A 60,948-nucleotide genomic window follows, 5' to 3' on the forward strand; every position below is an offset into this window, starting at 1 on the left:
TTACAGCTTCTGCTTCCAGCCATTTGTATATAACATCTCTCCATCTGATGGTTTAAAGAGTCTTTTAGTATTTAGGTTTATCTCCCTCTGGTACATTAAAAAAGAAACAGGATGAATCATGCCACCACTGTGCTGTAGATGCCTATAGTGTGCCGTGAGGGAGTAGCATGCTTTTTTGGGGCAGGAGAGGATGTATTAGCACCAGCTGTCTGTCATGGCTGATAGAAACCCTGCCCATTTCAGGGCTATGCTCTGGGCAGCTTTTTACATGGGAGAGTAAAGGGTCAGAAAACACTTCTATCATTTGCCAGATCTGACTGCGCAGCTCCACTGGCCTTGTTCCTTTCTTGCCAGTGTTTATCAAGAGCACAGGGATAGCAGCTGTGTTTGCATCTCAGTGAGTCACCACATCACAATGGTCAAGAGGAGGAGAAGGGATGAACATTTTTTTTTTTTTTCCTCATCTGACTCCTGTGTTTAAAGGTTGTTATATGGGCTTTGTACATTGAACCCAGGACTTCTCCAAAGAAAATACTGATATTGACTGAAGAGTCCTTTTGTTAAATGCAAAACCAGCTTTTTTCATCCATTCGAGTTAGCTGCAAAAAACATTATTTCTAATTTAATATTTCATTCTGTGTATAAACATTATTTTTTTAAAAAAGGAAATTCAAGTTTAGTAATTCATTCAGCAGGAACAAAAGTATTAAAGTATTTTAAAACTCCATTTAGTTTTTCTGAAAGCATGCCTGCCCAGTTTGAGTACATACAAACAAAAAAGATGCATCCTTGCATTGTGTGTGGAGTTCCTCTTTAGAAGACAAAGCCAGTGCAGATATTTGGGGTCTACATTTTGTGTCTTCTCCTGTCTGTCCAGCCAGCTGTATTTCAGAAGAGCCTAGTAAACTCTGTCTAAAATGTGTTTCATTGTTCATGAAGATTTTCACTAGAGAAGACATTAACCATGGGAAGGGTGAAGTGAAAAGAGAATGCCTTGCAGCCTCAGTTATTCAAACGTGAAATTAAAATTCAGAGTGAGTTAGTCCAAAATGGGGAAGATGTGGTTCTGTTTTCAAATAGTTCTGAGCACAATTCTAGAACTATGAAATTAAGGGCTGCATTTTGTTTTGTTTTGTTTTTTAAATGAATGATAGGATCCTAGTGCAATATACTGGAGTTCTGAATAAAATCTACTGCTTAGCTGGTTGTTTTACTTTCATTTAAATAGTTTGTCTGAGTTTATTCTATTGTATGGTCTTTCTGATTTGAGGGTTTCTTTTTTTTAACTAATTTCAATACAAAATTAATAGCATTGGTTGTAAATAACATCTTGTATCGAGATTGCTATTAACATTTTGCTTTTTTGTTTTTTTTTTTTTTTACTATTGAGGATCATATTCATATTAGTTTTGTTTACTGGTGGCTTTCCTGTCCCTCTGTCATTGATAGGAGACTGAAATTTGCAGAGAATGGGTCGTATGATTTGAGCAAGCACAAACTAAAATCCAGCTTTTCACACAGACTCCAACCTGGCTGTTATCCTTAACCTAATGTGTGTCTAAGTACTTTTTCCCAGGTCTGTCTCTAATCATCATTCCTTTTTGTTATTCATCTCTTATGATGTTAACAAGTTATACTTGGCATAGCAAAATAAATATTATTGGTGTGAAACTTTCTGCTGTGAATCATTAAATTCCTGAAACTTCAGATGCTTTGGAAAACAGCAACAAAGAGCTGTCCTTTAAGTGCGTATCTGTAATACTATATGCCTATTAAATTTATAAAATTAACTGGTAAAAGTGTTCCTAATGTAAACAAATTTTGCTTTGCAGAAGGCCATGGATTTTTGTATGAAACTTTCGGGATCAGGCCTCAGTTTTCTTGGCACGTTGATCCTTTTGGAGCTTCATCTACAACACCAACTCTTTTTGCTCTGGCTGGTTTTAATGCTCATCTTGTTTCTCGGATTGACTATGATCTGAAAGCTGACATGCAGAAAAACAAGGTAAAAATACCCTTAGGAATGGAACCCATTGCCAGCCTCTACTTAGAGTAATCTAAACCATGGCATTAAGATAAGCATCTCTCTGATCTACGCAAGAAAATGTAGGTGTTTCTTCTCCAAAAGAGACGTGCTGATTGCATATGGTACTAGTGAAATATATTGAATGTATGCAATATGGTCAGTAATGTCTTCATGACTTCTGGTCAAGGATAAAATGTAGTCTAGCCTTAAGAAGATACAAAATGCAGGCAGTTGGGCAAGGCATATGTGGACACAGAATTAGGAGTGTTGAAACTAAAGGCATCTAGAATGGGTTTCAGCTTCCCTTGAGAAAATCTTAGATAGGTTGGGTTTTTATAGACTGTTTTAAAGTCTAGTGTGTATGTTTGTGCACAGTAATTGTCATGCTTGGAACATTTATTTGTGCCTGTAAAAGTGATAATACTAGGTCAGTAAGGGTGGCAGCTAACATTTTTCTTTCTTTGCTGAATTCAGTTTTTGTTTCATGTTCTGCCTTCTCGCACTGTGTCCCATACACAGTAAATATTTTTCTTTTCATATCACAGTCTTGGTCCCTGATCTGGCATCAGTTTTACACACTAAAATATGTGAAAATAAGGGGCTTTCACTAGTATGAGCTGGGCACTAGGCAGTTTTTGTGAACCTTGGGTGAAAGTCAAGCATCTCTGAAGAACGCAACAGAATTCCTGTTGGATTCGGTGAAGCCAGGACCTACCACCTTATGTTTGCAGTGAGCTGGTGATACCTCCTTTCTGCTAAAATCTTTTATGAGCGTTTGAGAAATTTTTCTCGTGTAATTTTTTTTCTGGCACATGGTAGTCTGGAGGCTTCCAAAATTGTAAATCTGTTTCAGTGGATTTAAACATAGATTCCCACTGAATAGAGTGCAATCCAGAGTACATATGGATTTTTCCATGCTTAGAGGTGTTCAGCTTCCACTGAAACAAGTGAGGTATAATGCCTGGGATAAGCTAGGCTTAGATCTGGATTTTAGCAGTACGCTGGCAGTGTGCTGCCTCCCCTCCTTCTCCATCAGTTCAAACAGAAAGAGGCAACACTATAGCCTTATATATATAGTGTGTAACCTTGCTTGGGGTACCCTTGTCCGTCTTAATCATAGAATCATAAAGATTGAAAAAGACGTCTAGGATCATCAAGTCCGTCAGCCCAACACCACCATGCCTCCTAAAGCGTGCCCTCAGGTGCCACGTCTACATGTTTTTTGAACACCTCCAGGGATGGTGACTCCACCACCTCTCTGGGCAGCCTCTTCCAATGCCTGACCACTCTTTCAGTGAAGAAATTTTTCCTAATATCCAATCTAAGCCTCCCCTGGCACAGCTTGAGGCCATCTCCTCTCGTCCTATCGCTAGTGACCTGGGAGAAGAGACCAACACCCACCTCGCTACAACTTCCTTTCAGGTAGTTGTAGAGAGCGATAAGGTCTCCCCTCAGCCTCCTCCAGGCTAAACAACCCCAGTTCCCTCAAACTTTCCTCATAAGACTCATCAGACCTGCTGTCCAGACCCTTCACCAGCTTTGTTGCCCTTCTCTGGAGACGCTCCAGCAGCTCAATGTCCTTAAGTACTTAATGTACCAATGTACTTAAGTAAAAGCACTTAAAGTGTTACAAGTGGTGGAAAGGAAAATGGGCACACTGAAGTCTGAAGTTGTTAATGATGGTATTTCTGTGCTTGTCATCAAGGGTAATGGTTTCTTGCCTTCTTTGTTTTCCAGAAGCTTCAGTTCGTATGGCAGGGCTCTCCTTCCTTATCTGAAAGACAGGAGATCTTCACCCATGTTATGGATCAGTACAGCTACTGTACCCCATCACAACTACCTTTTTCAAACAGGTCTGAAGATTTCCCAAACAGGCAGAAGTATTGATCACTTCTGAGAGTTTATATTGTTGGAGTTCAAGCATTTTCTCTGACTGTTTTCTTTCAACATATTCTGCTGCTTTCTCCTGACCTGCAGTAGGTCAAGGAGATGTCTAGACTCTGTAGATCTGAGTCAAAGAGTGACTCTTAGTATGGACAGGCATTAGAAATACTTAAAATACTGACAGACTTTAAAAATAACATTTTCTAGCACCGTGAGGCTTGGAACACAGGTACAACTTTCATGTACATATATATCATGTCAGTCTTTACCAAAAAAAAATATAGACTAAAAATGTGAAACAAATCAATTGCTATAAACAGAAAATGCCTGAATCAGGACTGGTTTTTTGCTACTCTGCCTGGAAAGTTAGGATTTAAAAACTCCAGGAAGCTCAGTATGGATTTGGCTATTGCTAGTTGATTTTCTGTGGGAGATTTTCTGAATTATATTGGGCTGAGATTGTGTATACTATCTGTGTTAAACTAAAGCAACAAAAATTTTCCTTTTACTTTGTGAAAAGATCCAAGAGCTTTTGAAAACTTTGTTTTACTCACTGGCTTATCCAGTAAAACACTCTCTGTAAATTAATTCTACTTGGGGGAACATACTCATTGTTACAAAGTTTGCTGTTTTGTCTTATGAATTTTGTTCTGTGCCAGCAAGCAGCAGGGACTTGGAAAGTTACACAGTGCGAAAAGAAAACTGGACAACTTTCCCCCTACCTCCACTCCCAGATAAATTCTAAAAACTAAACACTAACAATGAATATAAACTGAATTTTTTTTGTTTCTTATTTCCTGTGTGTCTGCGTTTTATCCCAGCACCTTTTGATGTGTTTTCCCCAGTTGAATAAATCCTGTTTATAGCCTATTGCTTTCTCCTTCTACTTAGATCAGGATTTTATTGGAATGGAATTGCAGTTTTCCCAGATCCGCCAAAAGATGGTGTTTATCCAAACATGAGTCTCCCTGTTACAGACACCAACATCCATCTGTATGCACAAACCATGGTGGCAAACATTAAGGAGAGAGCAGCCTGGTTCCGAACAAGCGACGTTTTATGGCCATGGGTAAGTGCGTGATCAGCATTTGTTTTAGAAGTGGCAAGTATAACTACAGTATGAACAGTAGGTAATGGTACTTTGTTACACTATGTAGTGCAAAAATGCAGGTACAAACCACATGTTGGTAAAGTGTTTTTCTAATAAGCGGGGCCAAAATGTCTAATTAGTGGTGATTTTTAAAGATTAGAACTTCCTTGTAGTCTGCCAGCTGTCTACCAACTCTTCCACAGTACTTAATATAGAAATGCGACAAAACTGTAAAAATGCGAAGGTAACCTCATGCAAAACTGTATATTGCGATCTTGCTTCCTTTTTTCTCTCCTTGTTTTGTCTATTTAAATGTTCTCTTTCCATAACTGCTTAGCACAGCATAACTCTATGGTAAGAAAAACTATAGCATTACAAGAAAAAGTATTATGGATTAGGTAAACAACATCTTTTCTAATCGATGTGTAATCATTTTCTTACACAGTCTTCGTATTTTATATGAAACACAAGCATATCTCCCCTTGGTCATTCAAACACTTTTTTTCAGCAATATGCTGTGTTAATTCCCTCCTACATGTACACATAGCACTCATGCTCTCACTCTTGTTAAGTCCTTAGAAAAGAATAACTTTGCCTAAACAGTCTGTTTTTGAATTTTGATAGATGCTGTAGGTCTCATAATTACGATGTTAAAGAATGATGTGTGTTCTAAGGTGGCTATTTCACCGCAATATCTGTTGTTGCAAAGAGAACAAACATTTTTTTTCTCACTGATGCAGCTTTGAGTCACTGATTTGTTTTTCTCCAGTGTTTGTAACACTGTTGATTACATTGAATTTGGTTTGTGTTGGTTTTTTTTTTTTTTTTTTCAGAGGGTGGATGGAGAAGTGGGATGTAATACTCTGTAGAGGTACTATAGGGAAATTTATGCCGAAATGGGGAGGAGGGAGTTTGAATAGTACAAATAAATTCCACATTGAATCATAAAATCATTAAGGTTGGAAAAGATCCTTAAGATCATCGAGTCCAACCACTAACCTATCACTGCCAAGTCCACCACTAAACCATGTCCTCAAGCACCACGTCTACCCTTCTTTAAAAAACCATCAGGGATGGAGACTCAACCACCTCCCTGGGCAGCCTGTTCCAATGCCTGACAACCCTTTCGGTGAAGAAGTTTTTCCTAATATCCAACCTAAACTTCCCCCTGGTGCAGCCTGAGGCTGTTTCCTCTCGTCCTATCACTTGTTACTAGGGAGAAGAGACCAACCCCCACCTCGCTACAACCTCCTTTCAGGTAGTTGTAGAGAGCGATAAGGTCTCCCCTCAGCCTCCTCTTCTCCAGATTAAACAACCCCAGCTCCCTCAGCTGCTCCTCATAAGACTTGTTCTCTCCAGACCCTTCACCAGCTTCGTTGCCCTTCTCTGGACACGCTCCAGCACCTCGATGTCCTTCTTGTACTGAGGGGCCCAAAACTGAGCACAGTACTCGAGGTGCGGCCTCACCAGTGCCAAGTACAGGGCCACGATCCCCTCCCTGCTCCTGCTGGCCACACTATTCCTGATACAAGCCAGGATGCCATTGGATTTCTTGGCCGCCTGGGCACACTGCTGGCTCATGTTCCGCAGGCTGCCAACCAACACCCCCAGGTCCTTCTCCTCTGGGCAGCTCTCCAGCCACTCCTCCCCAAGCCTGTAGTGTTGCATGGGGTTGTTGTGACCGAAGGGCAGGACCCGGCACTTGGCCTTGTTGAATCTCGTACCGTTGGCTCCCGCCCAACAATCCAGCCTGTCCAGGTCCCTCTGTAGGGCCTTCCTGCCCTCCAGCAGATCGACATTTCCACCAAGCTTGGTGTCATCTGCAAACTTACTGAGGGTGCACTCAATCCCCTCATCCAGATCATCAGTGAAGATACTGAACAGGACCACTTTTCCACTTTTCTGAGCAGTGATTTACCCTGTTAGGTCTGAGGGACAAGCATGTGCCCCAGGATTCATAAAGGATGTGGCAGTGACCTTGACGCACCTAAAAATGTGGAAGGGATGGAGGTGGCACTGATATCTGGGAAAGAGTAGGGAGAGGCCTTTGAGTTCAGTTGAAGTCATCAGGTTCAACTCATTCATGAGTTCAGTAAGTTCAGCGCATCAGGTTAAACTCACTGAGCTCATCAGGTAAAGGTTGGAGAGGAAGATGGGATTGAAAGAAAATAAAGTCTCCTTGGCCATTTCTTCAAGCAGCTGCTAAGCTTTGGCAAAATCGGTGAGGGCATTTTTATTTTGAAAAAGAGATCAGGATTGACTTGGGCAGTGTTTTCTATCTCAGGCACAGACATAAGGATGCATTAAGCTGGCGTCAGTGTTGGAAGGCTTCTATTAGGCCTTTTTACATGGAGAAGGTTTCCTAGCATGTTATTGTGCTTCAGATCAATGCCTATACTGTAATACTGATACTGTAAGAATACACGTGGTGCAATGGCTGACTGACTCTCATTTTCCTTTTCAACTCTGTAGTTGAACAAAGGTATGCTTACTTTAATGCCTTTTTAAAATGTTTGTACGTGCAGATAGTCTGTATTGAGACACCTCCAACAGAAGGCAGAAGTTGTGCAAGCATGCACAAAAATAAAAAAGAGGCTTTTACAGACAGTGTATTGCCTCTCTTAACTATTTGGATGAGCATCAGAAGTACTATAGTCTACTGTCATGATGGGGGATCAGCAACACATTGTGTGACATTTGTAGTACAGGGATCTCTGCCCAGATTGTTTTGTTTCACATCATGTCTTCAGCAATTCCTAAAGCTGTAGGCATTCTTAGGAGCTGAAAATAAGTACTTACTTATTTTCTGCTAAGTGGGAGAAAAGAAACAAAGGTCGTCTTTCCAGGCATGTATGCATGCATTTTCCAGTTGCTACCATGAAATTTCATGCTCTTGCACAATATGGTGTGTCAACACTCTTCTCCCTATCTGTAATGCTAGTTGCTTATCAGCTGATCTGTGCGAGTAACCCTACGCATTCTTGACATTTTTGTAACAAATAACTTTTACATGGGCAGTCAAGATCAAAAGAAAATAGCACTTTAACATAGACCAGTGTTATAAAAAGGTCCTTCTAAATTACATGACCCAAAGTCATTTGGCTGTTCTCTTTTCTGTATTTCAGGGCTGTGACAAACAGTTCTTTAATGCGTCTGTTCAGTTCTCCAACATGGACCTGTTGTTGGATTATATTAACAAGCATTCTGATGAGTTTGGAGTGGCTGTCCAGTATGCCACTGTTGGTGATTACTTCCAAGCAGTTTATAGCAGAAACCTTACATGGGAAATTCGGGACTCTCAAGACTTTCTTCCATATTCAACAGGTAATTAAGTTCCCAACTGCATAATGTCTGCCTCAAATGTACATATTTAAAATTTTAATAAAGGGAAATTGAGAAAATGAAAAATAGAGAGGAAAAACACCATCTCCTTATAACATTTATTGACACCACAAACAGGCCAGTTGATCCCAACTTAGTGGTATAAGAAAGGTGGTAGGGCAGTGGTTGGAATATTTCTTTTGGACCGTCCTAACCTGAGGTTTTCGTTTTGCTAATAGAGAGTGCAAAGGAAAACTAAGCACAAGGTATATTCGAGAGTGTGTGATGTCATCCAGGTTTTTTCAATTACGTGAAGAATTGTGTAGATACCACATTAATCAGGTTCTTTTGCAGTGAAAAGAGTGAGCAATGAGATAAACCTGTAGGCCTAGGTCACCTGGCTGAAATTCCCTAAGATATTTCAGTAGATGGATGAAGGAAAAAAAAGCCTGTGAAGTATGTAACACACTGCAAGCTGGTTAGCAGACAGCAGTGATAGCAACGGTGCTTCGCAGAGGTATACCAGCACAAATAATCCAAGTCATCTCTTGTGACATTGGAGGTGTCCTGTATGAACTCTCTAAAGCTAAGATCCTAGGATTTGTTCTACTTCAAATGTAGACTTTGACTATTCATTTCATGTTTGGACATTTAACGTAGAATTCGTCCTTTTCTCTGCCTCCCACATGTTAGCACACACAAATAACCTGTAGTCTCCTAGGTATTCTGCAGTATTAGATGTGCATGTTATGCCTCTCCTACCCCTTCCCCAAAAATGATCTGTAGTAAGGACACAGTGCTCCAGGATCCAAGGAACTGAAAGGAAACTGATAAACTGAAAAATACCTAGAAATGGATGCATGGCCAAATAGAGCCATGTCCCATTGTTACTGTTTAAAAGAACTAGATTATGCATAGATTAGAGCAGACACGGGAAACGTGATGTGGAGTAATCTATGAATGTCTGAAGAGAAGTGAGGCAGGTGACCACAGGACCAAGGCAATCTGACAGCTCTTAGGGTACTTTGTTAGTGCAGTGGAATACGAGTGGTCAAAGTGAAACCATTGGTGCTGAGGATTTGATGTCTACACTCTATGTAATTCTAGGAAAATTGGATATAATCTGGTCATATGGACTGAATGCCCATTAATGTTTGTTACATACCATCAGGAATCCAGTTTGTGAGCTCCAAAACCAGTCTTTACATAAAGCGAAGCGTGCTAGGTAAGGACGACTGGTGAATGCACTTCGAAAGCATGTTCCTGGTCCAAACAAAACACTTAATATAGTTGAATCCCTAAAATCTCTTGTAGCTCTAGGAGAAAGTATTGTCTTTTTCATTAAAGAAAACAGTTCTAATTTCTGGGGGAAAGAAAATTTTGTTATAACTGAAGTCTCAAAAAGTGAAAACTCTACCTGTATTTCTGAAATTTCGTAGTGTGATGTGACACAGATTCATTGCAGCTGCTTGTTGCTTGCTTGCTTCTTCCTTGCTGCGCTACCTGAGCTTTTCAAGCAGACCTGCAAAGTACTGGGAAGATAGGAAGGAAGGCATGCCATACCCAATATCGCTTTAATTCTTTCCCCCAGTAAATTTACCCTTTTAGGCCTCATGTTGAAGTATGCAGGGAGAAGACACAGCTAACTTCTCCGTTTCTAAACACATTCATTGTTTCATTGCCTGGATTATCATTAAAATATCATTGCTATCATTAAAATACCTTCCTATATAATTGTAGCTACCACTACTTCATCACATTTTTTGGCAGTGTGGATGTATATCAGACTATTGCAACCCAAGTTTAGCTTATACATCCAATATTCTGTAATATGTCTATTACCTTTTAAATTAATAACTGTTGTTTCCTGTGAATCATTGCATGGACCGACCACTTACATTCCTCTAGGGATCGTGTCATATCTAACAACTTGCTGATAAATGCACTGCCAGTTTTAAGTGCTAATATCCTTTTACATCTGAGTTCTTACCTGTATCTTTTGGCATAATTTACAGGCAATAGCCGATTGCCATTAGCTTGCATCATAGCAGCACCTTTGGTGTTTCAGGTGGGTACCCACACGCACATGCAATTTCTTCCCCAAACGACTTATCTGTGCCTTGCAATTGCAGTATAGATTTGAGTGCACTTTCTCCCACATACTGTTTTGCTTCTTGATGATTAATCGTCTCATTCTTTCTATGCCATTTTATTATGAGTCACTTCCTGGGCTCAGTGTCACTTCTGACATATGCCTTGGAAACTCAGGTTTTAAGTCCCAGCTAAGTATTTCCTTTTTCTACTCTACATTCGTTATACTGTGCTAGTATGCATATATGACTCTTCTGCTTGTAACCTTGAAAGCTGAAGTGGAATTCATTCTGTTAGAACTTCTAGCATTTTTCAGGCCAAAAAGAATTTGCCCTGGAGTTTTAGAGCAAAAGATCCCATTTTGTAATTGTGGCCTTTGATGCTACCTAGACTGACAGCAGATGGTTATGGTTGCATATATGCACTTTATAAAGAACTTTCTGCAACTTTTCTCAGGAAGACATATTTATCAGTGGTATAATTTTTTAAAAATTCCCTCCAAAACGAAAAAAAAAAACCCAAGCTAAGTAGAGATTTTGAGGTTTTAAAAACAAATATTTGTTTTCCTAGTTTACTTTATGGGATACTGGAATGTATTAGCAGAAATTCTGTTGAAATACTTTTCACTGACCACTTGAGGGCGTCTTTTGATGTAGTTTGAAGTGCTGCAGTGGTTTGGAGTCATCGCATCACTGTTTCTACTCCATTTTGAGAAAATGAAATTTCAGATAAATCCCTTTGACTAAAAAGGGCAAATATAGAGGGCTTGTATCAAGCAGTAACCAAGGATTATAATCCACTTTCTTTACTAATGAGTAACAAAATATGCTTCAGTGAAACTTCGGAAGTTCTTTTGTGCAGATCCACAAAGACAACGTTTCGGCAAACACAGGTTAACTTAATCGATAACGGCTTTGTGTCACCACTCACATTACTAGGCCTGTAGGACAGATGGTAGTTTTCCAAAGTGCATGTTTATGGCTGTGTTTCTTTGTAGGGCTTATGACTGTTGCATTTGATGGCTGATGCGTAAACCCACAGCAGGTTTCATGTAAGAAGCTGTACAGTAGTAGTCTAATAAGAAACAATAAGTGATAACTGAAACGGTATTTTGACATATATGGGGCGTGTTCGACTCTTAACAGAGCCATTTCAAGCATGGACTGGGTTTTATACTTCTCGGAGCACACTGAAAGGAATTGCAAGGAGAGCAAGTTCACTGCTTTACGCTGGAGAGTCTTTTTTCACACGGTATGTCCGGAAACATCCAGCAAGTTCTATTTGCAAGTGTCAAGCCTTAAAGCAACTTCAGAGCCTTAGATGGGCAGTTTCAGAGGTAAAGATTAGTTTATTTTTAAAATTTGAATAAAAATGTTTCTTGCCCAAAGGCAAAGCTTTGCTTAAGCATTTTAGCTGGAGTTTCTTGAGGTTGCTTTTATGTTTTTAGACAAACTTTCCCCTTCAGCAAGTCATAAGTAAAAGTAAAGCTATTTTTCAAAAAACTGTCTTGAAACATGACTTCAGCCTCTTAGCCATGCATTCAAGATATGGTTACTGGCAAATGTTTTCTTCAGCCGGTGAAAGAGTATGCAGTTTTAAACTTTGCACATGAAATTCCTTTTCTTAATGTTAGTTTTATTATTTACAAAATTTTAAAAAAAAAAAAAAATAAACAAAAACGTAACTAACTGAAAACTACTGATAATCTCTACTTCTGCAAGTCAGAAGAGGAAGGACGGATTTGTTTCTTCAAAGTTCAGCAGCTAAGTGATCAGCCTCATACCATTAACCATTTACAGGCCTCAGTGCTTTTGCTGGTTATAGATATTTTGTCAGCTAAGGTACTGACCAGATCTTAGTAGGAAATGAAAAACCTGTCTTGTTACCGTATTTTTAGTTTTGGTAACTTGTATTTTTTTTTCTTGTAAGTATGTAACTTTAGTAATTTCTAAATATTAAAACAGGAATATGTATCAAGGGAAAGCTGTGTGCATCTTGTCTTTGACCATTTCATTCTACATATAGCAATTCGGAATAGGCAAAATGTGAATCTGTGAATATAGCTGTAATAGCTTATTATTTTAAGTTATATGTCTGAAGGTTAGTGTATCGTGTTAATAAAAATGCAAACCTGAAGTTGTCATCCTGTCACATTGTGACCTTTCAAACTACTCTTAAATGTAAGGTCCAGCACCACGATGGTATAACAGGCACAGAATCTCCCAAGGTGAAGGACATGTACATGAATAACTTGATGTATGGAATGTTCAATGTAAAGAAGCTAATGGCTTCCATAATCTTCGACATGAACAATGCAAAGAACAACGGAGAGGTCTATTCTTCTATTTACAGTAAAGACTCAGCAATACCAGGTACTCTTTAACACAGCTTTTCCAATTTTCAGGCTAACTTGTGAAAGCTGTCTTGTTTTTCTCCAAAGAAATCAACATACTATGTACCACCTAAGTTCCGTGAACCATGGCTGGAAAATCCCCTTTGCCTTATGAGACCTACTAGACCTGAGGGGAACTCGGATGAATTTATGAGCTCTCAGATCTCAAGCATCTGAAAACAGGACCTTTAAACTGATGTTAGGCAGAGCCCTGCCCCAGTGCATATATTAGGCTTGGGTCCCAGATTCAGACCTCAGCTATATAATGGAGGGAGGAGGTGCTGATCAGGGTAATTACTAAACTGACATAAGATTACGCAGTAAGAAGCACAGTCACAGTTAAGAAATGTTCTTGCTATAGTGTACTGCCAGCTTGTGTTAAAAAACATAAAAGAATTTTTAAAGAGTCTATTCTGAAAACTACATTCCATTTTGTCTTTACTTCGGAACTTTTTAAACTGTGAAATATAAGTAGTGCTGTGCGCTGCGCAACAGACTGATTTGGTTTTTTACAGGGTTAATTTTAGATTAGGTTTCTCCTTTGATCTTCTATATAACTCTGACAAAGTTAATACTGTATAACAATGAGTTGTGGTAAGCTGCTTATTTTCACTAAAAGCATTTACATTCAACTCACGTGTAATTTTCTGAATACACAGTCTCTTTTTACTGGGTAAAGAATAGAAGAATAAAGCAGAAGAGGTTTTTATGAAGGACTATAAAATGTTTTTCTTTTTTCAATTATGAAGTTTTACTGCAGGATTTTATATTAAAATTTTGTAAGGTGGTTGTACCTAGACAGGTCTCTCAAATACTTTTTAATATCACATTTTAAAAATACATAGTTTTAGTGACTGATATCTTTGTTTGTTTGCATGCACAAAGGTGTTCCAGATGTTGACCAATATGTTGTTGTCTATAATCCATTGGCATGGAACATCACTACCTTTGTCATGGTTTCTGTCAGCCACTTGGCAATGGGTGTATATGATGAACTGGGACGTTCTGTACCGGCACAGGTACATCAGCTTTGTTTCTTTCTGTTGCTTTTCTTTCACTTGTCAGCTTTCACTGACTTGATCCTACCTCCTGTCAAGTATGGTAATATATAGTATTACAGTGAAAACAAAAACAAGTATTAGTTCAAACTGGGATTTTCCTAGTCCTCCTGCAGAGTGAGGGTTTTTTTGTTTCGTTTTGTTTGTTGTTTTTTTTTTTTACTTGCCTGTTCTTTCAACTGGACTTTTTCAGTGTCCAAAAGGGCTTCCTGCTCTTCTAGTGTGCTTGGTTTGTCCTTTGCATGCCTGCTGTGTGTGACCTGGTGCTTCTTATCTTGCTTTTCTTTGTATAAAAAAACACGGTTTCCAGTAAAGCCCTTGTGGTTGAAGCCCTGCCCTACAATTGACATTCTGTTTGTACAGTTGACAGATTGCCTAGGGGGAAAGAGATTTAAGAAATGTAGGTCTTAGTTACAGGCCCAAAAGAAGCTGGTGACAGTCAGCTGCCATATGACTGCTCGTTCTGTCATAGCCAAGCTCCAAGACAAGGCCAGTTGTTCCTGGGAGGGAAGAAAGTGGCCTCAAGTGAAAGCTTGCACTAGCCTCTCTCAGGAGTATCTGCTGTAGAGAGTGCATCATCATCAATGGCTTGATAAACCTGGAGGAATGCCTTGTGCACGTAAGGCCTAAAGAGGTATGACAGAATTCCAGATGCTCCCCTCTGTCCCCGAGATGCCAGATAGCTTGGCAAGTTCTGCCAGCTGGACAGAGTTTCTATTATCTGTGGCTTATGACTATCGCTGTGCATCAAGGCACATTGTAGTTAGCTAGAGATACACAACAGCTGTCTCCTGTTCCTGTATATATATACAAGACGATGGCGTAAGACCATACCACCTTTATCTGGAAGCCATCAGTCTCTTGGGTTAGCACATGGTCATGCTTACTTGTCAGCCACTTACCTCCCAGAAGTCCCACTCTCTGAATTACCTTAGCCTGGTAAGATACAAGAATGAGATTGATGGGTATTTAAAGCATTTATTTCAGGATTTAGCATGCCCTAAAGTCAAGCTGTCACTCTTTGTCTTTTTAAAATAAAGTTTTCTGTTCTAGAGTTGGTCTGTACTCCCTTTTGCTAGAAGTTACCCATATAGGCATGGGGATGGTCAGTTGAGGCTAAATGAGAAGGTAGTTTGGGGGCTTTTTCTTCCAGTATGTACTGTTCAAAAGTGCATTCGTATCACACACACCTTTTGAAAGAAATCTTTAGCTCAGAACCCTGATGTGAGTGTGCGGCTGAGAGGAATTGAGGCTTGGCAAGTGCTTTGCCCTCTTCTGCACTGCATGCATGAGTTGTGTAGTGAAGGGAGAAGGTAGGAGTAGGCCATGTTGATACGGCTAAGGCTTGGAGGTCAGTGGTGTGAGTAGCTGGATATATGCTAGTCCACAGTGTGAAAGACAACTTGCTTTAATTTGTGGTTAGTCTTAGCTAACCTCTTCATCACATAACCTCTACAATATTTCTCTAAGCCCATTTTCTTGCCTGAAACCAAAAGTACTACTAAACCATGTAACATTAATGGATGGATACATGTAATTGAAAGATGATTAAAAACTGTTGTTTAAGGTATTTTGGTATTAAGTAGTACTGGTGTTCTGTTTACTGTTCAAAAGTATGCCACATGCTTCTACCTCCCTCTCTGTGTGCCTTGCTTAAGCTGAGGGTGTGCCTGGGTGCTTCCTCCTCTTGCCATGAGTTTTCTCACACTTGCACTAGCCACATCCCTTATGTTTCAGTCTCTTTTCTGTCATTTGATTACTTTAATTAGTGATTATTTCTGCTCATATGGACATTTTACAATGCGATCTTAAATCAAGATCTAAGATTCCATGTTCATGTTAAAATAAGATCTTTGTAATTTGCTTAGTGATCCTCTTTCCTTCACTAGAAAGGCTAAGCTTAATCCATGTTTACCAAACTCGCAATTAAAGGCAGCACAGATCTACATTATAATGGAAAACTTAAAGAATGGCATGTTTATAAACTTATTTTTAAAGTATTAGTTAATTTTTGTGATTTAGAACTTAAAACACGTGAAGATAGTTGCCTCTCTAATTAATTTTCTGTAATGAAGTGTTGTTGTGTATATTAATGTACAGGTTCAAAGCTCAGTGGAGTCCCATTCTGCTTATGATCTGTATATTCTAGTAGAAATAAGTGGTCTGAGCTACAGAAAATACAGTGTTAAACCTTTGAATGGTAAGCAGTCTGCATTTATTGGAAGATCAGTCAAGTACAAGCGAAAAGACATAACTCATGCAGATCAACAAAGTCAACAGTTGCTTCCTGTGGTTAACAACTGCTACCAGGTCTTGTTTGACCAAAACACAAATCTAATGCACAGCATTACAGAGAGGTGAGATTGCCTGCTTGCTTTTAACAATGTTTCAGATTCTGTAAAATCCTTTGTAAAAATAAGCCCAAGGACTGAATCTTGTGTCTTAATTCTGACACTTAACTAACAGAATGTTCTTTACAATTCTTTTTTACCTCCAATTCACAAGTTCTTCTTTCTACAGGAAACATCAACACTAGCATAGGTGCTTATTTCTGCTATTTCTGTAATGTTGTTGCCCTGTTTAACCATGCAGTTGGTCTAAGATCACATATCACAGTATTAACTAGTAGATCAGCAGAATCTCATTGTACTTTAGAACTAAAGAGGGTTATGAATGCATGTTTGCGTTAAAAATGAGTAAGCACATACACTATGGCTACAAAATGAGCCTTAAGTGATAAAGAAAGAGCTTTCTCTTACTGATTAGTAGTGTTTTGCAAGTCCTGTATCATTCTTTCTGTAGTAGAAAACTACAGAACTTTTTGAAAGGAAACGTTTAAATAAGGAAATTCCATTTAATCAGGCAGATAAAATGGGAGAGCAGTCAAGATGGAGATGAGATTTGGGGTTTGCATATTGTCTTTCTCGGCTGATGCGAATAGGCTCAATTCCTTCAGCTTCAGTGGAGCTGTGCTGCTTTTTGCCTGCTCAGGGTTCAGATTGTCAGCTATGTACTGATGGAAGCTTTGACCCCTTTGACATTGGCCTTGTAACTACTAAAACTCTTTCACCTTTGTGGTTTTGTTCACAGTTCTGCCTCCTAGAACAAGAACTTGCTGTCCAGTAGAGTTAAAATCAGCTTTAGAAGTAGTACATTCTCCAAGTGCCTCCAGATCCTAACTGTTTCCAGGTTCCATGGGGAATATAATAAAGACTATAATAAGGAAGAACAAAAATCTGGCAGGCAGCAAGAGCTGGAATTCAGCATGTAGGAGAAATGGGGTATTTACTGTCTTCATAACCTTCAGGCAAACCCAGAATGTTTGAGTTTCATCAAGTTTGCTTTGGGGTAAAGGGTAAGAGAGCAGTGTCAGGTCAGAATGGCAGGAAAGGTTAAAAAAAAATGGGATCTTCAAACTGTGAAGCCTTGTAAAGTTCAGCTGCAACAGTTAGACTTTCTAGGTCCTGCCCCTGCACTGGAAATGCCCCATAATAGGAGTAGTAGAAAAGACTTGGATATGTTTCCTAAGTCATTACAATTTGTAGGTCAATGTATTAACACTAGCTAAAATGGTTAGCAGTTTAAATTTATATGCCAGATGAAGTGATTTTTCCTGTTTTGCCAGCAAGTCTCCAAAAGAGGAGCACAGCAGGTAGGGCAATAGCATCTCAACTTGCCTTCATGTGACTTTCCAAAGACTGTGAAATGGAGTCGTGAACAGCTGAACTGTAAGCTTCAGGGAGAAAGGAGGAGACAAAATAGGTACTGAGCGAATGTAAATTTTGCTATCCTGTTGCAATTGTATTCCTTACCAGTGTTAAATATGGAAAACTGCATCATGCTGATTTACCTAGTTATAAAGTCAGTTAAATTAGTCTGATTATTTGATAATATGGTGTGATGTACCTTATTTTTGTGCAACAGGTAGGCTTTGATCCTGTAGCAACTCTCGCATCAAAAAAATGAGCTAATGTAGATGTTGTTTCTGTCTTAAGATGTTTCTGTTTTACAAAGTATAAAATGACACAGAAACTCCATTTATTTACACACTGGCAGATGTCTTAACGGGAAGCACTTTCATTCTCTGCTGTCCTCATTTCCTAAATCTTACAAAATCAGTTATCCACTTTGAGGAAACAGATTTTTTTTTTTCTTACATTCCCAACCTTATTCCTGTTGCAGTTCAGCTTTGCATCTATTATGTACATAATGTGGATTTTGTAAGTAATATAATTTTTCCTCTTCTGTGGATTCACAGGGAGACGAACCAGACTGTCAAGTTGACCCAGCAGTTCCTTGAGTACCATGTGAATGGAGATGTGATGAAAGGACCCATTTCAGATAACTACTTATTTGCCCCAAATGCTTCAGCTGTTCCAGTATCAAAAGCAGTGGGATTGGAGGTGGTTTCTGGTAACTTGATGACAGAAATAAGGCAGTATTTCTATAGGTACAACACCATTAGAGCTTCACTTCACTGGAATGTTTAATACTCTGTAGATATGTATGAGATTAATTCTGTATAATTACTCCTAAACAGTGAGCTCTGTGTACTGTTCAGCATTTCCACAAAAACACTAGCATGCATCTGCTAAATGTAGTGCTGAGAAAGCACCTCCTTTAAATAGCACATATTGCTGCAGGGACGGAGGAGGGAGGTGAAGATTGTTCAGAGTTATCTTCTGTGGTTCATTTTATAGTGCAGCTTCTGTTAGGATCCTGGTTCTGTACAATTCAATTAAAATTGCAGCTAGCATCTTCTTACATGGATGGAATTTGGACATGTTGGTTCATTTTTTTTAACTACGAATATCTTTCTTACAAGTGAATTAGAGGAGAAATTAATTCTACACAAGGTTATTCTGACCCCTGATGAACTAGCTACTTTTCTGTGTTAAAATTATATCAGTCTATAACCCTTTCACCCTCTTTTAAATCTGGTTATTTGATTGAATCCTTTTGTTTTACATGGCGTTGTACAAGCATTGTAGTTGAGAAGGACCTTTGGAAAACAATGTAATTCTTGCATCAAAATTAATGCTGCCCAGTTTGAAAAAAATACATGTATTCTGTACAATGTAAATGTGTTGCTTAGGGAGTTATTCTTATTTTAAAATATGTTAATTTTAAGAAAAATAGAGCCTCTCTCATCAAATGAAGGGTCCTCTTTACACTTGCAACACTAAAGAAAATTGGAGGATATCACTTACTCCAGCTGAATATCTGTACATTCAAAAATTAAATTGCAATTAAAAATAATTGTACATGCACACAAAATATGTAGAAGACAGGCAAGAAAGTTGTCTGTGTGTAGGATGACCTCATGAATGACTTAAGTCTTGACATAACCAGTCAAGTTGTCCACTTTATAAACTCTGCATTTCTTTCCTCTCACTTTTATAGTAATGTTACTTCTCAGGATTACATATATGCAGTGTATACCAGGCTGTATACAGTACCAGAAGGCTACGATGGGAAGTTGCTTTGCCATAGGATAGAGCAAGAATACAGCATTGGGCCTTTGGAATTAAATCGTGAAGCAGTTCTAAGAACAAGCACAAATTTGAACACTAGGCAGCTACTCTACACCGACAGCAATGGATATCAGATTCAGAAAAGACCATTCAAAGCATATATGAATAACACAGTGGCTCGGGTAGGCACAAAGGGGTAATCCAAAGTCAACTGTGTCTTATCTTTGTTCTTCATTACTGCTACCTAGGTTAATATTATGACTGCATGATTTACTGTGTGTCTTCAGAACTATTATCCTATGGTCCAGTCTGCCTACATTGAAGATGATACCACAAGGCTGATGCTGCTTGCAGAAAGAGCTCATGGTGTCTCAGGTCAAGGAAATGGACAAGTGGAGGTAACATATAAAAATGTTTGGGTTTTTTTTCTAGGAGAGCATAATTTCATGGCTGTTGATAATACAAGTAAAGCATGACGGCTGATTACTGTTGTGACATTTACCTTCCCAATACAGGTTATGCTTCACAGGAGACTATGGAACAACCTTCAGTGGGACCTGAATTATAATCTGACTTTGAATGACTCTTCAGTGGTTCGCCCTGTGATCTGGCTTATTTTAGGAACCAAGGCTGTCACCAATATTTTGTATCGGACTAGTGGACTGGCATTAGAACACAGGCCAGTAGTAATGTTTGGAGCATTATCGGGTAACTCAGTTAACTATCTTTAACATCTGAATGGCTTATTTATGTTGCTCTGAATTATGCTGTTAAGTTTGTAAATGCAGACTTCAAGCCTCCTGTGTAGCAAAGTTAGTATACGGAGAGGCAGGAAGCAGATTTAGAGCCTGCTAATTACTTCACATTAATTTCAAACATGGATATTGTCCAAGCATATGAAATGTTTCTCTTGTTATGTAATTTTCTCTACTTTCAGAGGAGAATACATTTTAAAGCATCTAATGAGAACAAAATGTCCACATAGGGAATTAGTGCAAAGTTAGCCAGTGTACCATATATCAGCTTCCTGGATGCTGAGTCCTTAATAACCATTACTGAGTCATTCTTTTAAAAATATTTATTTGACTTACTAAGTAAAACTGAAGCCAGGTAGTGGAATAGTAACTTCAAGCTGCAGTGAAAGTTGCTTTATGGAAAGCTCTTAATATACTTCTTCAGCAGTTAAAATCATGCTGCTTTCTGCTTTGTTTCTCAGAAGGCCTTGGAGGAGAGAGCATAGCATCTGTTTTGTATCTGCCTTGGCAGAAAAAGCAAAAATCTCTTTACCCTTCCACAGTACCCTAGCCAGACTTGTGAGTGTGATGGATGTTTGATGTTTGCTTTGTTTCACTTTGCATGGAGGAGATAAACCAAAGCTACCCAGACAACGTCAGCAGAATTCAGTCCATGGTTTGCCTGTAACTGTCCCACCTAATCTTCACCTCCAGACTCTGAGCATTCCAGGGTGGAGATACAGCTCTGATCATACAGAGCAGGTCGACAGCATCCGCATGGGTAGGTGCCTACAAAAGGGTGGCTGGATGTTACACTTCAGCTGGCTTTCTTTTCTCTCTGTCTTCTGTGGCTAGTGCTTTTATTTATTCAAAATGTTTAATTCCTGTATCAAGAAAGTTAACTGTACTGCATGACTTCTCTACTCAATTAGTAAAATGTTTTTCCTGCATGAGTTCATTATGCCTGTTAGTGTCATTCCTGTCAACAGTGGGAGCTGGGTATTTCTTGATGTTAGTCCTCTTGCTAATTTTAAAAAATTATAATTAAGTTCAAATACTAAAGTGTAAAGCTTAAAAAAAAAAGTAAGAAAATGTTTGCATTTTGTTTTCTCTTAAAGGTAAACAGAAGCAAGGCGATGCAGACTTCGGTCGTGTCCTGCTAAGAATTAAGCACTTGTATGAAGTTGGAGAGGATCCTGTGCTGTCTCAACCTGTGATGGTAAATCTGAAGGTAAATCTAATCCTTTGAGACGGTATAACACTTGGGTGTTTTTTGTTCCAGAGAGACTGGCTCTGGAATGGAACATCCTGTGTGGTAGAGACTCCACAAAAGATGGATGCAAAAATACTAGTATACTTTAACCTCAGAGGGAAGCAGGTCTTATTTTCACTCAGCTTTGCAACACAGAATGCTGCCATAGGCACATCATGAAGATCTGCATAAATATTGGTAGGATTGGTTCTGTTGAGCTCTTGGTTGTGTAACACTTCCTGCAGTACCTTAACCAGTGCAGAGCTGGATCCTGTTTTGCTGTTTTTTTTAGTTATTGCAAGTTATACCTATAGTTGATGAAATGCAGACAGGATTAAAGGAAACAAATACTTTTTTCCTCGATAGTTTATTTCTGCAAGTTGTTGAAAGTTTGGTCACTTCCATCATGTACTGTATATTTTCAGTTTATTGTTTATTTGATCTTTCATGTAGGAGTAGATTATTTTATAATACATGGCAGGGGTTTATTATTTTAAAATATGAAATGTTGATTGTGATGACAGAAACATGGAGAACAAGGTGTAGGATTCTCTGTTCTGTTTTAAAAAGGGCAGCGTGACTTTCAATTCTTGAATGGAGAGATAAGTAGACTCTGAACTTTGCTACAACACAGAGGAAGTTCTCAGCACCTCAGCTTCTTAGTTTGAAGCCTGGTGAATCTGTAATTGCCCTTGGGTTGCATGACCCAGCAGATTTTTAAAGTCTCCACTGCTCTGCTTAATAGATCAATGCTAGAGATGAAAGTTCTACTCTGGTCTAACTGTGTACTAGACCGGTGAGTGTGAAGCTATTCGTCATAAACCATGTTTTGATTCTTGTGTTTTCTTTACTCATAGTCTTTGCTAAAGGGATTAGGATCAGTGATGGCAGTGGAAGAGCGATCACTCACAGGCACCTGGGATGTAAACACTTTGAAGCGGTGGAAATGGAAGACGGCACAATACCCAAGCAAAAGTAGGTGGAATGAGGTGGTTGGTGTCTGTATTGTTGTTGACTGTTGAAGCTTGATGAATAGTCTAATTAAAAATGTGAAAATACTTGCAAGGTTAAAAATGTACTGTTCTATATAACAGACCTGGTATCTGGCACAACCTGCAAGTAGTAACATTTAGCAAGGATCCCCTGCAAGTACTAGACTGCTATATTTCTCTGATGGCTTGATTTGCCAAGAAGCACTAAAAAGCTTGAAATCTTTCTGCAGTTATCTTTGTCCAGATAGAAGTAGCTACTTTATGAATTCACACTTGTGACACTGATTGGTTTTTATTAGATGCTGATGAGTTGTGTAAATCTACGCTTAAGCCTGTGCTGCAAAAAAAGACAGGTACAGTTAAAAATCCGCACTGTAATCAGCTTAAAGGACTGTGTGGATATGATTCAAGTTAGAGCTGGCATTCAGATGAAATGCTGTGGGTGACCTCGCTTCATTTCTCATTCCAGTTAGTTGCTTGGACATTGTCCTTCCTGTCACTTACATCCGTATATGTGCCTTGTAAAAAGCTTGCAGAGGTTTTGGGCTGGGCTAGGTGAGAGTTTATAGCTCTACTTGACCTGCAGCTAGGAACTTGCTCGCTGTTTACTTACGGTGAAGAAGAGGTGCATGACTGGGGAGGAGTTTCACGTTTTCTGTGTAAGTGCGTGGAAAGTAGATGAATTGTTGTATGTTTTAATATTATGAATCTTAGGCTCCATATTACTTACAGCTTTAAGGGAGAGAATGTGCTCCAACACCAGCTTTTAAGGAAGGGATGAGTTAGAACAATGTTGAGTTTGAATAATACGTACATTTGAGTAAAGCTTCTTCTTTAATATATTACCAATGTTGTTGTGTTTTACAGGATTCTCCAACAGCACAGAGACCTCAGAAAATGGTATAGTTACTGTTCACCCAAAGGAAATAAGGACTTTCTTTGTATACTTCCAGGGTCAATGAAGTTTGACATTGTATTTCAGGAGTGAATACGTAATAGCTTCCAATTTTTGTTTCAAGTTATGAGTGATGATCTTGCAAAATGTTCGACTGCTGTTAATGATAGAAATAGTAATTTTGGAATAAACTCTGAACTTAATTAAACTGTTGGCCTGAGTTGTGGGTATTTTTGGCTAATTATTTACAACTCTCTTTTTTTCTGAAATGTGGTCAAAAATGACCTTGGTGTTGCAGCACAAACATATTGAACGTTTTTGTGCTTGCTGTGGGTGGCTTTGAAGTGATTGCTTCTAGGATGCTTCACTGTCGAGCATTGACAAAGTCGTATTAGTCCTACAGTCTTGAATTGACTTTCTAATTAGTGGTGATTCAAGAGTCTTCTCTTAGGTTTTTTTAATGTTAGAGGAGAAGACTCCAAATCACAGAGTAGTGTTTTGCCAAATTACGTTCTGTTTCTACATGCAAGGAGGAATGACTGTCATGTTGCGGCTACTTTGTCTTTTAGGCAAGAACTGCAAAGTTTCTGCATTGCTCTAAACTGAAATTTGATGTACTGTTTGTATTCCTTTGAACTAATTTCATTTAAATTATGTCTCTTAACGTTCCAAACTGATTAGCTTTGCTTCACAGTATCCCAGTTCTGGATGTTCAGTCTTGTATTCTGGGTAAACTGGAGCTAGTCTGTTGACAAGTGGGTTGCCACCTGGCCAGTATCTAACTCATCACGTAACCTGAAGCAGGAACGCTGTTCTTATGACACTGTGAACATTCATACTTCTCAGGCTTGAAGTATGTGCACAGTGGTAGCAGGAAATGTTTCATTAGCATCAAGTTGAAGTTAATTATGGAGGACTGTGTTTAGGTTTAAACAGGCAGCTAAGTGCAAATTCTAAGCAGATCTGATTGAGCTGCAGCAGAAGAAAACTTGGACAGCAGCTAGCTTTCCTAATAGCTGGTATGTATTTATGTTCAAAAGAAAAGTTGCATCTTTCTGTTTTAATTCTTAGCTCTAACCAACATGGACCCGTAGAACCTGATTCTGTTTGCATCCCATTGGGCATCTCTACTTGTTTTACTTTTCACCATGGGAATGTACATAGCTGAGATGAGAATCAAGGCAGTCACTTCACTGCAGCGGTAGTGATGAATAATGCTTGGTGCAACACCATACAAAACCGCATTTCTGATCAATGAACATAAAACTGGAAGAGGAAATAGATAGCTTTAAAAGAAGAAAATACATGCCTTTCAGTCAGTTAATAATTCCCAATCCAGAATCGTGTACAAATGAAATGTTGCTGTGGTAATTGTTCTGATTTACTTTGGCTATTCAGCAGCAATTTCCTCCATGTGGAGACACTGTTCAAGAACAAAGGAAACAGAGTGAAAAGCACTCTTCCAGAATAGCTATTGTGGAGTAGTTATGCTGGAAGAGCTGCCCTGGTCAGTTTTTCTCTGTAGACAGCCTGTGTATACTCACTGGTTGCATCTCATTAAAATCACTGCAGAAACTGCCACATTCAGTTACTGGATGAAGAAAGGTTGTTTCATATTTTCTATTGGTTATTTTTCATACTTGGCTATAAATATTTAGTGACAGGCCAATCTAACCTGGTCTGCCGCAGTGAAAGCCATTTTCCTGCAACATTAAGCCCAAAGGGGAAGTGTATAGTACTGTAACTCGGATGCAGTAAGGCATGATGGCAACTCTTTTTTGTTTTCTTTTGTGTATGTATTTGGGAAATGAAATGCGTTCGGCTAAGTCGTTTTCCTTCCTTGTACATCTTTCCTCATTCCCTACTTGGTTATGCCATGTAGTATGATGGGTGTACTGTGTAGGTTACACAGCGGTATGGTTACAATTCATGTTTTTGTAACTGAGGTGATATTAACTAATGCACATGCTGGTAACAGCAAGTCATGCTGGTAGATTATAAAAATTGAACTGTATCTTCAGTGGGCAATTGTATGGTCAACCCCAGCCAATCAGTAAAGGGTCTTAGAGCTGCTAACTCTGGGCACTGTGTTCCCAGATGTCCTGTTGATACGTTTCTAGTAGGCTCTGTTAGAGCAAATCCTACAAAAACCTGTATTCAAGATACTATAAACAGGAGTACCTCATTACCAGTTGATTTATGTGTTGGGGGGTTTTCTACTTCAATTTATGAAGACTTTCTGATTAAAAAAAAAAGACAAAACCACAGAATATTTTATCTGGACTTATTCCAGTGCAATTGGCCATCAGGGAATAATTTGCCACAGTCAAATCTTGTATTGCACCAGAGGCATCCAAGACTGGTCTGTAAAAAGCACATTCCTGCTAGAAGAAGATGTCGTTGCATATTTTATATGTTCTTTTTCCTGAGAAATCTCAACCCAAGCAAATGGAAGCCTACAGGCATTCAAATCTCTGTAGAGGGACCTGTTTAGCAATTGTCCTTTTTCTTCCCTCACACGTTTCGGGACAGCGAGGAAAAACATTGCAGTGCTACCTCAAGACTTGATAGAAATCAGGCCACTCTGTACTTAAATACTACTTCAAAGCATACGTCAGATGGGACACACACAAAAGAAAAGAGGGTATATGTAATGTTAGAAGCAGAGATAAGTCTCGTGTGTACACAGTATATTTGTGCTATGGTGAATAAGCTTTGTTTTTAATTTTGGTTGGAGTTAAGGAAGTAGCAGTTACAGAGTAGAAGAGCTAGGAGGAGATAGCAGAGCGCTTGGGTGTTGGAGAAGGAGAGGATGTGACAAGAAGCCAGAGTGAAACTGATATCAGAAGATCCTGCATTTCAGACTTCTTGTAACAGCTTATTTTGTCCACAGCTGCAGACCCTCCAAGATGCTGCTGTTCTGGGTCTTGTGGGAGATCAGTTTATTTTGCCTGGAAAGCCGAATTACATTTGTTCCATCATTCTATGTAATTTTGACGAGTAGAAGCTTGAATGTCCTTGAGAGCTGGTGGAGTCCTATTTGTGTTCAGGGACAAAGGGTGGCTCTCAGTAACCCCTGTTTTACCATCTCCTTTTCCAGTGCCCTAAGGCCACTTCTTCTTGCTTTTCTGTTGGCTCTAGGCTCTGCTGGCTGTAGCATTGCTCAGCATCTGATACGGCCTAGGTGGCAAAAATGTGAGCCTCAGTTACAAAATGGAAAGGAATCTACTTCTAAACACTGAAGATGACAGGTCTTGCCCCTACTTGGCAAACACGTGGTCAGGTTTGTCACATCCCACCTTCCTTCCCCGTGCACTGTTCCATCTCAAATACTTCTAGTTACATCCACATTGCTGAAATGCACATATTAGTTATTTGCACTCACAAGATAGGTAATATTTCTGTTAGTTTTTTTGCTTTCTAGGAAAAGTTAAAGCATAACCTTTATGTTATGTTAAACCAGGTGCAAACTAAAATGAAAGCTAAAGAAAATAGTTCCTCTTTCATGCGAGTATTTATCTTGTTTGAGAAAGTCCCGCTGATGAATGTAGCGATGCCAGTACCCTGACCTTTTTTTTTTCTGTTGTGTGAGAATTCCATAGCGGCTCCTCGGAAAGGAAATTTTTGCAGTTCACTTTTTTTAATCACTAAATCAGGTAAAAGAATCACTTGCACTCTTAAAAATAAGTCTAAAATTAATTGTGGTATCCACAGTTGTCATATTTGTTTTGTTAGTCCAGCTGTACTGTGGAGCAATTTTCCTACTGAGAAGTAATTTTTTATTCACAGTTAGAAAATAAATTAGGTGTGTTTTGTTCTGTGATAATAAATAAGTGTGCTAAGAGTCCTAGAGTTAGTATCAAATTTTTGGTAGTTTTGTTTGGGTCATAGCTGGACCAAATTCATGTCTATGTATTGTACAGAGCTCATAGAACACCACTGACTGTCATAAGAAGTTGAGGTCTGTTACACTGAAGTCAGGTAGTGGATAAAAAGCCCAAGCGATAGCATGCTTTCCACTTTGTGTTTGAGTCGGAAGAGGGGAAGATTCATGAGTTAGGCACATCAAAAGTGCCATTTCCATTTTTGCCATAACTTTCTTTTGGCACACCTGTAGCTTTCTACAATGTCTGTTATGATTTGAACATTGTGAAAAGGCAAATGGGAGTTAAAACTTTTTTTTAAAAAAAGAATCTGATAGTGTCTTTGACTTAGTACTTCAGAATGTTGTTTCAAATTAATTTCTCATAAAAAATAAATATAAATGGGTTTTACTCCATCTTCTGATTCCAGTGCAGCAGAATTACAAACTCATTTGACTACCTTGAGTTTCACACATATTCTCATCAATGCTGCTGTAGATTAGTAAACTTTCCCAGCTGACAGTAACACCTCAGAAGTGCTGCTGTCTCACTGGTACTTGCTACAAGCTCTCACGCAAGGCTGACAGACAGGTGAGGAAGAGGGAGGGGATTTAGGGCCTCTGTTTAAACATTTCAATTGTATTTTTCAGTATGCCTCCACTGCTGTTCTTTCAATGCCACAGAGAAAAGTTTTGGGAAGATGGATTTGTGGAAAGCATTTGGAAGAGACTGGCTATAACTATTGTTGCCTCTCCAAGAACAGAGTGCCTCTGTGCTGAGCAGCTGCTCTGCAATCATCTCCAGCACCCCGGGGAGTGAGTTGCACATATACAGAACCCAAATTCATCAATGCAGTTTCCAAGGTTAACTAAGATTAAGTTGCAGAAAGAAAAGAAGACTTGCAAGGATCTTTCTGTTGTTGGTCCTTTCCTGACCCACATAGTTGTTTTGTGTGATGCACTTATTCTGGCAGCAAAGCTGGCTTAAGAAATTTTGTCACCATATTCTTCCCCCCACTCAGTAGTACTGTGATGAGAGTTTGTGGGGTTGTGTCATAAAACGGTACAGTGAAGTAACCTGGGCTAAAATAAACCTTTTTCCCAACCCCTTTTTCTGTGTGCTGATTAATTTCACCTCAGACAGTAGATGCTTTGGATTAGAACCAAAGCATCTTTCAGAGAAAATATAAGCTGCGGTCAGTACCATTGAAAAAGCTTCGCCTAGTCTCTAGACAAAATATTCTGCGTGCTGGAGCTGCCAGCTGCATCACTCAATGCTAAATGCACAAATGTAGATACTTACATACAAGAGAAGCTAGTTTTTCCCCTTGAATTTACACATGCATACTGCATTTATTCTGTGTCTTTGATCAGTAGTACTAAAGATAAAATAATGTCCATGCTAACAGAATTATTTGATATAATTAAATCATATCCTTAAGTATAAATTACTTGCTGTAATATATCCTTTCGTTCTTTTGAATTTGAAAGTATTTCTTATGTCTTCACAACTATAAAGGGTGGTAACTAAGTCAGCTGTGCACCATCAGAATGGGGATAGCCTTCAGCGCTTTGTGACATTTCTCTTTGCTGTTGTCTCATTTTTAATTTTCCTTGGCAACCTAAGTGACACTGGAAACTACTCCTGTAAGGTAGATACTGAGAAGCAGGTAAATGGAAGAAACAGTGCTTTAGGCTTTAAATGTGGCTGCATCGTCATTACAAATTGCAGCTTAGCTGTTCCGGACACCTGCCCAGTGCTGCTAAAATCTGATATCAGTTCTAGGAAATTTTGTGGCTGACAGGTTCTTATCAAGTTCTTAGTGTAACTGAATCGTGTTCTCTGTGTGTTCTATTTGATTTTTTTTTTTTTTAAACTTCTGTCCTTGTAAGTTTGATGTTATCCAACGGAACATGTTTGTGCAGCAATTTTGTCTGGCCTAGTACCTTTGCATTTGAAACATCTGTTGAGGGAATAAGACTGGATAAGTTGAGAAAACAGAAGCAATGTTTTGTCTTCCACTTCTCTGGCCAGGCAATGTAAGTGATTCTGGATTGGAGCCAAAAATCAGTACTGGAGAACATTAAACAGCATACAGTGATCTATATTTGTAGAATTTTTTTTAATAATTGAAGGCAAATTGGTTTTAACATGGCCCTTAACTTGATGATGTAACTATAGATCATTTTATTTAACCCATGCTTACAATCTTCCTGAAACATGCCATCGTTAATATGCACGACACTGGTATTGCATTAATCCAGCTGCACCCACAGAGGTAATAGTGGGACACAATGTATACACAGCCATGTCCTGGATTGTGTCCCGCTGATGTTGGAGCCGCTGTGAGTGCAGTCTTCAAACTAAACCTTCCTCCATTGCTCCTGCCAACAGGCTATGCTACTTACTGTTAAGGCAAAACTAGGAAAGTACTCTTCACAAGAGGGAAGAATTTAGGCTAGGTTTCAGCAAGAAGACGATGAAATGTGTGATAAGGAAAGATAAGAGTAATACTTGGCATTGGTGTAACTTATGTATAATCATTGTCTCTTTGGCTTTGGATAAGATTCATCACATTGACTAGAAGAGGCTGCTGACAAGCACGTTCATGGTAGCTAAAGAAGTCTTATCTTCATAAAATGTCTTTAAATGAAGGATTGTAGAGTTCAACGGCAAACGTTCACACTAAGTATGGAAAAGCAGTTCTTTACATCATATCAGAAGAGAGGCTAATCTTGTGTTAAATGGTAACCTGTTAGGACGCAATTTAAAACTTGAAGAAGAAATGTTGTGATTTCAGACAGGATAGCTGGGCTCTGAACCAAACACATCTGTGATGGCAGCTTCAAACAGCATAGGGAAAATCTGGGTTGCATTTAAGTTTCTGTCATGCTCGCCACGTGAGGGAAGAGGAAGTTAAGCTGTGAATCTGACATGCTTTCATTTGTTTGTGTCTTCCGCAAAGACACCCTGATGCAAGTGTTAATAGTCCTGCGTGATGATCATAATTTTACTAAGACTTCTTTTGACAATGTGTTTTGGCACCTTAGGTAAGTGCTGTTTATTTGCTTTGTTTTATTTATAGCCACCTGTAATTCTTGAGCTGGATTTAAAAAAACTTCTCACAGTATATCTACCTCAGATATCTACCCTGAGAGACAAGGAGGATGTTAACCATATTTTCATAATGCTGAAATCAAAATTAAAATGTGTGGGGAGTAAATAAAAATATTTTCACTAAGAGATTGTTGTAGAAAAAGTGTAGAGGAACAAATCTTACACTTCAATGCCCAAAATGTTTTTAGGTTAATGCAAGCACCATTTTTTAGACCTTCAGAATTGAATATTTATTGTGACAAACACTGAATATAGAATTTTAAAACATTAAGGAGGTTTTCTTCTAGATCACGTTAGTTACTGAACTGCAAAGCAGATAAGGTTTCATGTTCCTTATTCAATACAAATTGCACTGGATAATAGAGAAGGCGTTCAGTATAAATTAAAAAATTGAATGAAAGAGAGGGAGAGATTAAGAGCAAGGGCAAAAGGATGTTTTCAGTGATATTTTTCAGAAAGACAGTGAAGTGACAAGATGGAAATTTAGCACAGCCTGTAGCAGAACTGTGTTTTAAACAACAAATGAACAGAAAAACTGAAATTAGTGTTCTGTTCTTTGATACTTGAACAGCTTCTAAATTGTCATTTATATGCTACATTGATTCTTTCCCTTATTTTTTCTGCTATTTATTACCCCTATGCTGTCAATATTTTCCTCTGCAAGTTGTTGAGCGTGGCATTGTGGAAAAAATAGAGGAGCCTAACTCCTCGAGGTTTGACAGATATGTGGCTTTTTTCTAAGGGCAGAGGAGAAAAGTTTATTTGCATAATTCTGATAAAATTCTGATAAAACTTATCAGATGCCATTTTAGGACTAGATGGGGGCAAAATCATCCCATTACGTATAGGTTCTTGTGAAATGTGTCTGAGTTACAAACAGGATGAAATTTGGAAGAAAATCAAGCAGTTTACTCTTATTATAAGTAGTTCCTCATTTTAACAGTATAAATTCTAGAAAAAAGGAAATTATAATTCTCTGCACAGCATCTGAAACCAATGGTCTCAGCAGTCATGGGGATAGATTCTATAGGATTAGGACTTTTGTGATGAGCATCAATGTCACTAGCATTTAAAAAAGAAAAAGTTGTCTGATATTCACACAGTGGTTTCATGTCAGAAGAAAATATTTTGTACAGTGTTGCACGGTATCTCATGCATGTCCACCTTGCATGTGGACAGTAAGTGACAAAGAGATTCAAAACAGGAAAGAATAAAAAGCTTCCTCTGATAATGTCCAAGTCAACCTTAGCTAAAAGCCAGGCAACAGACCCGATGAGACACCTGTGGTCTGAATGGCATATTGTATACTTAATAAACTAAGGAGGTGAATGTGATGCTATAAACTACTTGTCAGCAAAAGCTTAATGAAAGAAGTTTAAACAAAATTAAAGAACCCACCCCAAAAATGCTGTACTTTTGTCACTAATTAGAAGCAGTGCAGGACAAGAACTACACGGTGACAAAAATTGTAGCGGATTTTCCTTTCATTTTGATCAGTCTTCACTATTCACTGATGAATCATTCTGAAAAGCTCCTTTTGGTCATTCTTTATCTGTCAGATAAAGTATTTAATATGCTTCAGACTATTCTATTATAGAAGCTTTTTGCTGAAAATAAAAAGTAAGTATATCAGCAATTACAAAGAAAATCTTCATTTATTGCACACAAACACACAAACACAAAGCAATGATGGAGGGCTTTAGCACACCAGATTACAGTTTCCTTTAGGCCAGAAAGCCAGATTGTTCAAGGGAGGTGTGGATAGTAACTGATCTTAAAAAGTAATCTCATAATTATTTTACAATATTAACATTATTTTAAATGCTGTGATTGTAGACATTTGGGGCTGTAATGTAATTTCTTTGCTGCTTTAACTTTTAAATCTACGTGTTTTTCTCCACTAGCTACAGATCCCAATAATATAAGAGTCATCCAAAACCCAGCAAAAATAGATCTATCAGTTGGAGACCGTGCTGAAATAGCCTGTGTTTGGGAAAAATCTGTTGTAAGGTATAGAATAAGCTGGTATCTTGTTAATAAAGAGAACATCACCAAAACTGTATCATCAGAACTTTTTTATGTTTCCAACATCACCCGTCAAAGCATGGATGTGCTGGTGATAAAATCTGCCAGTAGAAATGACACGGGATTTTACTACTGTGAGATAATTATTGAAATACCTTTCTGTAAGAAAGTATGTGGAAATGGAACAACAGTGACTGTTGAAGAGAAAGGTAAGCTAGCAAGAGTATATGCATGCCATTTAACTTGTCATCATAAAGATTCTTCATTTTGAACTATTTTATATATTTCCTCCCTCTCCCACATCCCTCCCCCAACTCTGTGGACCTCAGGGTGAATGAGACAAATACAGAGAGGACCGGAAAAACTCCTAATGACAATTGACTTAAGCTCTTTGCCTTAATACCCCCATGTAAAGTTTTTGTTTTCTTCTGTAAGGGTTTGCTAAGGGGAATTATGAGTGAAGGCTTACAAAAAAGCTGTGCGTCAGCTGTGCATTTCACAAAAGACTCAAACAATTGTTTCTCAGACGGATTTGGTAGGCTAGATGTAAGATAGTGAATGAATTTGCCTTGTGGTAGGCAGTGACTGAAACAATCACATGGTTACTCTGTTCAGTAATATGTACCCTTTACTAACGATTTTATCTTTTTATTACAAGTTCTTAATAAAAAGTGGGAGATGAATCACTATGGAAGATAGAGCAGTATGGGTTCCATATTTATAAGGAATTATGTCCATAAAGTTGTTATGAGAAAACGTTTATACAGGCTGTGTCTCCTTATTTTATTATAGTCATATGGTAACCTTTACAGGGGAGCAATTTAAGGTCCCAGTTCTGAATTAAGCTTTGAAAAGCAGTAATATAGCGAGTATTCAGAGGCAGTTAAATTTTTCAGCAATAGGAGTAATGTATGTTTCACCTTAAGTTATTAAAAGAATGCAGCATATCTAGAAAAGAATTTACCTCATTCCTGTTACACACCTGTCTCAAGATACTATTAATCACTTCTTGAAGATGCTGATCTCTGCCTCTCTCTTTCTGCCTCTCAACTGTAGAGAAAAACTAGGGGACTAGCTCTGACTAGACCTTTAACATTATCAAACATCACTTGTATATTGACCAGTCAAGTCACAGGAAGTAACCTTTCCATTCACCCAGCACAGTCCAGTTTTGGCCACTATTTTACACTATTGGCCAACTGATAGTCCAAAGGGAGGCACAAAAGTGATCAAAGATTTAGAAAACATCAGTGGCAGACAATAAATGAGGTAGTGTTCAAAATGGGGGGAAATGGATGTAAAAGAGTTAAAATAATCTGAGCTCTTAAAACGAGTTAAGTGATCTGATCTCTTACTTGGTCAAGTAGTAATAGCCTTAAAGTATAAGCAGAAAAGACACAGATTAGACACTGGGGGGGAACTACCAAACTGCAGGAGCTATAGGAGGGATTGATGTTAGTGTTCATCACGCGTGCATCCCTCAGGAACGGTAAAGTATAGATGACCTTGCACTTGGTGGGGAGGGTGGACTGATTCACTCCTGAAGTAATATTAATTTTTTTTTTTTTTTTTTTTTTTTGCTATGGCGGTGGTGTTCTATTGTATCTTTGAACAGTACATAACTTTATTTGAAATATATAATTGCAGGAGCTCTCTTGAAAAAGAAAGATTTGTCAATATGGGCCATCATTCCTTTCTTAATGTCAGTGGTGGGAAGCTTGTATCTTTGCTTCTGTCCCTGCAGAAAGAAACAGCACTCAGAACTTTCTGGTGAGTGACAATATTTCCATTAACACATACTTTCCAAGTTAGATGTTTGTTTTGAGATGGCTGGACAGGTGCGCTTAAGAGGCATCACGAAGAGGAATTCGAATGTATAACTTCTGTTCACCTGCTTCTGATCTGCTAAGGGCACCTGAAGCTGAGAGGGGGGCTCAGAAGGCACAGCTTGTAGTTCAAGGGAGCGTTCTTGCAGCCACTTGCCTCCATTATTTATCTTTCCAGAAGGAGTGATCACTTAGACTGACCTGTTTAAGATATTGAAGGAATATCGATTCTGATAATTTCTTAGCAGATGGAAAAAGCAAGGGGCCAGAACTTCGCTCCACATAATGTTCTCACTCTAGGTAGTGACACTTGGGAGTGATATCTGAAAGACCTGACTTTGGGGACTTCGTTCTGAGTTGTGGTTTTTAAGCTGTGATTTTAATTAGCTAATTAATAATTTTTGTGTGTTGCAAAATCCTGAAATGAAGGATGGAAGCAGTCACAAGAAAAACCAGTGAAAAGCAAGGGTATGGGATGAGTGTAAATGTAGGGCATCTGTGGGCAGTGGGTACAGACCAGTGGCACATAACCTAAGGCAGCCTCTTAAGTAACTGTAGCGTGAGTATTGTGGTTGCAATATGAGGCTTACTCAGCTTGTGAGCTGTCGGGGATATAGGTGGAATATCTATGGCTTGAGATGCAATTCCACTTGCATATTAAAAAAGCAGGGAGAGGGGATTTAGGCAAGTGAAAGCTCCCATTTCAGTCACTGGAGTTAACACAGGCATGGATCTTGAGGTCCTTGTATAAACTGACCCATTGTAGGTGTCAACTTAAGGGTGAGCCGATCAGTTCTCTTGATCGGTTTCCACGGCACAAACCAGATCTCCATCGCCTAAGGGGTGTTCAGCAACCTGAAGGCAGCTGTTTCCATCTGCAAGCTGAACACCACTCTAGTGCCTGTCATCAAGTCTAGCTATACAAGAGCTCTGCACTCTTCATATCAGAGATTTATAGAGCTCTGGAAGAGTACCAGGGTGACTCTGGAAATGGACAGTAAGCAAGCAGTGACTCTAACTTGGTTTTTGCTAAGGTTCTGCACAACTTCCTGTGCTGGCAGGAAGGCACCAGGAGGAGCAGAAGCTCGAAGTTGCAGAACTTCATGAGAGAAATGAATCCACCTATGAAGCAAATGAGGAAAACTCATCATGTAATTCTGCTGAATGGGTAAGTGGTTCATAAAAAGACTCCTGCTCTGAGGGAAGGACTTTCAAAATGAAGCACTGGGGAGTGTGCTGAACAGAAAGCACACAACAAGCTGCTGTTCGTAGGATGACATCTTACTACACGTGAAAAAGGTTTAAAGCAAAAAAAAAAAAAAAAAAAGGTTTTCATGCAAGAGACAGCACTCAAATAAGAAAACAGATATTTATGTGGTAGGAAAGTATTGGATTCTGTGCTTATATTTAATGACACTCTAAAATTGTCTGGAGAAGAGGGCAGCAAAAAGTGAAGAATATCAATATAGAGACTGAGTGAAAGCAGTGTGGAAGAAGTAAAAAAAGGCAATAAAGTCCCTTTATGTAAAATTGTATACCAGGCTCAAGGGGCTTGTACCATCTTCAGCTCATAGGGCCATTAGATCAGGCAACACTTGCTGAGAGCTTGTAGCAGATTTCAGGCAAGGTCCTTTTTCCAGGCAGTTATTAATCTTTTAATGACATTAAAACATTGCCATGGTTTAACCCCAATCGGTAACTAAGCACCACACAGCCACTTGTTCACCTTTCCCTCTATCCCTAGTGGGATGGGGGAGAGAAACGGGGGAAAAAAAGTAAAACCTGTGGGTTGAGATAAAAACAATTTAATAGGACAGCAGAGGAAGAGAAAAAGTTATTAGTAGTATTATCATCATTGTAATCATCATCAAAACAAGTGATGCACAATACAATTGCTTACCACCCACTGATCAATGTCCATCCCATCCCTGAGCAGTGATCACTGTCCCCCCGGCCAATTCCTACCAGTTTATATACCAAGCATGATGTCATATGGTATGGAACATCCCTTTGGCCAGTTTGGATCAGCTCTCTCAGCTGTGCCCCCTCCCCTCCCGGCTTCTCGTGCGCCCGGCAGAGCACGGGAGGCTGGAAAAGTCCTTGACTAGTGTAAGCACTACTTGGCAACAACCAAAACGTCTGTGTGTTATCAACATTATTCTCCACCCTAAATCTAAATCACAGCACTATACAGCTACTAGAAAGAAAATTAACTCTATCTCAGCCAAACCCAGGACAAACATAAAATGGCAAGGAGAAGCAGCCCTAATTTAACACCTGCATAGGCAGGCGCAACTTCTGCTACAGTCAGCTGGACAGGCTTGGACAAGCCACACAGAGGTGATGTAAAGTGCTAAAGCCCATGGTCACAACTGCAGATATTGAGTTTATAGATTCCTGAATTCTGTTAGCGAACCTGGCTTCAGTTTTGATTTGGTCACACTGGTGCTGAAATTATGGTGAGAGAGAATATCAGGACGCAGGCTGTAAAACAGTAATATCTATCTTTTGTTGTGCAATAGTCATCATTCTAAAAAAAGAAAATGTATAGCTGGGAAAATTAATTCCCCATAATATGTAGATTCTTACTGAAGCTGAGAGTCTTGCTTTTACAGGAGGTATTGTAGTAGAAAAAGTAAAAAGACAAGGCATGAGATGGTATGGTCATAGTGATAAAATATTCTAATTGCTAGCTATAAATGGATAACTCTTCTACTTGTTAATATTTAATGAAGATGTAAGAAAAAGAGGTTGAGAATGAGAAAGCAAGCATCAGAGGTGGTGCAGAGTGAGGAGTTCATTAGTAGCCATTAAATCAGGACTTAAGCTCAGGGTTTGTATGGACAACAAGATTCATCCAGATGATGTGTGAATACAATTATACAAGATCTTTCAGTTTTGCTTTATAATTTAGCAGCTGTTAACCACAGTGTGTGTCATGATACAGGTTCAGTGTTTTTTTTCATGTAACACACTTTTTTGCTATTTTAATGAAAGCTAGAAGGGTGATTTCATAGTGTTATCATTTTAAATGTTAAAGCATAACTGAATCTTTATAAATCATTTAAGAGATACAGTAGATTAGTAAAGCCAGTACATACGATGTGCATGGACACTATATTTCAAACAAATTAAGCCAGCAGTAATGAGCAAAATTATGATGGCTCTAGAGTTGCAGTCATTGCCTTGCAGTTGTGTTGCAGAACATGATCAGTTTAATTTAATTTTTTTCTAGTTTTTTACATTGCTTACCCCTCCCCTTTTTTTTTTCAAACCTTGGAAATTTGCTGTACATTCTGGGTAGGTTTAGGCACCATTTCTAGAACAGCAAACGTGAAGGTTCTGTACGCCTCTGCAAGGCTATTTACAGTCTCCAATTTATGTCATGTGCTTTTTCCGGTCCTTGGGGTTGCAAAGGCAATCTTATAACACAGAACTTGAATCAAAGCATGGATTTTATTCTTGTCTGTATCATATGTCATAAAAACCCTGAGCAATTAGGTCAGGGGACAACACATAGCTCCAATTATCTAAGTTAGCTTAACCTGACAGTGAACATTCCCGTGGCAAAGCAAGCCACTGTAGTTGTGCTTTTATAGCACTTGTCTCTATCTCTCTGGAGATTCATCCCATATCTCCCGAGTTGAAATGCTCAGGGAGTGTTTCCCAGACAGTTCTGGCAGCTGCAGAGGGATTTGGCCCTTGAGGGAATTCTTAGAGCAGTTGATGATTTTTTTCATCGCTAAGTTCTGCAGGTTCCAGCCCAAATCTATGCACTGCTGTAGGATTAATGCAAATTTCCAGCTCATGGAACCACACAAAAAGCACACTCCTGAGAGGCTCTGGTTGTGCAAAAATGCATAGGAGCATGATGCAGGTTCATTAGCCGTACCTACCATGCCTCCTATTTGACATTCAGCCAGCAGGTACCTCTCTCTGGTCTGAACACCACTCATTAAAACAAAAATAGTAAATCCCCATAGCAAAGTACAAGTGTGAAGATAAAAACCTACCATTTCATCACTTCCACCTTTTTATTGTTTTATGCCATGTCAGCTTGAGAATGAATATGTCTGTGAGCACAGGTCTTTGTGCGCATTTCAGGGAGATCTTTAATTCTTGGCTTTTGCTGAAGGACTTACCTGAAGATCCCAAATCCTACATGTGCTTAGGAAATGAAAACAGGATTTTTTGCACAGTCCAGAAAGCATCTGAATAGTGGAACAGTGTGCTAGTTTACTGCAACAAAAGATCGTCCTTCCAGAAGGAACAGTGTGTAAAGCTTTTTGGAAATATTGGTGTTAAATGATTAAAACAAAAAGCTAAAAATAAAAAAGCTTAGCCAATTCATAGAACCTGGTTTACACTGGAACTTGACATCTTTGGTATTCTAAATAAGTGGCTTGTACCTAATTAATGATGAGGATTGAATCCAAACATAGGAAGACTTTGTCTTTCAGTGTTAGTACTGAGACACTCCTTCCCTCTGAAATTACAACTCTGTGGCCTGTGTTTCTCTCTGTTCCCTCGGGCTGTGCTAGACGCTGTGTCTTGCGTAAAAGTTCATTATAAATAGACTTTGTGGGTAAAAGTTATTTTGACTGGAGTTTCCTTTGCTTTTTGAGGCTGTGTCTACACTTTATGAATCACTTGATGTTTTTTGCAATGAATCAAAAGGAAAAGATGACAAATCCACTGCAACAGTTGTATCCAGTGCAGCAGATGAGCAAATCCCACAAAACTAGGGCAGCTGAAAAGCCTAGAACAAGACAAGGATCTGCCATCTACTTTGACATTCAGAACTGAAAGGACGACGTCATAAACAAAATATGGCAAAATAACTATGAAACTGAAAACAATATGATAATTTGCTGCTGAAGGGTGCATTATGTGAGTTTCCGGTCAGAAGCATATCAGTGGGACAATATACAAGAAAAAAGGTTGGTTCCAAACAGTCTCTGAATGTTTTGTCACTAACAAAACACAGTAGGGAGTCTGAATTTGGAGGGTATGTCATTTTAGAAGACTGCCTTCAACTCTTCCTGCTGTGTCCAGAAATAATAAAGGATGTATTATCAACCTTTGAAAAGTCTTCTGGACTGAACAACATTCTCCAAAAAAAGCATTTCTTCAGGCAGCCCATGTATAAATAACAGAAGGTAGAGAAAAAAAATGCACATGGTGGTAATCATTTGACCAAATAGACAGGATAGACTACACACAGGATGGAGTCTGATCTCTGAAACTGTCATCGGTGCTGACCACATCATAGCCGGAGTGGTAGGCCAGAAAGGATCATATTAATGTAGAAAGGGAATGTTAACTCATTCGCACACTCTACTTAAGGGTAGGAAGGCTCTACAGAGGGACCTGGACGGGCTGGTTCAATGGGCCAAGGTCAATTCTGTGAGGTTTAACAAGGCCAAGTGCTGTGTCCTGCGCTTGGGTCACAACAACCCCATGCAACGCTACAGGCTTGGGGAGGAGTGGCTGGAGAGCTGCCCAGAGGAGAAGGACCTGGGGGTGTTGGTTGGCAGCCGGCGGAACATGAGCCAGCAGTGTGCTCAGGCGGCCAAGAAGGCCAACAGCATCCTGGCTTGTATCGGGAATAGTGTGGCCAGCAGGAGCAGGGAGGTGATCGTGGCCCTGTACTTGGCACTGGTGAGGCCGCACCTCGAGTACTGTGTGCAGTTTTGGGACCCTCAGCACAAGAAGGACATTGAGTTGCTGGAGCTTGTCCAGAGAAGGGCAACGAAGCTGGTGAAGGGTCTGGAGAGCAGGACTTAACAAGGAGAGTTTGAGGAACTGGGGTTGTTTAATCTGGAGAAGAGGAGGCTGAGGGGAGACCTTATCGCTCTCTACAACTACCTGAAAGGAGGTTGTAGTGAGGCAGGTGTTGGTCTCTTCTCTCAGGTCACTAGCGATAGGACGAGAAGAAATGGCCTCAAGCTGTGCCAGGGGAGGTTTAGACTGGATATTAGGAAGAATTTCTTTACTGGAAGAGTGGTCAGGCACTGGAACAGGCTGCCCAGAGAAGTGGTGGAGTCACCATCCCTGGAGGTATTTAAAAGACATGTAGGTGTGGCACTTCAGGGCACAGTTTAGGAGATTATTATTGTTGGGTTGATGGTTGGACTTGATGATCGTAAAGGTCTTTTTCCAACCTTAATGATTCTATGAAAAGTCTTCCAGAGAAGGTAGTCTCCTACGCACAAGGAAATACTAGGTTTAAATGAAGCTATATATGTTATTATTATGTATAATTTTCGTCTAACTGGTGGAGGAGGGGTGCTTGGAGGAGATGGGAGTGTTCACACTTGTTCCACTTTTGCCAGTTCTAAAACATTAAAAAAAAAACCACTGAAGAAAAATCAAAACTGAAAATGTAAGTAAAACCTGGCATCCAAGGTCTGAACAGGGGGTGAAGAGTATTGGCAGCAAAGCTAATGGCAGTTGTCCAAGGACTGCTGAATACTAAGAGCAGATATCTGAAATGTGAATGTATTAATGTATCAGGGTTATTTCATCTTCTGTTAAGGTTTTTTTCAGAGCTTAACTGGATGTTAGGTCATCTTGCCAGCAAAGCAGGGAGAAATTACTTCACTGCTCAAGACGCTTGTTACAGCTTGTCCCTGGGCAGTGCAGCAGACACAGCCTAGCTTTCCCAGAGCCCTTAAAAACAGTTTGCGTAGTCTAAATGTGTGACTGCCTCACTACTCAATACTCTTTAAGGCCGCGTAGCATGGCTCATGCTCTGGCTCTGCCTATGCTGTAGTGACTACAGTTCACAAAGCTACCTCTCAAATTATTGTAGTTTGGCCGTGGATCACTGTTTTATGTGCTTCCTCTTTCCTGGGCTGTTCTGTAACTGCCCTGAATGCCCTTCTGCAGTGAATATACTGCTGTCTGAAATATGCTGTAATCACTGCACTGTGAACATACCCTGCACGAGAGAAATTGTTATAGCATATCTCATTATGAATTGAATTAAGCAAGAGCATTTTCTTTTCTTCCTTTTGAAGTTCAGTCACTTTAAAATTGTGGTTGTTTTTTTTTTTTTGTCCTGAAACTTATTATTACAGATATGTTTCCTTTACTGCATGGTGAAACACTGTCATGTGCCATATTCCTTTGAGGATCACAAATGAGACTCTGGATTTCCACAAACCATCTAACTTTGTCCCCTGCAGAAGAAAGTCAGAATCAGTAAAAAGGGTAATGACCTTCAGCCCAGGTCCCTGATCAAAAAAGCTCTCTGTTTTGCACCAGCATTGTGAGTGTGGAACATTTTGATCTTTCCATATATTATTGGTTCTTTCTCTATTTAAGCACAATGAGGAGATGTAGAGTATTTAGGGAATTATTGTAGGAAAAACACTAAATGAAGAGATTTGCACCAAGCCACAGTTTAATAGTCTCCAAATCATATTGTCATTACAACAGTACTAATAAATTGTTAATTAAATGTGGTTCCTACCAGCAAAGAATACTACCATATTAACAGCTGCTCATATTTTGTATGCTAACACAGTTATTTCCAACATCTGGCAGTTGAAGGCTACACTCAATTTATCATGACCTATTTTTATCTACAGCTGACAGTGGCTATGAGCCAGCAGAATATTTTCAGAGCTCCCACTGGTTGTCCTACTCAGTCAACAAGAGTTTGACACCTATGCATCATGTAGGTTGCCTCTGCTCCTGTACCACTTGGGAAGCAACAAACCCTGATGAAGATGTTCCAGGGCAGGCAGACTTCTGCTTTTTCTTCATGGTTATCCTGATAGCTTTAAAACAAAAAAGAGCTCTGCAATTTAGCTCCACAAACATTCTAGTGTTCAGTATGATCTCAGTTTTAACTGTTCAGTATATAATGAAGCCCATCCGCCTAATAACAGAACTTGAAGAGAATCCTGGGCCTTTGCTTCTAGCCAGTTTTGGTGGTTAGTCCCTCTTGAACAGGCGGCTGCCAAGTGGTGGTTCCATTCTGGTTTAATTTGGGTTTCCAAGTCCTGTGTTAAGCACAGGCTAAAACACACTAATTTAAGAGCAAAACTGGCACAATGTATTCTAAAGCCTCTTAAGTGTTCTGCCGTACTTTTAATGTCTCATCAATGTACTTGGCTTACTCATAGTCCTACAAGTGAGGCTCCTTCTCTGTTTCTGTTATGCTCATGACTCTGGTTTGGAGACCTAGTATAGTTAACTTGAGACTATGGCCTTGAACCTTCTCTCTTCCTGCTCCATTGCACAATGATCCAAGGACTTGCAGGTTAATTAATCTACCCAGCACTTAGGCGGCTAGTCTTAGCAACTAGGTACAGATTATTTGTCTGATTTGAACCACACTTTTTTTCCAAGCCCTGGGTTGGGGTTATTTCCTCTCATAGTACCTGTGGAAGAAGAGTATGGAGCAGGTATTCCTGGCTCTATTACATCAAGGATCCTCAGTAGCAGGCAGGATGATGAGGTGCCCCAACCAACATATTGACAAAACAGTCATGTTTGCGTGTGACGGTCTGACTAGCGTTCTTGTGCCTGATAACAGTGCTGTCAGAACAGCAGTGGCATTTACGTGGTTGACTAAAATTTGTCTGAAACCTGATTTTAACTGAAGTGTTTTCTTTGTACTGCCGATATGAAGAACCACTGTAAAACTGCCACTATTATCAAAAGCTAAACAGCTACGGCCAGCCTTAAATTGACTTAAGGATGTCTTCATTTAACTAGTTAAGGACACTCTCAGTGTCCTTATTAGGCAGTGTCCTCTATTAGGCAAGTGCAGCTCTGGAGATAGGGTAAATCTGTAGAGAAAGTCTATGTAAATAGGAAGGGTTTTGTTTGAATTGTAATTCTTGTGTAGTTCCTAGCATTGCTTGGGAAATAAAAGTTGAAATCACAGAATGGTAGGGGTTGGCAGGGACCTCTGGAGATCATCTTGTCCAACCCCCTGCTTGAGCAGGCACACCCAGAGCAGGGGGCACAGGAACGCGTCCAGGCGGGGTTTGAACGTCTCCAGGGAAGGGACTCCACAGCCTCCCTGGGCAGCCTGTGCCACTGCTCTGGCATCCGCACAGGAAAGGAGTTTTTTCTCATATTGAGGTGGAACTTCCTGTGTTCCAGTTTGTGCCCATTGCCCCTTGTCCTCTCGTTGGGCACCACTGAAAAGACCCTAGTCCCATCGTCCTGACACCCACCCTTTAGATATTTATAGGTATTGGTGAACTCCCCTCTCAGTCTTCTCCAGGGTGAACAAACCCAGGTCTCTCAGCCTTTCCTCATAAGAGAGATGCTCCAGTCCCCTGATCATCATCTTAGCTCTCTGCTGGACTTGCTCAAGCAGTTCCACATACTCCTTAAACTGGGGGGCCCAAGACTGGACACAGGACTCCAAATGTGGTCTCACTAGGGCAGAGTAGAGGGGGAGGATAACCTCTCTCGACCTGCTGGCCACACTCCTTTTAATACACCCCAGAATACCATTGGCCTTCTTGGCCACAAGGGCACAGTGCTGGCTCAGGGTCAGCTTGCTGCCCACCAGCACTCCCAGGTCCTTCTCAGCAGAGCCACTTTCCAGTAGTTCAGCCCCCAGCCTGTACTGGTGCCTGGGGTTGTTCCTCCCCAGGTGCAGGACCTTGCACTTGCTCTTGTTGAATTCCACGAGGTTCCCCTGGGCCCAGCTCTCCAGCCTGTCCAGGTCTTGTTGGATGGCAGCACAGCCTTCTGGTGTATCAGCCACTCCTCCCAGCTTGGTATCATCAGTGAACTTGCTGAGGGTACGCTCTGTCCCTTTGTCCAGGTCACTGATGAATATGTTGAACAGGACTGGACCCAGCACAGGCCCCTGTGACAGGCACTAGTGACAGGATTCCATCCAGACTCTGCCCCATTGATCATGACCCTCTGAGCTCTGTTGTTGAGCCAGTTCTCAATCCACCTCACTGTCCTCTCATCCAACCCACACTTCCTAAGCTTGCCTGTGAGGATGTTATGGGAGACAGTGTCAAACGGCTTACTGAAGTCAAGATAAACAACATCCAATGCTCTCCGTTCATCGACCCAGCCAGTCATGCCATCACAGAAGGCTATCAGGTTGGTCAAGCGTGATTGCCCCTTGGTGAATCCATGTTAACTGTTTCTGATAACCTCCTTGTCCTCTACATTCCTGAAGATGACCTCCAGAATGAACTGTTCCATCACCTTTCCAGGGATGGAGGTGAGGCTGACTGGCCTATAGTTTCCCAGGTCCTCCCTCTTGCCCTTTTCGAAGATTGGAGTGACATTTGCTTTCCTCCAGTCCTTCAGCACCCCTCCTGTCCTCCATGACCTTTCAAAGATGATGGAGAGTGGCTCAGCAAGACCATCCACCAGCTCCCTCAGTGCTCATGGGTGCATCCCATCGGGGCCCATAAATTTGCGAGGATCCGGTTTGCAGAGGTTTGCATAGGTGCAAACCAATACTTTGAGCTAAAATGTTTTTACCTGCATCTCTATTAAAGACTGCAATCTTCAAATAGACCCTTAATTTAAGGAAAAACACCACCTGAGAGGAAACTGAAGTGTGTCATGGGGTCCACAGAGTCCATGTTTCCACTAGCCTAAAGAGGATGATGTGTTGGTTTTATTCCATCTTGATGAACTGGGCTTTCAAACCCAGATACAATTTTGTATGCTGAATCTATTTCACCATCAAGCTCCAAACCAAGATATAATGCCACATCCTCTATAAATTAACAGCAGAAATAAACCATAAAGTACATCTAGAAGATCATCAGAATTTATTTTTGCCATCTTGGGTAGTTACAGGGTGGTTATAAATGGAGTTTTAAAATTTTTTTTTCTTTTAATAAGCAGTCTTGTCTCAGTATTTTGTAAACAGGAAGCTGCAAATACAACTGAGTAATGAATACACAGATCAAAAGAGCATTAACCAATTTCTCTGGTCAAGAGAAAGGACAGGTGATAATGTGTAAATGCTTCTCATTTTCCACACAAGATGAAATGCTGAAATGGGAGGAAGGTTTTTGATGAACTACTACATTCTAGTAACAAGGCTTTGGCTAGGTTGCTGTGGCCTGGTGCTGAGCACTGGTGGATTTTGTTGGCTGATAGGATTAATCCCTTGTGCTTTTTCCAGAGCGAGCCAGTTGGCAGGACTCAGCAACATCTTATACAGCCAGAGCTGCTCTTATCAAATTCATAACTTTGTCTCGGGGAGTATTCAACTCCACAGAGGTAGAGGAGTATAAAAAAAGATATGGCAGAGAGGGAGTAAGTGTGTAGCATTATTAGTGGACAGGCAGGGGTTAGAGATATAACTAAACAACGTAAGAGTTCAAAAGAGTAACAAGAAATCGCATCTGTCACATACGTCTGCTCTGAAATGCTCTATGTTCTGGTACCTGCTGATGTGCTTGTCTTGTCCTAAAGCTGAATGATCACCTCCGTGAGCCAGGAATGCTGTATCTGTACATTGCCTGGCATGACAGGATTGCACTGCACAGTTGGGGCTTCTGAAACTGCTGTGGAAATAAATACTGAAAGCAAGTAATGGATATTGTTCCTTTCTTATTTCATAGCTTTTAATTCTGGAAAGAGGAAAAACAAGATAAGTATCTCTAACAAAGACAGTAGAAAAAGGTCAGGTATTAAGGTGACGCACACTCCAAAAATACCAGTGGGCTGATTGGGTTTGCTCAGATAGAATAACTCTCCTTTCTCAGTTTAGCAGCTGTACAATATTAAATATGATTTGTCCTTTTAAGTTTCTTTTCAAACACAGACTAAGCTTAACCTAAAAACTCTAGGTCTAATCTGGACAGGGACTGCTATCAAGCAAAAAAGGAAATGGAAAGGGTAGCTACCATTTCAATCAAGCTCTGTGGGGAAAAAATGAGCTAACTGCCTCTGAGTAGAAAGAATAACAACTGGTTTCTCATCTCGCCTTCAGATATGCAGTGTCGTAGCAAAGTCACGTGAGTGGTGGGCCTGGGCACTGAGCATGAGACCTCAGACAGGTGGAGGCCATTTCCGTGACACCATAACCAATAATCATCACACAAATGGCTGCTCTATTAAATACACCCAGTAGATAGTCCATCTAGATAGAATTGCACATTTAAAAGATAAATTTTGGTCAAAATAATGCAACTCCTGCATTTCTATCTATGGCCACGTTTCATCAACACACTCAGGCATCCTCTGGCTTTAGGTAAGAATCCGTTCATGGTTGGGATCCCCCCTCGAAGTCAAGGACTCTCCCAGTTCTGTGCAGGTCCATTTTTTATTCCCATGTGTTGAAGATCTTCTCTTTTTTGGATAAGCAGAACCTGAAGTGAAATTATCTGTTACAAAAGCATGCTGTGGTTCCCATTTCTCGCCTCACCTTTCGGTATTTCTGAGCCCAGTGTTCTTGTTTGCTGCCCTGTTAACAATGACAGAACGATGTCAGTGTTTGCCTTCTGAAATAGCCCCACCTCTTATCAGTTGTGCTACACCCTGTGATTACTTTCTGGAAACCAAAAGCAGTCAGCTCTGTGAAATGTGTGTGCCTGGGGAACTGCCGCTCGATCAAATTGCCTTGTAAATCTTCCTGACAGTGTATATGGGTATCACCTCACTTTACACACAGTTCTGTGATAGCAGGGCAACCCTTCGCATTTCTTCAAGATCTGCATAAATTAATATTTTAAAATGCAAAAAAAAAAAATAGTTTTCAGGGGATGCAAAGGTTTTTTGTCCATGTGTTGCCTGCATGAACACTCAACACGAGGCAAATTTCTCTTCGAGATTCCTTCCTTCTGAGAAAATGTTTTTTTATAATAAAGGAAAAAGAGTATTGTTTAGTTCATGAGAGCTTAACTTGGCTAAAATATTCTGCTTTGCATACAAATGTCTTTTGAAAGCTTTCTTGGAATTCTGGCGTGTCTTTACCTCTCTCTAACAAACAAGAATTTCCTTTAAAATGTTCAATCAGTCTGTTTTAAAGTTTACAAAACAACCATCCTCTCTCACAGGTCTTTTCCTTTTTTCCTTTTTGGTTTTTCTTTTTTTTTTTTGTCCTTTTTTTCTTTTTCTCTTCTCTTTTCTTCTCTAATTTTTTCTTCTTTTCTTTTTTCTTCTTTGTCTTTTTTCCTCTTCTTTCTGATCATGCTAAAGAACAACTTGTTACTATGCTCACCACAGCTTAGCATGATGGGCTTATATCTGAGTAGTACTTTGTAAGTGTTAGAGCAAATGACAGTTGGACTGCTTGTGTGAGACTGGGTGAGGAATCGTGGGACTTAGATTTCATGACTACTGCTCTGGAATGGACAATATTCAGTTTTCCTTAGGGTGTGGCCTCTTTTTCTGCCATTACTAAAAATAATTTTTAAAAGTCATCTTGGAACCCTTAATAACATGAACCTTAAAACTGAAGTATAAAAAACCCTGTAAAGAATAGCATCCAGGAAATTATTCAATCAAGGATTGAAAACTAGACAGAAGTATTTACACTGCAAATATTCATTTATTGCCTGTAATATATTCATTGATTTTACAGTCTAATATGGCTATGTCTGGTGCACTAACAACTGTGTTTGAGCAGAGTCAATATGCAATGATGAAAGTATGTTTCCCACGGTACAGCTGTGCCAGACCACAGTGTGATTACCCCAGCTCTCAGCTCAGAAAGTCACACAGACGGTTAGCTGACCTTGGTCTTCTCTGTTTTACCTGCCTTTAAACTTCACTTAAGCAGTACATGAGCTTATTAATTGCTTGTGAAATATGTTTCAGGATATTTTGAGAAGTAAATTATAATAAAATAATGAAAGCCTATACATATATAATTAACAGGACCCATACAGTGTATCACTGAACATCACGCTGTGCTTGTACAAACTCCTCCCCATGCCTGTTTAGCCTACTCTTTCTAACTGTATTTTGCAAAACAATTGCATCACTTAATCACTAGACGTAAACAAATTTACCATGCATTGTGGAAATGAAATGACCTTTAAAAACTGTTAACCAGACTTAGAGCAAATTTTCAGAAGCAGTGCAAAGGAAAACCTTGCTCTTTATTAAATAAAGCGTGTCGATACTCAAAGTTTAACAAACAATCCAGGACACTGGAAGATTTGAGGGGTTTGATAAGTTTATCTCAGTGTGGAATATGCAATGCTTGTTTATAGTTCAGATGTTATCCTCTTGCTAAGAGAAAAATAAAGTGCTTTCCATACTGCTGCCAAGATACAACTTAAAAACACTGAATTCATCGTTTCAGATTGTGTTTTCTTCCTCCCGTGCTTCTCCCACTCAGATACATAACAAAGTTGTGGAAATTGTCAAAAAGAGCTTCTCATGTAACTCCTTGCACCTTTTGGAATAAGCTTTGAGGGATGATAAGCTCTAATACAAATTTAACATTTCATTTATCCTATTTCAGCTATTCAGCTGGCTGTGACACAAATGGCCCTTTAGAGTAGAGCTGGTAAAGGTATTTATTCAGACTTCTCCAAAACAGACGCTGCTGCAAGGATAAAAATTATTCTCTAGGAGGAAATCAGCACAAGGTCACACAAATCTCATAAAAGCCTGAACATTTGGCCAAATGCCATAAAATTTGAGTATATCTGAATGGTTTTTGAAAATTATGTGTGTGACAGTCACATTTGTATCACATAAATTATATAAACTTTTGGCCCAAGTTAGGAACAGCAAGACCTAATTCTGTGTAAACCTTCAGGAAATACTCATCCAAGCTGTTGTCTATACCATTCTGCAAAGAAAGAAACCTAAGAGAAGCAAATAATGGATATAGTTTACATTAAAATAATAATATAAAATTTAAACAGGCCCACAGAAAATGCCTTATCTCACTGGGGAGCTGGACAGATGGGTTGGCATTAAAACACTTCTTGCTCTCCTGTGTGCGCCTCCTATTTGTACTCTGCTTTGGTTTTGCAAACAGTTGTAATAGTCCGTGCCTTGTGCACGGAACTGTTATTTTTAATGAAAAATGAATTGTAAGAGAATATTTAAACAGTACAAAAAGCGTGAATTGAAAAGTCTGAGTGCTACTGATGTGCGTGCACATGCATGAATACAAATGTGACTCATTTAAAAAAAAAAGCCAACCAGGCAGTGCTACCATGGTGGCCTTCAGTTTGTAAGAATTCCAGCCCTGAGATTTATTTTGTGTTTTAGGACTTTCGGAGCCGCCTTCTCAAAAATTGTGTCTTACCTTTGTTTGCAGACGAAAATGGGTCAAGAACGAGGACACTTTTTCTGCCAGGTTATGTGGCAAAGGTGTGGACATACTGACATATCCTGTTGACTGAAGCTGAGGATCTCCCCCTCTGCCTTTTCAGAGCACTTTTTTCCTTCTTCTGTATACCTAACACCGATGTTCATGATTCAAAGCCATGAGAATTCATGAAGTAGATATTTTATTTTGTTAGGTTTTCCTTTAGAGGGAGGAATTTATTTTTCTTTAATGGCCATGTTTAGTATTAATGTTACAGATGTATGTCAGAAAAGGACAAAGAAAAGTTCCTGGCACTTGACACACCAGAGACTGCCATTGTGCGTGTATGCAAACACCAGCTGATGTTCATAGCTTACAAGGACTAGTTGTTTGCCCTCTTCTTTTTCCATCTTCTGAAGGAACCCCACAGGTTTCAACATGCACTTTAATGTAAAAATTTCAGACTTTACTTAAACCCCTTACTGACTGTCATGGTTTAGCCCCAGCCAGCAACTAAACACCACGCAGCTGCTCACTTGCTCCCCTAGCCCCAGTGGGATGGGGGAGAGAATCTGAAGGGCAAAAGTAAGAAAACTCATGGGTTGAGATAAGAACAGTTTAATAATTAAAATAAAACAGTAATCATAATAATAATAATAACAGTAATAATATAATGAAAAGGAAAATAATGAGAGAGAGAGTGAAACCTGGGGAGGGGGAAAGAAACAAGCAAACAATAAGTGATGCAACCACTCACCACCCACCGACTGACACTGCTGGTCCCCGAGCCGTGATCGCTGCTTCCCCCAGCCACCTCCCCCCAGTTTATATACCAAGCATGATGTCACATGATATGGAATATCCCTTTGGCCAGTTTGGATCAGCTGTCCCAGCTGTGCCCCCTCCCCTCCCGTCTTTTTGTGCACCCGGCAGAGCAACAGAGGCTGGAAAAGTCCTTGACTAGTGTAAGCACCACTTGGCAACAACTAAAATATCAGTGTGCTATTAACATTATTCTCATCCTAAATCCAGAACACAGCACTGTACCAGCTACAGTGAAGAGAATTAACTCTATCCCAGCCAAAACATGACACCCACTTAATGCAAATCAGTTGTAACTATGTCATAAGGTTGAAGTCACAGAAACAAATAGTTCTCATGAACTGTTTGAATGAAGCGTACAGGCTGAGATGTTGCCATGATTTTCTGGGAAACGCTAAATCCTTTGTTGGAGAATGTAACACAGAAAATCATGGGTTTTGGTTTCAGAAAGGTACTACAGTTCCATGTACTTGTGATGTGTAGCCTTCTCTGAGATGTTGTACATGTTACAGGACAGATTTTTCCTGGGGAACAGGTGGCTATAGACATCTGGGAGTATGGAGTTTAGTTTTTAAACTTTTCTTTTCAGTTAAAAAATGGTTTTTTGCTAACTCGTCTATAGCATAACGTAGCTCGGACAAAAGCTATTGCCAGAAGGCATGTGGCAACGCAGACAGAACTCCCACTAAAACATGCAGCCACCCAGGTCTCTGGCTGCAGGGAGAGCCAGAGCTCTGCTCCAGTCATGGAGGGCTCCCGAGACAGGACCCGCGTGAGGTGTGAGCAGGTGGAGGATCTGCTCAGCATGGTTGCAGAGCTGAAAGAAGAAGTTGCAAGACTGAGGAGTATTGGGGAATGCGAGAGGCAGATAGCCTGGAGGAGCCACTCCCTACCATCCCTGAGACAAGCGCACCAGATAGAAGCATCAAGGGGAGTGGCCCCCCTGCCCTCATGCCGCCAGGCAGAGGGAGGGGACCCAAGAGATGGAAGATGGATTCAGATCCCTGCTCGGCGCAGTAGGCGAATCCTATCCCGGCCGACTTCGCCCCCCCAGGTGCCCTTACACAATAGGTATGAGGCTCACCAGTCAGCCCCACGCATTACAATGGCCACTGGTAAGAAAAAAGGAAGGGTAATTGTCGTAGGCACCCCCCTTCTGAGGGGAACAGAGGGCCCAACACGCCGACTGGACCCATCCCATAGGGAAGTGTGCTGCCTCCCTGGGGCAAGGATAAGAGACATTACCAGGAAGCTCCCTAGGCTGGTAGAAGGATCCGATTATTATCCGCTAGTGGTTGTTCACGTTGGCAGTGACGAGGTAGCTGAGAGAGGTGCAAAGACAATCAAAAGGGACTTCAGAGAACTGGGGCGATTACTTGAAGGATCAGGAGCGCAGGTAGTGTTCTTCTCCATCCCATCGGTAGCCGGGAGACATACGGAAAGGAACAGCAAGTCCCATCTCATTAACACGTGGCTCAGAGGCTGGTGCCAGTGGTGGAGTTTTGGTTTTTTTGATCATGGGGCAGTTTACATGGCCCCAGGCCTGCTGGAGACAGATGGGGTTCACCTGTCGCAAAGGGGGAAAAGGATTCTGGCTCAGGAGCTAGCCGGCCTTGTTGAGAGGGCTTTAAACTAGATACAAAGCGGGAAGGGGATAAAACCAGGCTTGCTAGGGATGAGCCTAGGGTGGCATGCCTGTGTTGGAGATGAGATCCATAGATCAACTAAAGAGCATTTATACCAATGCACACAGCATGGGCAATAAACAGGAAGAGCTGGAAACCATTGCGTGCCAGGGAAACTATGATGTGGTAGCCATCGCAGAAACATGGTGGGATGACTTGCACAACTGGAGCACTGCAATGGATGGCTACAAGCTCTTTAGAAGGGACAGGCAAGGAAGAAGAGGTGGAGGGGTAGCCTTGTATGTTAGAGAGTGTTTTGACTGTCTAGAACTCAATGACGGTAATGATAAGGTTGAGTGCTTATGGGTAAGGGTCAGGGGGAAGGCCAATAAGGGAGACATCCTGGTGGGAGTCTGTTATGGACCACCCAACCAGGATGAGGAGACAGATGAAGTACCCTACAAGCAGTTGGCTGAAGTCATACAATCTCTAGCCCTTGTTCTCGTGGGGGATGTCTGCTGGAAATACAACACAGCAGAGAGAAAGCAGTCTCGGAGGTTCCTGGAGTGTGTGGGAGATAACTTCCTGACGCAGCTGGTGAGCGAGCCAACCAGGGGAGGTGCCCCACTGGACCTGCTGTTTATGAACAGAGAAGGCCTGGTGGGTGATGTGGTGGTCGGAGGCTGTCTTGGGCTCAGCGTCCATGACATGATAGAGTTCTCGATTCTTGGAGAAGTAAGGAAGGGTCAGCAAACCCACTACCCTGCACTTCAGAAGGGCAGACTTTGGACTGTTAAGGAGTCTGGTTAACAGAGTCCCTTGGGAGTCAGTCCTGAAGGGCAAAGGAGGCCAGGAAGGCTGGATGTTATTAAAGAAGGAAGTCTCAAAGGCGCAGGAGCAGGCTGTCCCCATGTGCTGTAAGTCAAGCAGGTAGGGGAGAAGACCGGCTTGGCTGAATAGGGAGCTTTGGCTGGAACCCAAGAAAAAAGGAGGGCTTGCTGCCTTTGGAAGAAGGGGCAGGTGACTCAGGAGGACTACAAGGACGTTGTGAGGTTATGCAGGGAAAAGATTAGAAAGACAAAGGCCCAGATGGAACTTAAACTTGCTGCCACCATTAAAGATAATAAAAAATGTTTTTATAAAGATATCAGTGACAAAAGGAGGGTCAGGGACAATTTTCCTCCTTTGTTGGATGCAGAAGGTAACCTTGCCACGAAAAAATGAGAAGGCGGCTGAGGTACTTAATGCTTTCTTTGCCTCAGTCTTTAACAGTCAGACTGGTCATCCTCAGGGTTGTCAGGCCCCTGTGCTGGGAGATGGAGCTAGTATGCAGAATGAAGTCCCAGCTGTTGAAGAGGTGGCAGTCACCGACCTGCTCCTTCACCTGGATGTTATCAAGTCCATGGGGCCGGATGGGATCCACCCAAGGATACTGAGGGAGCTGGCAGAGGAGCTCGCCCAGCCACTCTCCATCATTTATCAGCAGTCCTGGTCAATCAGGGAGGTCCCAGATGACTGGAAACTAGCAAATGTGATGCCTCTGTACAACAAGGGTTGGAAGGAGGATCTGGGGAACTACAGGCCTGTCAGCCTGACCTTGGTGCCAGGAAAAGTCATGGAGCAGATCATCTTGAATGCCATTACGCAGCACATGCGGGACAACCAAGGGATCGGGCTCAACCAACATGGGTTTATGAAAGGGAGGTCATGCCTCACTTCCATGGTCTCCTTCTATGAGGGGAAGGCTGTGGACATTGTCTGCCTGGACTTTAGTAAGGCCTTTGACACTGTCTCCCACAGCATTCTCCTGGAGAAGCTGGCTGCTCACGGCTTGGACAAGTGCACTCTGCGCTGGGTTAAAAACTGGCTGGACAGCCGAGCCCAGAGAGTGGTGGTGAATGGAGTCAAATCCGGTTGGCGGCCGGTCACAAGTGGTGTTCCCCAGGGCTCAGTGTTGGGGCCGGTCCTGTTCAATATCTTCACTGATGATCTGGATGAGGGGATTGAGTGCCCCCTCAGTAAGTTTGCACATGACACCAAGCTGGGTGGAAGTGTCGCTCTGCTGGAGGGCAGGAAGGCCCTACAGAGGGACCTGGATAGGCTGGATCGTTGGGCAGGAGCCAACGGTACGAGATTCAACAAGGCCAAGTGCCGGGTCCTGCGCTTGGGTCACAACAACCCCATGCAACGCTACAGGCTTGGGGAGGAGTGGCTGGAGAGCTGCCCAGAGGAGAAGGACCTGGGGGTGTTGGTTGGCAGCCGCCTGAACATGAGCCAGCAGTGTGCTCAGGCGGCCAAGAAGGCCAATGGCACCCTGGCTTGTATCAGGAATGGTCTGGCCAGCAGGAGCAGGGAGGTGATCAGTTTTGGGCCCCTCAGTACAAGAAGGACATCGAGGTGCTGGAACGTGTCCAGAGAAGGGCAACGAAGCTGGTGAAGGGTCTGGACAGCAGGTCTTATGAGGAGCAGCTGATGGAGGTGGGGTTGTTTAGCCTGGAGAAGAGGAGGCTGAGGGGAGACCTTATCGCTCTCTACAACTACCTGAAAGGAGGTTGTAGTGAGGTGGGGGTGGGTCTCTTCTCCCTAGTAACAAGCGATAGGACAAGAGGAAATAGCCTCAAGCTGCGCCAGGGGAAGTTTAGGTTGGATATTAGGAAAAAATTCTTCACCGAAATGGCTGTCAAACATTGGAAGAGGCTGCCCAGGGAGGTGGTTGAGTCTCCATCCCTGGAGGTTTTTAAAAGAAGGGTAGACGTGGTGCTTGAGGATATGGTTTAGTGGTGGACTTGGCAGTGATAGGTTAGCGGTTGGACTTGATGATCTTAAGGATCTTTTCCAACCTTAACGATTCTATGATTCTATGATTCTGTGACTGGAAACTTATCTTCAAGCATGCAGATGTATGTCCAAAGACATCCAAACTCAGGTTTAATTTTGTGAATCCATAGTCAGGGTATTTTGCAGAGAACACTGCACCCTGGGGTCCATCAGCGTTATTCATGCACTATGTCCTGGTTTTGATAGGTTCCCCCAAATAATTTGCTCAGAGTGTGACCACCCTGAATACTCTCATGTAGATGTAACTCACCCGAAATGAGCTTCTCCAGGTCTAGTGTAGCCACCTGGAGGTTGACAGAGGCCAAGTTACCCTGCTGCTTGGCCAGAAATTTTAACTTGTTCAAAAGTCAGTGTAGCTGTAGCTGACCAGCTTCCACCACTTGAGCTAACACTGTCCACGTACCGCTCAGCTCCCAGCGCAGACCCTCAAACAGATCTGTTGTTCGTAGATGTGGGTCCAGTGTGTTTGGTGTTTTAATTATGGGGTGACCACGGTTTTCAAAACAATCACTAAGGTTATCAGAAGACACAGAGGACCGCAGGGCTTCAAAACGACCTTTTGTTTTCAGTACAGTCCATCTTATTGCAAGGTTTGATGCTGCATAGGGTCATTAACAAGTTATTTCACTGCAGCTCAAGATAGATTTTGATACTGGCTGTTAGATCAAGTATCAGATTTACTCCTTTGGATATCCCAGTCTGAGCAAGTTCTTTGTGGAGCAGCTCTGCAAGGCTTCCTTTACTGGCCCTGGATAGATGTTGGTTCATCAGACTTGTTTCAGACATCCACTCTGGCCTGAGTGCAAGCCCAGGTAGACCAAGGTAGCTGTCTGCATTGAAGACCTCTACTTTTGATCTGGTGAATCCCACCCGCAGTGTGTGCCAGTGAGCCATCTGGTCTGCAACAAGGTCCTCTGCATGGCAGAGAGGGCAGTCTATGTCTGCTCTTGGCAGCACCTCACAGAGCCCCTAACTATGGTAGTGAAGGAGACGTGAGATGCTCCTTTTCCGCCTGAGCAGGCTAGCCTATACTCTGCCGAATCTGGGCTATCAACCCTCTGCTCAGCTGGGGGTATCTGAAGGAACAAATCTGATTCTTGAGCAAACAGCCAGTATCAAAACCTGATTTTCATTTGTTAGTCACACTGTGTATCTGGAAGGAGAGGCTGGTTTCTACCGGTGAGCAACTGGTGGTACCAGCCACACCAGGGTGATAAAGTTTGAGTTTTGAAAAGCTGTCAGCGCAGAGGCGTGTACTCCAAGCAGTGCTCAGATACGGATGTTTGCTGAGGGATAACTGTCCCTCTGGTGTGCTGCCGTTGATTGGATGGAACAGTTGAATAAAGCACCTCAGAAAAAGACCTGTCTCATCCTCTGAGAGAGCCCTGAGGCTGTTCCTGTTCAGAAGAAAGTCACACTCCAGAAGCAACATGTCTCAGCTGGAAACTGCGATGGGCATGACCATTGCTGTCTTTGACAAGTATGCCAAGACTGACGGCAACAGGCAAACCCTCACCAAAGCAGAACTAAAGACCCTCCTGGAAAAAGAGCTCCCAAACTTCCTCGCGGTAAGAGAACAGTGTGGCATCATTTCTGTGTAGCAGGTGCAAGGGCTGCCTGCAGACATAGCTTTTAGTATATTATAGGGGAAATTACATCCAGAAATAGGCAATGGTTTGTAGAAAACTTTTAAATAAAGAAGTCTGTTAAACTGATTCTAACATTCAGGGCCATTCCCTGTTTCCTAAATCCATCACTTCAGTTATCAGGACAATGGCTTTGAAATAGAATGGGTTTCATCTTCCAAATTCACCTACTTCTGTTTGTCCCTGGATTTATGAGCTCACATCATGTCACAACTGCTGTGAAGGTACTTATGGTGTTGGCAATTGAAGATCTTGATTGCAGATGGGGAATCTCTTTAAATATTTATCCACTTACTTTCTCAAGGTATTTATACTGCATACTCAGTATGCACATCCAAATGACGTGTAAACAACAGATGAACTCAAAGAAAACTGGTTTGCATTTGTCTTTAATAGTAAAAGAAAGACCTGAAAAAGTATTTTACAACATAAGTTTGTATGTAATCATCAGGTCCATTTAAGTAGGTTTTTTTTTCATATATATATACAATTTCTTTTAGTAGTTATTAAAAATGCTTAATATATTATAGTAAAAACTTTAGCTGCCTGGGAGACAAAATGCTTTTCATTTTCAATTGTTTTTAATTTGCTTCCCTTCACTAAAAATCCAGAAAACACTCTTAAATGTCTTGCTCTTTCCACCTAGAAGTAATGTTTATCTATCTGTACAGTTAATGTTCTTAATTGCAAAAGACTGGAACCAAATGGTTCAAATTTAGCCACCACTTTTTGTATCCAGCATAATTCAATTTTTTAACAGCTATTTCAGGGCACTGCAGCCAGGTTACTTGATACAATTTAGTACCTTGCCATGCAAGCTACTTGAAACCACCATATGAAACCCATGCCTGCTGGATTTATGACTGACAAATGAAACAGATGCAATTTTCAGAATAAGAACCTGGATGGCTCAGGGGGGATAAATGAAAATGTTCCTGAAAAAACTCTGTAAAACCAATCAGTGGGTGTGACCCAACAGCATCAAAGGAAGCATCCTGCTCCTGGTCATGGAGCTGTATGTTACCTGTAGCACTTCCACAGAAAGAAAAAACAAACCAACAACAAAGCCATAATTCTAAGGGAGCACGGAAGTTCCCCAGAAACTTGACATTTGGTCTAAATAAAATCGGGGAGCCGCTGTGCTAGACAACTACCAAACGGGCTGATGCTCAAACATTGTTCCTGACTATATTTACTGGCCAGGCACCACCTTTTCCAGTTCCCCACAGCTGCTCTTACTGGTTCTACTTATTTCCTGAAACTGCTGGAAAAACTGGAATTTTACAGGAAGAGAAATAGCTGAATCTCCTCTTATGCTCTCATCTCCAACTCCCTTTCCCATTTTACCTATTCTAAGAAAAAAAAAAAAACACAAAATAGCATTTATGCCAAAACTTAAAATAAATTTAAACCAACAACGTCCTGCCTTGCAGACTAATAACTGCAAGTAAGAAACTGAGAACATAATTCCAACTTCAGAAGAAAACTTTACCTGAATTTTCCTGACACTTAGATCCATATTTTTTTATTTGCAAGAATATTCTGGGAAACTGCGTCCTTTAAATATGCATGTATATTTCTGGTCTTAGAATTGGTTACAGCTGATACAGCTCACAACTATCTAGATAGTTCTTAAATCAGCCAGAGGCAGAAATAAATCCATACCTCAGGACTGAAGTATTGGACTCAGTTATAAAGTTTCCAAAGAATAATTCCCATGTGCATTTCAGTAGTTCAGAGGCTAAAACTAGTTCATATATTTCACTAAAAGATTTAAAATATTTGCTTAAAACTAATTTTAATTTGCAAAGTGAAAAGGAATAAAACCTTCCAGAGATGTTCATCAGTCAAATCTAGGGAACTGGTTCACTTTTTACTGATTTTAAAAGTGCAATGAGAAATGTAGTTGATTAGACCATGATCAAGAAGTGCCATCAGATTTCAATTCAGGTAGACATTATTTTAAATTCTTGGAAATTTTTTAAGAGTTTATATAGTTTTTTCTAGTATAATAGCAGATTTGTTTTTTGTTTAGCTTCAAAAAAAATCCACACGGTTGTTTCCTACCTTATATAGATCTCTACTGCCATCCCTTGTTTATTTTTAAAACTGCATTTTCTAAAAATCACTGGAGTTAATCAGTGCCAGGACTGAAGCCAAAAAGCCCTCCTGTAAGCTACTTCAGGAAAAAAAACCACAACCCCTTTTGGGTTTTTTTTTTGCAAAATATAAAAAAAGAAATAAAGATCGCTTTTTACTTGGATGGTACCTCACTTCACACCAGCCTCGAGATGTACTGGTTCAGTTAGTGCATCAGAATTATGGCAACTTAGCAAGAAAAAGATTTTTCTGATATTTTTTCCTGCCATAACTCAGCTCAGCACCACACTTGCTGCAGGAAGTGCCTTCCCGGACACCAGGTCCTGTGAGCAGCTTGTGCCTGGCACTGACGCCATAGGGAGCACTTGGGGAACTTCTGAGACCATTTTCGTCTTTGCTGGGGTGGCGGTGCTTAACGAAGCTTAAATCTGACATTTGCCCCAGGAGCGCCGCATTCTGCAGGACTGCAGCCTGCCTGAGCTCCAGCCGAGCCCACCCGTGGGAGCAGCTGGGGAACGCATGGCATTTAGTTCAGCCGGCTAACGTCCTCGGGACTTCGCGTTACACAGCTTAGACATGATAAATGTTTTTTAAAATGCAGAAAACATGCCTCTCTCTCTGTGCCATGTGACCACGGCTTTCAGGTGTAATAAACCTGGGAACATAAACCTTGGGGGGGGGGGATGGGGGGATGGGGGCTGTGATGCGCTCATTGTCGCTGTGCAGAGGGTGGGAAGATGCAGGTCTGCGCCCGTGCCAGGAGGATGCTGGGACTTACACTTGCCCCACCAACACCCAGAGGCCCCCAACCACTGCCTGCTCCCCACATGCCTGGGCCCAACCCCAGCAGCAGCATAAGTCGCAGGGGGAAGGATGTACTTTTCAGGCAGCAGAAGGAGGAGATGTGCAGCTTCCCCCAGGCGGGCAGGTGACAGTATGGTGCCCTGGGGACATGGCCCACGTCCTGCGCTGGGTGCTGAGCAGTTGTCTCAGCCAAGCATGGTGCAAAGGAACTCACAGCTTTATACCCAGAGATATAATGCACAAAATAAGCAAAGAGAATTTTTTTAAAAAAAAAGGTCTCACTAGCAGAAAATGTGATAACCTGACACTCAGGCAGGCTTATGGCAAGGAGCTGTTGCACCTGCATCACCCCCTCGCAGAAAGGTACAGCATGCCCGAGCTGGCATCAGCCTCACGCTCCGCAGGTGCCCCCCACCCTGCACGCCTCGGCGAGGGCCCAGAGCCCCACCAGGGCCCTTGCTCGGGGTACAGGTAGTTACAACTCTGGGTTAAGGTTTGTGCCACTTCTCACCTCAACCTGCTCTTTTTCTTTTGCAGTCAGGGAAGGACAAGGATGCCATTGATAAAGTCTTCAAGAACCTGGACGAAAACAGCGATTCCCAAGTGGACTTCAGAGAATTTGTCATCTTTGTGGCAGCTCTGACTTGCTGCTGTCACAACTATTTTGAGCAGAAAGCAGCCAAATAATTGTTGAATTGCTTGCAAGAAGCTGTCTTTGCCTGTGCTCCATATGCTAGTGGTATGGATCCCTTCATTCCTTCCATGTACCGCTATGCAGTTTACAAGCATGCTGGGCTGTAAAAATAAATCCTACTGTGCTTACTTATGTGTCTGGAATTTTAATTTCTACTCCTTTATGGAAGAGCCTGGGTTTGATGGCTCCCACCAACTCATACTGAGTAGTTTCTCTCTTTCTTTGCTTTTTAAAACTCTTCTCTTAGCCAAAAGGCCCCCTTGTCATCTCATCACAGAGGCTGCACAAGGATAAATACTGCTGGAACCATGAGACAGCTGGAGGCTGCTTTTATACAGCAACATCTCTGGGATACAGGCTGCTGAGCCTCAGCTGATGGAGGCAGCAGCCTAAACCTGATCCATGCGTTGTTAAAGGATAAATAGACCAGATGTGGGTATCTCTAGGTTTGCTTTATTCGCAACTTAGAGTTGGGCCGTCACCTCAGTGGGTGGCAGTTGTCCAAAATATCGTACAGCTTATATACCGTTTAAGTCCCATTACCTCATCTATTACTTAAAGTCCAAGGTCTTTGTAAATTTCCATCTGACCTTTTAGTTCTCAAAATTATTCATTTATTAAAGTCCATTATATTCCTTGTCTCAGCTGAATTCGTCTTTTCTGGTTCCAATTCCTGTTTCAGTTTCAGGGTCGTCTTGTTTCTGGGTCGCTATCTTCACAATTGCCCCTTTCTTCTAATCCCATCCTATACAATTCTGAGAGAGTCTTCAAGATGTACTACTAAAGGTTCAACTAAAGTTAACAATTCCAAGACATTAAGTTCTTTGTATTCTAATATACACCTGTTTCCAGTTAATCAAGTATCTTTTGTTGAAACTGTCTCCACTGATTAGCTTGACTGGGTTTTAGACCAGCCTTGGGTGGGTCTATACAGGGGAGTAGGCTGGGAACAATCCTCTAGGCCTTGTGAGCAGCATTGTGGTTGCATAAATCATATTTGTACATATGATCCTAAATCTAATTTAGTCCACTGTTACAAAAATCTTTTAGAGCGTGTGCCACCACAACTGTACGGGATGGGTCTCACTGGGGCTGCCTTTGAGCCTGTTTGGTACCCCAGCTGTGTGGTTGTTGCAGGGCTGCCATG

General features: G+C 40.9%; 4 protein-coding genes across 10 annotated transcripts in view; all 4 read left to right on the forward strand.

Moving 5' to 3' along the window:
- LOC142056870 (uncharacterized) overlaps positions 1-1,020 on the forward strand; it is a gene marked incomplete at its 5' end in the record, with an annotated part of 3,211 nt that extends 2,191 nt beyond the window's left edge. The window contains one exon of the mRNA XM_075092396.1: positions 940-1,020. Within this exon, the coding sequence (XP_074948497.1) occupies positions 940-1,020 (81 nt within the window). The remainder of the gene's footprint in view (positions 1-939) is intronic.
- The window catches only part of MAN2B2 (mannosidase alpha class 2B member 2), a 39,446-nt gene extending 16,017 nt beyond the window's left edge, over positions 1-23,429 (forward strand). For 2 of the 6 annotated variants that reach the window (XM_075091913.1, XM_075091915.1), the window contains 16 exons: positions 1,833-2,005; positions 3,764-3,879; positions 4,802-4,979; positions 8,126-8,324; positions 11,558-11,748; positions 12,598-12,784; positions 13,690-13,823; positions 15,963-16,219; positions 18,121-18,312; positions 19,266-19,518; positions 19,624-19,734; positions 19,852-20,044; positions 20,699-20,851; positions 21,189-21,301; positions 22,180-22,297; positions 23,182-23,429. In XM_075091913.1, the coding sequence (XP_074948014.1) occupies positions 1,833-2,005; positions 3,764-3,879; positions 4,802-4,979; positions 8,126-8,324; positions 11,558-11,748; positions 12,598-12,784; positions 13,690-13,823; positions 15,963-16,219; positions 18,121-18,312; positions 19,266-19,518; positions 19,624-19,734; positions 19,852-20,044; positions 20,699-20,851; positions 21,189-21,301; positions 22,180-22,297; positions 23,182-23,276 (2,663 nt within the window). In that variant the 3' untranslated portion in view covers positions 23,277-23,429. The remainder of the gene's footprint in view (positions 1-1,832; positions 2,006-3,763; positions 3,880-4,801; positions 4,980-8,125; positions 8,325-11,557; positions 11,749-12,597; positions 12,785-13,689; positions 13,824-15,962; positions 16,220-18,120; positions 18,313-19,265; positions 19,519-19,623; positions 19,735-19,851; positions 20,045-20,698; positions 20,852-21,188; positions 21,302-22,179; positions 22,298-23,181) is intronic. The other 4 variants (XM_075091916.1, XM_075091917.1, XM_075091914.1 and 1 more) reach the window with 3 other exon arrangements.
- A 6,543-nt stretch (positions 23,430-29,972) lies between these two features.
- On the forward strand, positions 29,973-39,751 carry LOC142056676 (uncharacterized). 2 transcript variants are annotated; one of them, XM_075091919.1, is made up of 5 exons: positions 29,973-30,122; positions 32,094-32,423; positions 33,862-33,984; positions 35,075-35,208; positions 38,666-39,751. In XM_075091919.1, the coding sequence occupies exons 1-5, from the start codon at positions 30,071-30,073 to the stop codon at positions 38,783-38,785; spliced, it is 759 nt and encodes a 252-aa protein (XP_074948020.1). In that variant the 5' UTR covers positions 29,973-30,070; the 3' UTR covers positions 38,786-39,751. The 2 variants fall into 2 exon arrangements, with proteins under 2 accessions (XP_074948020.1, XP_074948021.1); XM_075091920.1 differs by having other exon boundaries at positions 35,102-35,208; positions 38,666-38,910.
- A 16,004-nt stretch (positions 39,752-55,755) lies between these two features.
- S100P (S100 calcium binding protein P) lies at positions 55,756-60,615 on the forward strand. Its single transcript, XM_075092465.1, has 2 exons — positions 55,756-56,125; positions 59,645-60,615. The coding sequence occupies exons 1-2, from the start codon at positions 55,988-55,990 to the stop codon at positions 59,792-59,794; spliced, it is 288 nt and encodes a 95-aa protein (XP_074948566.1). The 5' UTR covers positions 55,756-55,987; the 3' UTR covers positions 59,795-60,615.
- Positions 60,616-60,948: the final 333 nt, after the last annotated feature.

This window comes from Phalacrocorax aristotelis, chromosome 4, assembly GCF_949628215.1.
Source record: "Phalacrocorax aristotelis chromosome 4, bGulAri2.1, whole genome shotgun sequence".
Taxonomy (NCBI): Eukaryota; Metazoa; Chordata; class Aves; order Suliformes; family Phalacrocoracidae; genus Phalacrocorax; species Phalacrocorax aristotelis.

What these genes read in the sequence shown, in the direction of transcription:
- LOC142056676 (XM_075091919.1), top strand. Translation starts at nt 30,071, where the DNA reads ATGATCATAATTTTACTAAGACTTCTTTTGACAATGTGTTTTGGCACC. An exon ending in AATGTGTTTTGGCACCTTAG is followed by an intron (nt 30,123 to 32,093) that starts GTAAGTGCTGTT and finishes TTTCTCCACTAG; the next exon opens with CTACAGATCCCAATAATATA. An exon ending in ACAGCACTCAGAACTTTCTG is followed by an intron (nt 33,985 to 35,074) that starts GTGAGTGACAAT and finishes GTTTTTGCTAAG; the next exon opens with GTTCTGCACAACTTCCTGTG.
- S100P (XM_075092465.1), top strand. Translation starts at nt 55,988, where the DNA reads ATGTCTCAGCTGGAAACTGCGATGGGCATGACCATTGCTGTCTTTGAC. An exon ending in AGCTCCCAAACTTCCTCGCG is followed by an intron (nt 56,126 to 59,644) that starts GTAAGAGAACAG and finishes TTTCTTTTGCAG; the next exon opens with TCAGGGAAGGACAAGGATGC.